General features: G+C 35.9%; 2 protein-coding genes across 2 annotated transcripts in view; both read left to right on the top strand.

Moving 5' to 3' along the window:
* Window positions 1-38,487: 38,487 nt before the first annotated feature.
* Window positions 38,488-55,074, top strand: LOC107773965 (uncharacterized). The gene is made up of 7 exons (XM_075249110.1): window positions 38,488-38,700; window positions 50,479-50,559; window positions 50,936-51,028; window positions 51,364-51,480; window positions 53,480-53,551; window positions 54,201-54,278; window positions 54,763-55,074. The coding sequence occupies exons 1-7, from the start codon at window positions 38,512-38,514 to the stop codon at window positions 54,952-54,954; spliced, it is 822 nt and encodes a 273-aa protein (XP_075105211.1). The 5' UTR covers window positions 38,488-38,511; the 3' UTR covers window positions 54,955-55,074.
* Window positions 55,075-69,115: 14,041 nt separating this feature from the next.
* The window catches only part of LOC107773663 (NAC domain-containing protein 21/22-like), a 5,466-nt gene continuing 2,492 nt past the window's right edge, over window positions 69,116-72,089 (top strand). Inside the window, exons 1-2 of the mRNA XM_075249109.1 lie at window positions 69,116-69,455; window positions 71,948-72,089. The exon at window positions 71,948-72,089 is cut by the window's right edge and continues 5 nt beyond it. Of these exons, the coding sequence (XP_075105210.1) occupies window positions 69,287-69,455; window positions 71,948-72,089 (311 nt within the window). The 5' untranslated portion in view covers window positions 69,116-69,286. The remainder of the gene's footprint in view (window positions 69,456-71,947) is intronic.

The following is a 72,089-nucleotide window of genomic DNA, read 5'->3' as shown; positions in this document are numbered from 1 at the left end:
AAATCAGGAGTCCGCCTGGAGAATAGAGACATACAATTTAATTTTAGCAATCAGGAGTTCGCCAGGAGAATAGAGATATACAATTTAATTTTAGCAATCAGGAGTCCGCCTGGAGAATAGAGACATACAATTTAATTTTAGCAAACAAGAGCCCGCCTGGATAATAGAGGAGCAGTTTCAATTTTAAGTTCAGCAATCAGGAGCCCGCCTGGATAATAGAGGAGCAGTTTCAATTTTAAGTTCAGCAATCAGGAGCCTGCCTGGATAATAGAGGAGTAGTCTTAATTTCAAGTTCAGCAATCAGGAGCCCGCCTGGATAATAGAGGATCAGTTTCAATTTTAAGTTCAGCAATCAGGAGCCGCCTGGATAATAGAGGAGTAGTCTTAATTTCAAGTTCAGCATGTCAGGAGCCCGCCTGGATAATAGAGGAGTACATTTAAGTTCGAGTTTACTCAAGTTCAGCAGTTTGGAGAGAGGGAATAACATCTCAATTCACCAGGGGAATAGCAACAGGGATTGTTATCAAGAAAGCACGAGACAATGAGGCAACAAGGAAACACAGGACAACTAAGCAACAGGGAAGTACAAGAGCAAGTTTGAAGAATTTAGATAGGATTTTTGGCAATTCATAGAGCATAGTTGGTTTAGTTTCTTTTATCTTTGACATGATGTAATAGGGGAGGTCAGCAGGCAGCAACAGTAGCAGTAACAGCAGCAAGTGCAGTGCAATCACAGTTCCTGGTAGTCCCAGCTACCAGACACTCTCGAACTACACTGACCTGATTCCTGTTTAGCCTAGGATATGTAAGCAACCTCCGAAGCAGGATGCGGTCAAACTTTTCAAAAATGCTTCGCACGAAATTTTCAAACGGGCAAAAATCGCTCGTATTTGCTCACTTGTCTTTGCCCGAAAACCTTTCGCATTTCTGAGCAAAGAGGGGCAGCTGTGAGCACGTGATTTTTGCCCTATGTATGAATAATTCCCAAAATCCCAAACAAAATAATTTTTCTTTATTTTTACAATTTTTGTGCATTTTGGTGTCATTTTCTGATAATTGTTGCATTTTATTTGTGCGTGTTAATTTTTATAAAATACAAAAATATGCATTTTTGCATTTAGGTTTTAGTTTTATATTTCTAGTATCAATTAAGGATTAACTTGTTTAGAACAAAACATGAAAAATCACAAAAATAGTTCACTTTTGCATTTTTAATGATTTTATTGTGAATTTGTCACAAAATAGTTTTTGAACAATTTTAGGAATTAATTAGTCTTTGTTTTAAAACAACTAGGATTTCATGTTAAGTTTTACATCTTTATAAAAATTATAAAAATTATTATAAAAATTTTAAAAGCAAGAAAAGAAATTAAAAAAGAAAATAAGAGTATAAAAGTGGTCTTATTTAAGACCCAAAATTTGGGCCAAATGCATTAAAACATTTCAGGCCCAAACGCCTCAAACATCTCAATTCAGTCCAGCCCAAGTCCCTGCCCGGTCTGCCCCCCCCCTTCTAGACGAAACGCATCGTTTCGGGGTCCCTGGATCAGGACCGTTGGATCTCATCAATCCAACGGTCCGGAACTAATGAGGTTCTTAATATAAAAGGGTCCGAACCTTCCCCCCTACCCCCATTTGCATCGTCTTCCTCACCCCACCCATTCTACTCAAACCCTAGCCCGCGCCGCCATCAAACCCCTCGCCGGCGGTGAACATAAACTACACCGTTCACCTTGAGATTAACACCACAGATCCCCATCACCCTCCTCTTTCCATTGCACCCACTGGTTTACCTTGAATAAGGCTGGAACTCTTCGAATCTTGGTTTGAAGTTTTCCGGCCAAGTGACAAGTTCCTCCAAGTCAGTCCAAAATCACACCCCACAACCCCCAGCCCTTCCTCAACACTAATCCGTGGTTGTTTTCTTTCAAATCACCATGAAACGGCCCAAATCTTAGATCTAAGAATTTCTGGCCAAACCCTAAAACCAAATCCTTTTGATTTCGAACCGTAGTATCCTTAACCATGTGTTCTCTTGCAAGAACACATGGTTAGGGATGTTACGCGTCAAAAATCTGAAAGGATTCAGATGTTTCTGACTGGCCGGAGTCCCTTATGTCTTTGTGAGTTTTTTTTACTGCTTCTTTTTACTCGCATGTTTGAAGTGTTATTTACAGTTGTTGTTTCATTAATTTTTCTGTTAATTTCATGATTTAATTGTGTTAGTTTAAGTTCTGTCAATTACTGTTGATTCTGAGTTTGATATTTGTTTGAATGATCGTAAGTTCATGGTTTAAGAATTGGTTTAAGTCTACTTAATATTAATCATGGTAGCTTAAGCTCAGTTTAATTTCGTTTAGCCTGTTTGAGTTGGTAAAATTGAATAGAATTGGTTTTGGTCAGTCTGATTAGTTAGTTTCTGAATGCTAGTCAATTAATTTCAGATTGGGTTAGGGTATTGGGTATAGCTGTTAAGGATGAGGGTAGATTCAGTGATTTTGAAAGGCTTTCAGGGGTAATCTGGGTATGGAAAAAGGTAGTTCTAATAGGAATAGTAATATCAAGACATAGGGAAGGACAGTATAGGTATTGTATGGGTAGAGGAATATCCTAGGGCCTTCTAGAATGGGGTGCAAGTGTAGATTTTAATAATGGTAGGGCATTTATTTGTTTCGCAAGTTAGGAATAGAGGGACCAAACTGAAAATAGGGAGGGGCTGATTGGAAAATCAGAACCTGACCTATTCTCTTTGGGGTTGCCTATAAAAGGGCATGAAATGCCTTGGAAAAGGTGTTCTGCTTTTTCTTCTGCCTTCAGCCCTAAGTTTCAATTTGAGCTTTCACTCCTGCTTGTAAATTCAGTTAGCATTTCAATTCTAAGATTATTCAGAAAATAAAAACATCAAAAATGGAGAAATCCGAAACAACTTCACAGTTTCATCACTAGTCCTGGATTTCAATTTTGGGTTTTGGGTTTAGCCTTCTTACAGAGGTGCTTAGGTGCAGCTGTAAGGGTCAGGGGTATATTTGAAGCATGTTAAATTGATCTGTGGGAGTTTGCTTGCATATCTGGTTTTCAAAGCAATTTGCATGTATTTTTGTGGTGTAACATTGCTGAGTTTGTTGTTGTTGCTGTCGAAAGTAGCTGATTCCTCTCCTTTTCTCTATTTTCATTTCGATCTCCAGGTATTGGTTCTGTAACTCTCAAGTTTATGGAATTGAAGTAAACATGCTGTCTGAAGTTGATCTTTGAATTTTTATGTTGTTACTGTCAAATTGAATGTATGAAACAATTAGTTTACCCTTGTCATTTAGGTACTGTACTAATTTTGGTCTGTATGAATTGGACTAATAAACTGTCAAGTATGAGCTTGTTCATTTTGAGTAGTAAGTGGATATTTGGGTATTTAGATTCATGTATATAGTCCAGGGTGTGGACTGTTTAAATAGTGCATTTCATGTTTATGCAATTGTCATTTTCAATTTGTTTAAGTTCCATAGTATGCTGAAGTCAAATCTGCAAAGTTGTAGTTGATTTGGAGTTCCATACGCATGGCTGATTTTAAGTTTGGTCTAGTATGGATTGCATATTTAACAGCTTCATATTGGGCCAGTTTTGGGCCTGGCATATTAACAGTTGGCCCAGACTTTGGCCAGGTGATAATCGAATTAGGGCCTAGGTGCATCAAGGTTTAAGAATTAGATAAATAAAAGAGTGCCTCAAGGGGCTCGATCCCTGGGCTGCAACGGTTTTTGTCAATACGTTAGAAGTCAGGCTTGCATTTGGCCCAATGCGAAAAGCCCCAGAAGTCTGCGCCTGCAGTATGTGCAATGGCGTGAATTGGACTTTATGGGCTGGGAGCCCATTTTTCTCAGTCTTTCTGCCCAAATGTTCAAATTCGAATTCAACAAATTTTAGGCTTAACCAGTTAGGACCCTTAAGTGATTAATAGCATAATTATCTCACCATTTAGATTTGGAAAGGTTGTTTTAGTGAATTTCACCACCTTCCCCAAAATAACAATACGTTAGAATCTTTAAGCACGACTTATTTAAAGTACCTTCTTAAACTCGGGTGCGCATTGATGCGACCCAAATCCAAATCTCGACGAAGTCAAAATGTGCGGACAATCACGGGTGCATTGATTGTGACGTGGTTTGAAACGTGTTTTCATGACGTCGTAATTCCTAAAAATAAATAATGATAGAAAAAAAAGGTTCACAAATTGAGACGAGCCTCACCGCACAAATAAATAAATGTGGGACCCTCAATAAATAATTACCGAAATGATTAGAATTTGGAATGGCCACTTAGCAAACTTCATGGTTTTTCCCCAAAACAATACTACGTTAGCTTCTTTAGGCACGATTTAATTAAATTGCTTTCTTAAATTCGCGTGCGCATTGATGCGACCCAAATCCAAATCTCGATGAAGCCAAAATGTGTCCACAACCACGGGCGCATTGATTGCGACGGGGTTCAAAACGCGTTTTCACGACATCGTAATTCTTATAAAATAAATAATGATAAAAGTGGTTTACGAATAGAAGGCACATAAGCTAGCATGTATTAAAATCAGATAAAATCAAATACAACAGTTAAGCGACCGTGCTGGAACCACGGAACTCGGGAATGCCTAACACCTTCTCCCAGGTTAACAGAATTCCTTACTCAGATTTCTGGTTCGCGGACTGTTAACAGAGTCATGAATTTCCTCGATTCGGGATTCAACCGGTGACTTGGGACACCATTAATCTCCCAAGTGGCGACTCTGAATAATTAATAATTAAATCCCGTTCCGATTGTCCTTTAATTGGAAAAACTCTTTTACGCCTTTTGTAGGGTGTAGGTATAAAAAAGGAGGTGTGACACACAATAATAAAAGATCTACACGGGTCTCCATACTCCCAATAGTTACCACAAATGACCGGTACACACAGTCTACGATAACAGTATCACCCACTGGAGTAGATACATGAATAGGTAAAACAAGAGACTCACGAGGCGTATCTAGATAACAGGCAAAGTATGATGACACATAAGAAAAGTGGAACCGGAATCAAATAATACAGAGGCATCTTTGTGGCAGACTGAAACAATACCTGAAATCACGACATCTGAAGCAGCAACATCTGGTCTACCCAGAAGAGCATAGAAACGGGCATGACCACCACTTGATCGACCTCACCTTCTAGGGCGACCCCTGGCTGACTGACCTCCCCCCTAGTTGGCTGGGCGGGTGGTGAAGTAACTGGAGCAGAAGTCGAGGGCTGGCCCCTCTGCTGAGACTGGCCATCATAAAGATGAGGACATTGCCTCCTCATATGCCCAAACTCTCCACACTAATAACAACTCCCCTGTGCTGGAGATGGGGACTGAAGGGAACCCCTGGCATCGGAATGACCAGTAGAAGGGCATGTCATGGAAGAACCCTGCACTGATGGAGCACGGGACGAATTCTGGGCTGGGAGGGCACTGAGTGATGAGGAACTATGAGCCGATGATGCCCCACGATACCCTAGGCAAGCTGAATGAGCCTGTCTGAAGGGACGACCTCTGCCCTACTGGAACTGACCCCTCGAAGGAGCACCACTAAAGCTACCAAATCCCCGAGGCCTCTTGGCCTCCCTCTCCTCTCGCTCCTGGCAGCGAACCGACTCAATCTCACGGGCGATGTCAACAACCTCCTCGAAAGTAGCACCTGTCACCCTTTCCTTAGTCATGAGAATCTGAAGCTGATATGTGAGACCATCAACAAACATCATAATCCTCTCTCGATCTATGGGAACCAACCAAACCGCATGACAGGCTAACTCAGAGAACCGCATCTCATACTACGTCACAGTCATCTCCCCCTGACGCAACTGCTCAAACTACCTGCGCAGCTCATCTCGGCGAGACTGTGGCACATACTTCTCCAGAAAGAGAACAGAGAACTGCTGGCAAGTAAGGGGTGCTGCACCAACAGGCCTACGCCTCTCATACGCCTCCCACCAAGTGAAGGCAGCCCCGGAAAATTGAAAGGTGGTAAAAGCTACACCACTAGTCTCTAGAATCCCTGCTGTACGAAGCATCCTCTGGCACTTATCCAAGAACCCTTGGGCATCCTCGCCCTCTGCACCGCTAAAGGTCGGAGGCTGGAGTCTAGCAAACCTCTCTAGTCGACACTGCTCGTCATCCGGCATAACTGGTACTACAAATTCTTGAGCTGGTGCAACCGGTTGGGCTAGAGGTTCCCCCGGTGTCTGGAGTCCCTGCACAAGCTGCTCAGGTGTGCGAGCAATAGGAGTTTAGGTGCCTCTCCCAACCTAAGAAGTAGCGGCGGCCGTAGTAACTGAAACCGCCTGAGCCAAACCGGTACACACTGATAAGATCTGAGCTAAAGCCTCCTAAAGGCCTGGAGTCATAATGGGCACAGCTGGTGCTGCTATAGAGTCTATAACTAGGACCTGATCTAGAACTAGGGCAACCGGTGGGTGTGCAGGTGTTGCCCTAGCAGCTCTGCCCCTACCACAGCCTCGACCACGTCCTCGACCCCTGGTGGCCCCAACTAGTGGAACTGGTGGTCGTCCACCCCACCCGGTAGCACGTGTTCTCATCATCTATGAGAGAATGGAATAACAGAAGTTTAGTATTCGGATCAACAAGTTCGCACGACAAGAATTTCAAGAATATGAAGATTTTCCTAAAGGTTCTGCAGCCTCTCGAGGATAAACACAGACGTCTTTGTACCGATCCACGAGACTACTAAACCGACTCATGACTCGCGAGACCTATGTAACCTATGCTCTGATACCAACTTGTCACGACCCCAAATACCCGGTCGTGATGGCGCCTATCACATTACTAGGCAAGCCAATCCAAACCATCAATCACATCGAATTTCTCTTATAAAACCATTTTGCCAACATAGGTTTAAATACCAATTTTCATAAGAAGTGTTTAAAACAACTAAAATAATGCGGAAAACCAATAAAACATAAGACAATACAGCCCAAACATTTGGTGTCACGAAGTCTACAGCCTCTAATTATACAAATCTGACTGTCTAAGACATAACAAGTCTAAAATGCGGGAAAACTAGGATAAGAGGAAGAAAGCAGGGTTGCGGACGCCATGCAACTACCTTGCAATCTTCGGGAAACTCTGACAAAGCTAGGGACTCTCACCCTGTCTCTCGAGCACCTGGATCTGCACATAAAGTGCAGGGAGTAACGTGAGTACGCCAACTCAGTAAGTAACTAAAGTAAATAAGGTCTGAAAGTAGTGACGATCAGTTAAAAATCATATAATTTACAAAACAACAGAATAACATATCAACTCCACAGTTTAAAACCAGTTTCATCGTAAGATCTTCAGTTTCAGTTTTAAATACTTGAAATCATATATTTAGCAATTTTTCAATAGAGGATTATTTTAAAATAAGATGAAGTCAGTGAAAATATCATAACTAGGCCCCTCGGGCAAAGTATCACTCAGAATATGGCCTCTCGGGCAGCCTCTCAGTCACTCGCGACTCAACTCTTGTCACTCAATATTTGATCTCAGCACTCAGGCTCATTAATATCTCATAGTAATGGAAATCATAGTAACCTCTACGATGTGCAGCCCGATCCATAATTTATAGTCGACTACGCTCACTGGGGGTGTACAGACTTCGGAGGGACTCCTACAGCCCAAGCGTCATTTCGCTGCGGCGCGTAGCTCGATCCAATAGACATATCGCTGCGGCGTGCAGCCCGATCCATAATGTATATATACATATAATATCCTCACTATTAGTTTCTCAACCTCTCTCAGCCATTAACCTCACAGCCTCTCGGCACAACAATAGAAATTAGGGAACTCAGCCCAAACAGTCCTCACAATTAGAAGTGGAGTGATAAAATTAGTTTTAAACATTTAAACAGGTAAAACATGACTAAGGATAAGCTTTCAACAAGTAAAGTGAGAAAAAAATGTAAAAATGCCCCTAAGGGTCTCAACAGGTCGGCACAAGGCCCCAAACACGGCATACAACCCATAATATAGTATAAATAGCTAAAGTACGAAATATCATGAGTTTGCAAATCAAATACGCGACTTAATAGTCTCTACGGGACGGACCAAGTCACAATACATTGCGGTGCATGCCCACCCTCTCGTCACCTAGCATGTGCGTCACCGCATTTGTCAAAACAAGTCAAATGTCGGGGTTTGTACCCTCAGTTCCAGATTTACAATGGTTACTTACCTCGAATTGTGAAAATACTACTCCGCACTCCTTTGCCCCTCGAATCGGCCTCCACTCACGTCGAATCTATCCAAAATCAGAATCACGACGTCAAAATATGTTAAGGGAACGAAGCCCAAACGAAAACAATCAAATAACACCAAAATCCCGAAATTGCCAAAACCCGAACCCCGATTACATGTCTCAAAACTCGTTAAAAATTACATGAACAGAATCCTTATCCTCCCACGAGTCTATACATATCAAGAACACTGAAATCGGAGTCCAAATGACCCCTCAAATCCCCATTTAAAGGTCTCTTAATCTCAAGCCCTAATCCCCAATTTTTCTTCCTTAATATCCACTAAAATCATGATTAAATAATGAAAAAATGATCTTAAACCCAAGTAATTATGCTTAGGGAACTTACCCAACTGACATTCTTTGATTCCTCTCGATATCCTATGCCTTAGCCTCTTTCCTGTCTTCAAAAATGGAGTATTTTGCAAAAATTTGCGAAGAAAGCAGCATATACCTTCTGGCAAGGATTTTAGCATCTGTGATCCCATAGTCACTTCTGCGGTACCGCATATACGGTCATCCAACCGCTTCTGCGGGTTTTTATTAACTCAGCCCCAAATACGCATCTGCGATACATCAGCCGCACCTGCGGCTTCGCAGGTGCGGTCCAATAACCAGAAGAAGAAAATTTTTGTCTTATAACTTGCAGGTGCGGTCACCAATCTGCAAGTACGGAAATACCAGAAGAAGAAAATTTTTGCAGCTTCAACAGCATCTCAACTCCCCGTCATCCATCCGAAATCACCCCGAGGCCCCGGGACCTCAACCAAAAACACAAACATATCCTAATGTCTTATTCAAACTTGTTCCTATCATCAAAACACCTCAAACAACATCAATTCGCCCAAAACACATCGGATTCAAGTCAAACTTTCTAAAATCTTTCAAATTTCGCTTTTGATCAAAAACCAAACCAAACCACGTCCGAATGACCTGAAATTTTGCACGCGCATCCCAAATGACTCAACGGAACTACTGCAACTCTTGAAATTTTATTCTGACCCCTATATCAAAATCTTGCCTACCAACCGGAAATCGCCAAAACATCAACTTTGTCAATTCAAGCCTAAATCTACTACGAACCTCCAAAATTCATTTCGATCACGCTCCTAAGTCGCAACTCACCTCCCGAAGCTAACTGAATCATCGGAACTCACATCCGAGCCCTCTAACACATAAGTCAACATCCGGTTGGCTTTTCCAACTTAAACTCACTCTAAAGAGACTAAGTGTCTCAAACCTTACCAAATCCTTTCTGAACTCGATCCGACCAACCCGATACCACATAACACGAATAAACAAATCATAACGAAGAAAAAATAGGAAAAATGGAATGGTAACTCATAAGACGACTGGCCGGGTCGTCACGAACTGTTGCACTGGCTGATGTACAAAGGAACAAGGATTGAACCTCGAGATATTGATTTGGTTATGACACAAGTAGGTGTGTTAAGGAGTGAGTTGATAGGACCAAACCTATTGTTGTATGTGAAAGTAGACAAAACAAAAGAATGAAAAATCAAAAAGAGATGAAAATATGATGTAAGCGCTTACATCGACATTCTTGTGATGTAAGCGCTTACCTCAGCATTCTTATGATGTAAGCGCTTACATCAGCATTCATATGATGTAAGCGCTTACCTCGGCAAGACATTTAAATGCCTATAAATAGGGGTCTACATTTCATTTGTAGAACATCGTAAAACTTCTTCTTTCTCTCTTCAATTAATAAAGAGCTATTCTTTGTGTGGTCGTGGAGTAGGCAAAAATTGCCGAACCACGTAAATCTTGTCTTGTCTTGTCTTGTGCAATTTATTGCTTTTCTCTCTTAAATATCATTTTCCTTCTATTAGTTTGATACACTTCCCAACAATTGGTATCAGAGCACAGACAGTGTAATTCTGGTAGAAAAGTACAGTATTGGTGCATGTACTATTCACAAGAATAGTGCGACACTATTGATCATCATTACTATTCACAAGCACTATTCACATTTTATGAAAAATGGCATCGGAAGAAGGAAAGGTTAAGATTGACAAGTTCATTGGCAAAGATTTTGGATTCTGGAAAATGCAAATAGAGGACTATTTGTACCAGAAAAAATTACACTTACCTCTGACCGAGGTGAAACCGGAGACTATGTCCAAAGCGAATTGGGATCTATTAGATCGCCAAGCTCTTGGTGTGATTCGTTTGACACTAACACAAAATGTTGCATTTAACATCATTAACGAGAAGACCACTACAGGCCTGATGAAGGCATTATCAAATATGTATGAGAAGCCATCTGCTTCAAATAAAGTCTATTTGATGCGTCGATTGTTCAACTTAAAAATGACAAAAGGTGGATTAGTCACGAAACATATCAATGAGTTTAATACAATATTAACTCAGTTGAGTTCTGTTAATATAACAATTGATGACGAAATCAGGGCGTTGATTCTACTATCATCTCTATCGGAGAGTTGGTCTGCAACAGTAACTGCAGTTACCAGTTCATCAGGAAGTACCAAACTCAAATTGAATGATATTAGAGACTTGGTTATAAGCAAAGATATTCGCCGAAGAGAATCAAGTGATTCCCCAGGATCTGCTTTTAGTACCGAAAGTAGGGGGAGAATCAACCAAAGAGGACAGAGTTATGGTCGTGGCAGATCAAAGTCAAGGAGAAGAGGACAATCCATAAATTGCAAGGACATTACTTGTTGGAACTGCGATAAAAAGGGTCACTACAGTATCCAGTGTAGAGAACCAAAGAAGAAGAAGGAAGAAAATTCAGCAAATGTAATTGTTGAACAAGTCGGTGATGCACTAATTTGTTGTGCAGACAGTCCAGTCAAATCTTGGATTCTAGACTCAGGTGCATCCTTTCACTCTACATCATGCAAAGAATTATTGCGTAATTATATTGCTGGAAAATTTGGGAAAGTTTATCTAGCAGACGGCAAACCTCTCGACATTGCCTGAAAAGGTGAAGTTCATATAAAGACTTCACAAGGCACGCTATAGAAATTGCAAAATGTACGACATATTCCTGGCCTCAAGAAAAATCTAATATCTATGGGTCAGATTGACGATGAAGGATATACAACAACATTCAGCAACGGATTGTGGAAGATAACCAAAGGGAATTTGGTTGTGGCACGAGGCTTCAAAAGGGAAACACTGTATGCAACTGCAATAGAAAGAGATATTATAGCAACAATTGATCATGGTCGATACAACATTGTGGCACTGGAGGCTGGGGCATATGAGTGAGAAGGGGATGAAGCTTTTGGCATCCAAAAAGAAGTTGTCAAACCTAAAACATGTTGAATTAGGTTTGTGCGAAGATTGCATTTAAGGGAAACAAAAGAGAGTTAGTTTTTCAAAGGTGGGAAGGACGCCAAAGAAAGAGAAGCTGGAACTAGTGCATACAGATGTGTGGGCACCAACTCCTATAACTTCTCTAGGATGCTCTTGCTATTATGTCACCTTCTTTGATGATTCCACAAGAAAGGTATGGGTTTATTTTCTGAAAAATAAATCTGATGTGTTTGTTACCTTTAAAAGATGGAAAACTGAAGTTGAAAATCAGACAAGTCTAAAGTTACAATGTCTGAAGTCTGACAATGGAGGAGAGTATGATAGCCAAGAGTTCAAAGCATTTTGCTCGGAGAATGGGATCAGAATGATCAAGACAGTTCCTGGAACACCGGAACAAAATGGTGTTGATGAAAGGATGAACAGAACCTTGAATGAACGAGCCAGAAGTATGAGAATACATTCTGGATTGCTGAAGTATTTTTGGGTTGAAGCTGTTAACACGGCAGCTTACCTCATAAATAGGGGACCATCTGTACCGCTGAATTTTGAAATTCCTGAGGAGGTATGGATAGGAAAGGAGGTAACTCTCTCACATTTGAAATTTTTTGGTTGTGTTGCTTATGTGCATGTAAACTCTAATGATAGAGATAAGCTTGATCCTAAAGCAAAGAAATGTTTCTTTATTGGCTATGGTGATGATAATTTTGGTTATCGGTTTTGGTATGATCAGAATAGAAATGTCACATTTAATGAAAATGTGATGTACAAGGACAAGCTTGAAGTAGAACCAACCAACACCAGCAAACAGACAATGTCTGAAACAGTTGAGTTAGAAGAAATCTCAGAAAATGAAGTGGCTAGAGGGATTACAACTGATTCTGAAATTGAAGATGAATAACCAGAAGCCGAATTTGAAGAAGAACTAGAAGCCGAACCTGAATCAGAACCAGAACCGGAACCAGAGATAAAATCAAATGCAGAACCAAATCTGGAATCAGAACCTGAATCAAATTCGGATTCTGTTACTCATGAACCTACATTGAGGAGATCTAAAAGAGTCATGAATGCTCCAGATAGGTTAACTCTCTCTCTTCACTATTTACTTCTTACTGATGCTGGAGAACCAGAGCATTTTGTTGAAGCAATGCAGGTGATAGACTCTGATAAGTGGAAGCTAGCCATGAAAGAAGAGATGAATTCTCTTCAAAAGAATAAAACATGGATACTTACGGAGTTACCAAAAGGAAAGAAGGCATTGCAGAACAAGTGGGTGTACAGAGTCAAGGAAGAGCATGATGGTAAGAAGAGATACAAAGCACGATTAGTAGTAAAAGGCTTTCAGCAGAAGGAAGGAATTGACTACACCGAGATCTTCTCTCCTGTAGTCAAATTAACTACTATCAGGTTGGTCTAAGTATCGTAGCTGCAGAAAATTTGCATTTGGAGAAGCTAGATGTTAAAACTGCTTTCTTGCATGGTGACCTTGAAGAAGACATTTACATGAAGCAACCTGAAGGTTTTCAAGTTTCTGGTAAAGAAAACCTTGTGTGTAAGTTGAAGAAGAGTTTGTATGGTTTGAAACAAGCTCCCCGACAATGGTACAAGAAATTTGATGGATTCATGCATAAAAATGGTTTCACATAATGTGAGATGGACCATTGCTGTTATATCAAAAATCTTGATGAATCCTATATCATTTTATTGTTGTACGTTGATGATATGCTAATTGCAGGATCTAGCATAAATGAGATCAACTTGGTTAAGCAACAACTGGCGGAAGAGTTTGAAATGAAAGACTTAGGACCAGCTAAGCAAATGCTTGGGATGAGGATTAGCAAAAACAGGTCGGAAGGAACCTTAAAGTTGTTTCAAGAAAAGTACATACAGAAGGTACTAAGCAGGTTCAGTCTTCATGATGCAAAGACCAGAAGTACTCCACTTGGAATCCATCTAAATCTGTCAAAGGACCAATCACCTAAGACAGATGAAGAAAGGAAGTACATGTCCAAAGTTCTGTATTCTTCAGCAGTAGGAAGTTTGATGTATGCTATGGTTTGCACTAGACCTGACATAGCCCATGCAGTTGGAGTTGTCAGTAGATACATGTCAGATCCAGGAAAGGAGCATTGGAAAGGTGTAAAATGGATATTGTGATATCTCAAAGGCACCTCAGGTATGACACTTTGTTTTAAAAAGAGCAATATTATCTTACAAGGTTTTGCTGATGCAAATTTAGGCGGCGATCTGGATAGTCGAAAAAGTACCACGGGCTACGTGTTCACCTTGGGTGGTACTGCTGTTAGTTGGATGTCCAGACTTCAGAAAAGTGTTGCTCTATCTACCACTGAAGCAGAGTACATGGCAATCTCAGAAGCTGGAAAAGAGATGATTTGGCTCAAGAATTTTCTTAAAGAGCTAGGTAAAGAGCAGGACAATTGTGAGCTTTTCAGTGATAGCCAAAGTGCAATTCATCTTGCCAAGAATCCAGTGTTTCATGCAAGATCGAAGCATATCCAGTTGAGGTATCATCATATCCGAGAGTTGATAAATGAAGGAACTCTTTCCCTACAGAAGATACCAGGATCAAAGAACCCGTCAGACATGTTGACCAAAGTTGTCGGTGTTGACAAACTGAGGCTGTGCACTGCCTCAGTTAGCCTTCAAGACTGATAGAGTGAAGGCACCACCAGAGAATAGCAAATCTTTCTTTATTTTCTTTCTTGATGTAACATAGGTTTGAGGGGGAGATTGATAGGACCAAACCTATTGTTGTATGTGAAAGCAGATAAAACAAAAGAAAGAAAAATCAAAAAGAGATGAAAATATGATGTAAGCGCTTACATCGACATTCTTGTGATGTAAGCGTTTACCTCAGCATTCTTATGATGTAAGCGCTTACCTCGGCAGGGCATTCAAATGCCTATAAATAGGGGTCTACATTTTCATTTGTAGAACATCCTAAAACTTTTTACTTAGTATTTTAACATCAATTTATGTGCTCCCTTAAATTCTCTTTTTCTTTCTTAATTTGTTATACCTTTTTGATAACTTAAAGGTGGTAATGTATCCCTCAACTTAAAAATTCATATTTTTCATTTGTTCCTTTGTAGTTTCTCTTTATTTTTCTCTATAAAACAATTATTTTATTCCATGGAAGAAAAAGGAAGGCCAAAAAGCATATTCAACAATTCTGATTGTACTATTAATTATAAATATTCATAGCTCTAGGATCCAATTTCTCACGGGAAGTTCCGGTTACAGAGACATAAAACACACCCAAAAATAGAAGATATAGATCAAGAATTTATTAACATAATTACGAATCCCAATTCTGAAAATATAGCATCCCACTTTTCTTTACTACTACCATTGACTTCGATAGATTTAGAATTCTTGAGTATAACAGGTAATTTAGACATAGTTTTTATCTTATTGTGTCATATAATTAACTAAGTGTATCAAAAGTCTTGGTTTTATCTCTTAGATTTTTTTTTCTTTACAAACTGGAAATAAATTTGGGCTATGAGTTTAAACATGCACATTTAGTATGAAAAACCTTTAAAAGGTCACATATTACTCAATGTATATGCGTGCATTATGATTACAAATTAATAATTTTGATAATACTGTAGATAATAAATTGCGTCAAGAAAATAAAATCAAAACAGAAAAATATCGCAACAATCGTAGTATTTTATTTTAAATATTTGAGTGTTACAATCTCTATGAATCCTCTAATTCTTCTTTTCAATTGTAAATAAATTCAAGGGACTTGGAGCTTGATCTTGAATCTATGTTTGTTATCGCGAACGATGATCTTGAATTCAGCTAGTACGAACTTTGATTTGAACTCGCACTCCTTGAACCTTGATTTGTTCTTCGTTCTTGAGCTTGAACTTGATTTGTTCTTCGTTCTTGAGCTTGAACTTGATTTCTTGATTTCTTGAACTTGAACTTGATTGCTTGAAGCTTGAAACTTGTAGAGAAATTTGCAGTGTTTGATCCACGAGCTTTCTCTTGCTTCTTGTTATAACTTCTGGTGTCTTTTCTGAGTTATGAAGACCCCTATTTATAGTTCTGGAAGAGAGGAGTTGTGATAAGAACAAACTCTTTCCGACCAATCAAATTGAAGTGTGACATGACAACATTTGATTGGCCAGAACAGTTACTTGCACACGTGTCGCGATTTCATTGGCCTTTTAGTGTGACTTAGCATGCCTTGTCATTTTGACATGTGGCATGGTCCTATTGTCTCTTCCGCTTGACTTGGCGCTCCACGTCATTTGACACGTGGCATCAAATTGTGCCTCTAAGAAGATGACATCTTGGGCTTAAAGAAGTGGGCTCATCACTTTAGCCCAATTAAATGGGCTAGCCCAATGAATTAAAACTTATTTATTTAATCCATATATATTAGACTTATATAATTAATTCAATTATATTAGCCCATATATTTATTTGGACCAATGTATCTTGAAATTAAAATATAATCCAAATTCTTTTATGGATTTAAAATTTATATGCCTACAAATGTCCCCTACTTCAAGACTTGGCAAAATATACATTTTGATGAATTTCGAAGACAAGGATTGAAGTAAACTCAAGCCAAATCATTTTATGAATACCAAATACGTGAAACACTAATCTTCAGTCATGTGAGATTTGTGATGGTTTGCTTATGTCTCCTTTGACTTTGGAAATTTAAACTCAATCCATAATCAAAGCAATTTAGTTGGCCTTGAGAAGTTTCCAGGTAACTCAATTCCAAGCTATTTCAAGCTTGCTTTACCACTTTGAGAATTCTATATAAATCCCATGCGCTCATCCTTGTTCAGTATCAATTCGCATATTTGCAATCTATTTGAGTCTAGTTTTGTGGACTCGGAAGCATTGACGCGAATGTAATTTCTTCTTCTTTTCTTGTATTTTTCTTCTTTGTTGTCCTTTTTTCTTTTTGTAGGTCAAGCGAGAAAGATATGTTCTTGTTCAACAAGATGATCCACGCATGAAGAAGGCGGTTTTAGGATGTAAGGGGATGGGTACTCATCCTTGCCCAAATATCGGAGAAATTACTCTCAATGTGACCGACTATCGGAGAGATTACTCTCAATGTGGCCTGACTATCGGAGAGATTACTCTCAATGTGGCCTGACTATCGGAGAGATTACTCTCAATGTGGCCCGACTATCGGAGAGATTACTCTCAATGTGGCCCGACTATCGGAGAGATTACTCTCAACGTGGCCCGACTATCGGAGAGATTACTCTCAACGTGGCCCGACTATCGGAGAGATTACTCTCAACGTGGCCCGGCTATCGGAGAGCAAAGGGACTCATATGTCCACCTTAAGATTGGAAAGTTACAGTTCCTTTTAAGGACAAATTCACGAAGAGGCCAACTTAAGGTGCAAAGGACTCATATGTCCACCTTAAGATTGAAAAATTATAAAGCTTCAATTCGAAGACATCATCGACTTGATGGCATCGACTTGATCACTTGGAAAACTTTGAAGATTTGGTGGACTTTACCGACTTCAACTCGAAGATTTTGAGGGCTTAAACAATTCAACTTTAAGATCGACGAATTTGAAGACTGAAAATTGAAGACCGGAGGACTTGAAGACTTCTACTTAGAAGGCTTAAATATTTCAACTTTGAGACCACGAATTTGAAGACTGAAACTTGAAGATTGACGGATTTGAAGACTTCAACTTTCAAACTTGAAGGGCTTAAATATTTCAACTTGAAGAGTGACGAACGTGAAGACTTCAACTTGAAGACAGACGGACTTGAAGATTTCAACTTTGAGACTTCAAGGGCTTAAATATTTCAGCTTCTCTTTTGCTTTACATTGTCCGACTTTTATCTTAGTCGCATAATTTTCAGCTTTAAGCGCTTGAAACAAAAGATTCATATTTTGTCGTGGGAGAGTCTAAATAATGAACCATTTGATTTTTCAAAAATTAGACTTCAATATCTAAAATATATCTAAAATTTAGAATCAAACACTTTCAGCATCACCGCATATAATATTTTGAAACCAACTTTAAATTCCACCACGTTAAAAATTTTAGATTTGCGCAACCTCACCAAACAAAATTATAACTTAGTGTAGAAATATCGAAATTTCAAACCGTTTAATTTATTGAAAACTATATTCAAAATTCTCAAGCAAACAACTTTAGAATCGTCCCAGATAATATTTTGAAATCAACGTTATATTTCACCACGCTATCAATACGCAGTCTTACCAAAAAAATCATATCTCGGTGTAGAAATATCAAAATTACAAACCGTTTAATTTCAAGAAAACTAAACTTCAACATCTAGAACATATCCAAAATTCTCAATCAAATAACTTTGGAATCGTTCCAGATAATATTGTAAATTCAACTTTACATTGCACCATGCTATCAATTCCAGATTTGCGCAGTTTCACCAAAAAATTCATATCTTGGCGTAGGAATGTTGAAATTATGAACCGTTTGATTTCTTGAAAACTAAACTTCAAAATCTATAATATATCAAAAATTCTCAATCAAACAACTTCAGAATCATTCCAGATAATATTTTGAAATTAACTTTACATTGCACCATGCTATCAATTCAAGATTTGCGCAGTTTCACCAAAAATTTCATATCTTAGTGTAGGAACGTCGAAATTATGAACCGTTTAATTTCTTGAAAACTAGACTTCAAGATATAGAACATATCCAAAATGCAAAATTTAATACCTTAAGTGTAGTTTCAGATAATATTCCAAAGTCAACATAAAATTCTGACACGCTGACGATATCAGATTGTGCGACTTCACCAAAACTTTTGTATCTTGGTATGGAAGCCTCGAGATTAGAAGATGTCTTACTTGACATCAATCGAAATTTAAGATCTATATTCTCACAAATATCTTGGGTTCAAGTCTCACTGAATTTGAAACGTAGTGCCCAACAATCTTTTCCTTATACTTGTGTTTCCTTTTGATGCCTCTTTTCTCTTCTCCCTTTTTTTAAGGCAGAAGGCGGACTTGTAGACCAACAAACTTGAAGGTTTGGCGAACCTAAAGACATAGATAATCCCTGGACTTCAATGCAAATATTTGACATTCTCCTAAAATCGGCTAATTGAAAATATCAATTTACCATGGAGGGTTGTCCCCTTTAAATCAAATGAGATCAACGTTCAACAGGAGGATGACATTTCAGCTTGATCTTACATTCCTTCATACTTCATTTAAACAACAATTGGGGCAATATATATCTTTTGAACTTATGCGACTGAACTTAGAATGAAACGCTAAGCTGCCTACGTACCCCGTGAAGAGGATCAAGTCATATCATAGTTCAGACTGGGTGATTTTTTTTTAATTTTATACATGTCCTTACTTTTGCCTAGGCCGCCTCTTTTGAGATTTTCAACCTAGCGAACTTTTTTTTATAGGGGGGCATACACAGTTTAGACTCATGCCGGCCAGGAGTGTAGCAACATGCAGTATAGGCTCGTGCGTCAAGGAGCGTTGCAACTTCAAGGTAATACTTCTTCAAAAACTTGCCATTGATAGGGCCGATTCTCATGCCATCTACATCAACCAGCTTGTAAGCCCCACTTGAGTAAGCTTCTTGTACAACATATGGTCCATCCCATCTTGAAGTGAACTTTCCTACAGGTTTATGAGAAGTAATTATGGGTCTTCGTACGGCAAGGACTTGATCTCCTACTTGAAAGGATCTCGGGCGAACTCTTTTATTGAAGGCGCGAGATCGAGCTTGATAATATTCAAGACTCTGTTGAGCTTCCAATCTCTTTTCATCAAGAGCTTCCAACTCTGCTAATCGAAGTCGAACATTTTCTTCATCAGTGATCCCTTCTTGAATAGCCAATCGTAATGAAGGTATTTGATGCTCAAGTGGCAAGACGACTTCGACTCCATAAATGAGTAAATAAGGAGTCGCCTGTGTTGGTGTGCGGTGAGTCATCCTATATGCCCATAGAGCTTCTTCCATACGGTCATTCCAATCTCATTTGGATTTGGAGACAACTTTCTTTAACAAGTTGCATAGAATCTTGTTGAATGCCTCAGCTAGACCATTGGCGGCAGCATTGTACATCGAAGAGTTACGTTGCTTGAAGCCAAAGAGATCACAAATTTTATTCATCAAGCTATTATCGAATGGCTTTCCATTATCCGTTATTATGTAACGAAGAATGCTAAAGCGATAAATAATGTTTACTCAGATTAAACTTGCAACATTTTCCTTCTTTACTTCCTTAAGAGCAACAACTTCAACCCATTTTGAGCAGTAGTCAGTTGCAGCCAAGATGTATAGGTGCCCACTAGAGGACTTTGGCAGTGGTCCGACAATATCCAATCCCCAAGCATCAAATGTCCGGGATGCAACAGTCGGTTACAACACTTCAGGAGGTTGATGAACAAAATTCGCATGGAATTGACAAGCCTTGCATCTTCGAGCATAGTCCAAGCAATCTTTTACCATCGTTGGCCAATAATATCCCATCCTTTTTATATGGAAATAGAGCTTTTGTCCACACTGATGTGACCCACATACCCCAGAATGTGCCTCTTGTAAAGCTTGGAGAGCTTCTTATTCTCCTAGGCATCGTAAGAGTACTCCCTCGAACGACCTTATGTATAGAGGTATCCTTGTAGTAAAGGAAGCGAGGTGCACGACGACGGATTTCAGTCCTTCTTCTTGGATTTTTTGGAAGTATCCCATAGCATAAGTAGTCGATAATGGGCTGTCTCCATTCTTCTTTCTAAAATTCAGAAATAGTAACAAGATGCTTGAGTTCATTTTCTTCACCTTCAGCCTCATTTGGTGGTGGTACTACCCATTTTTGGCAGACGCTAACTTGCGCTTGGTCAGGCAGGGCTAATGATGAAGCTAGATCAGCTAAAGCATAAGCCATCTTATTTTATTTCCTGAATAGTCACATCACTGAGCCACCCCATCAACTTTTTAGCGTAATCATGATATGGGCCTAGTTCAGGCTTCTTAACCTCGTAACTACCCAAAAGCTGATTGACCACTAACTGGGAGTCACCAAAGACTTGCAATTGCAATTGCTTCATATCAACGGCCATTTCAAGACCAAGTATTAATGCTTGATACTCAGCAACATTGTTGGAAAAGAGTTGTATCAAGGTGAAGGAGTAGGGCAAGACTTCACCTTGGGGAGTGACAAATACTACGCCAGCCCCGGCTCCCCCACGATGCGCAACACCATCAAAGTACATCTTCCATGGAGGTTGAACTTCAACGACCATTACGTCCTCTTCAAGTAGTTCATCAGTTAGCTCTCAGTCATCAGGTATCGGATGATCTGCCAAGAAGTCTGCTAATGCTTGTCCTTTTACAGCCTTTTGAAGGGTGTCTAAAATCTCGAATTGTTGAAATTGGAGGTACCATCTCGCTAGTCGATCACTAAGAACGGGTTTTGACATCACGAACTTGATGGGATTTGCTTTAGAAATAAGATGGACAATATGAGCTTGAAAGTAGTGCTTCAACTTTTGAATGGAGAAGACTAGCGCCAAACACAACTTTTCAATTGGCGAATAATTCAACTCGTTAGGTGTCATCATCCTGCTCAAGTAGTAAAGAGAGTTTTCTTTCCCCTCGCTATTTTCTTGGGCCAACAGTGCTCCAACAGACCTTTCCTGCGCCGCAATATATAGTATCAATGGCTTTCCAGGTATAGGAGTTGCTAAAACTGGAGGCTTCATCAATTAGGTTTTGATACTTTCGAAGGCATTACTACAAGCTTGGTCCCACTTGAAAGGAACGCTTTTCTTTATGAGGCGACTAAATGGTTGGCACCTCCCAGCCAAGTTTGATATGAATCTTCTAAGGTATGCTACCTTTCCTTGCGGACTTTTTAATTCATGGATATCTCGAGGCTCAGGCATTTTCAAAATGGCATCCACTTTGGCTAATCAATTTCGATCCCTCGATGTCGGATAATGAAACCAAGGAACTTTCCAGAAGTAACTCCAAAGGCACATTTCAATGGATTCATCCTAAGTTGGTACCTTCGGAGCAATTCAAATACCATCCTCAAGTCTTTCATGTGGTCGCCCTTTTCTCTTGATTTCACCACTAAGTCGTCAACATAGCATTCGACATTCTTGTGGAGAAGATCGTCGAAAATATTCTGCATAGCCCTTTGGTAAGTAGCACCGATGTTCTTCAAGCCAAAAGGCATTACCTTGTAGCAATAAATACCTTTTGGGGTACGGAATGCAGTAAGCTCTTCATCTTTTGGTGCCATGCGTATTTGGTTATAGCCTGACGAACCGTCCATAAATAACATTGCATCGTACCCAGTAGTAGCATCGATCATCAGTTCTGGAATGGGAAGTGGGAACTCATCTTTTGGACATGCATTGTTAAGATCCCTAAAGTCAACGCACACTCGAATCTGGCCATTTTTCTTCCTTACAGGGACAATACTTGAAACCTATGTTGGGTATTTAACTTCACGAATAAAGCCAGCTTCGATGAGTGTGTTAACTTCTGTTTCAATCAAGGGAACCAAATCCGGCCTAAAATGCCTTTGAGCTTGTTTAACATGACGGGAACCATTTTTGACTGCAAGGTGATGGACTACTACTTTCGGGTCCAAGCCAGGCATCTCTTTGTAACTCCAAGCAAAGACATCCCTGAACTCTTTGAGTAACTCAATATAAGTGCTCTCTTCATCAGCTTCAAGTAAGGCACTTAGGTAGGTGGGTCTTGGTTCTTCATCGGTGCCAAGGTTAACTTCTTTTAAGGCATCAACTGTCATCTTCACTTCTTCTTCAAGTTCAGGTGGAGCATCTTTCACATTCATCTTCTTGAGGGTCCCCATCATTGAAGTATATGTGATAACACGGCGAAACATCCTCCAATTCCGCATTATCTTCCATCGAACATGGAATACCACTCTCGACTTGTACGGTAACATGATACGAAGAACCCATACTTTCTTTGTATTCATCATATTCCTTAGTATAGACCACAGTATATGGCTTTACCTTCAGTACTTCTTTACATGAAACCACAAGTTTTGTTTGTCGCCTCATTCTAGAAGAAACCAACCTTTGGAAATCCTTAGAGATCTCCTGGATTTTGGGTGAAGCGGGTGTTCTTATGCTTTGAAAATTTCTCTAGAACTTGTTCCCCTTCTTTAGTGGACCCAATCTTTCAAACACGGAAGTCCTCACAGGTGATCTTCCAAGTCGATCAAAGACAGAAGGCTTGTTAGAAGCGGCTGATTCATCTTCTACAGTGATATAATTGTTGCTCGCCCTTCTTATTGAGATGTGCACTGGTGACTATTACTTGTATCCCAAACCTTCACGTGGTTTCCTCGTTGCAGCTTCCAATGGGAGTTTCCCTAACTTTGATGGCTCATTGGGATTGTATCCAGCTTTTGCAAATATCTTGTAAGTATTAGGGTTAAAACCTTCATCTGTTCGCTTTGTAGGGAGTGCTACGTTCTACAAACGATTTTGGGCTACAAACCCTGCAAGCGATATTGAGGACGACTTTACTGCCTCAATTTGTTTGACCAGAAGAGTTAACTCCTTTAGCATGTTGGCTTGGCGATTAGGTTATTCACCTTCATCTTTCTTCCTTTTAGGGACATATTAGAGCGCCAGACTTACTTTCTTGCCATAAGACGTAATATTCCCTCTATAAGATTTATTCGCGTTGGGTTGTACCTCCTTACTAACAACTTTGGCTTCACCAGTATTCACCTCTTCTCTTTTAGTTGAGGGCTTTTTATTCTTGCTTTTTATGCCATCATCAGCTTTCAGCTCCTTTACAATGCGGTTCTTCAAGTAGAACTTTGCATCGGCGAAGTGTGACTCAGCCTCGGTGAATGGCTCATCATCAGCAACTACCGTCTTCTCGACTTCAACCTCGTAGTATTTTAAACATTTATGGTAGGCAGATGGAACTACTTTATTCTTATGTATCCAAGGCCTCTCAAGCAAAACATTGTATAAAATCTTCGCGTCGATCACATGCAGCCATGCACTTGATTGCATATCTTCAATAGTGATTCCCAACCTGATCGCGCCTATGGCCCTTTGCCCCCCTTGGTTGAATCCTTGGATAATAACACGACTTTCTAAGAGTTCGTTCATGGGAATACCAAGTTCTTTCATAGTGTGGATTGGCAAAATATTCACTGAGGATCCTCCATCAACCAAAATCCGATTTACCCTTTCATCGCGCATTAGCCAACCAGGTACAATGGGCGGTTATGAGGAATGTCACCGAGCAAAAGATCGTCATTTGTTAACGTGACCTTTTCCTCACAAGCATTAACTTCTTGCGTAGTGGACTCGATGGGCTTTTCCAGAAATTGTGCCAACGGTAGGTCATCACTCTTTTCTTCCCCCTTGTCATCATGGCAACAAGAGGCATCAATGCCCTCATGGGAAATCGTCGTGCAGAACCAACTTGGTAAGAACTCTTCCAAGGTCACCAGATGTCGTGGCTTTTGAGGATAGTGCACCTCCACTTTTGCTTTCTTCAAATATTTAACTAGATTCCATCTCCTTGGTTTTTTCACCATCATTTTCCTTGTTGGTTGTTCTATTAATTCTTTTCGTGGGCTCCTTTTGTAGTGCCTACGACGAGTCACCAATGTCCAACATTCATTATCAGGTTAATTGACTTCAGCTTTGTCGCTCTCTAGTAATTCTTCATCTTTACTTTCTTTAAAACCACATAATTTCATCCGGACTGAATGAGCCAAAGGTGATAGAGATTTGGTTTACGCTTGCTTTCTCATCTTCAAGCACGATCTTCTTTTCGCGAGCCAATGTCCATGACTTTGTCCTTGAAGACAAATCACTTCTCTAGAGGGTGGCTTACAAGTCGATGATATTTGCAGTAATTTGGGTCATTTGTTTTCCCAACTTCATTTGGCCACTTTATCTCCGGAAGCTCAATAAGATTTAACTCGAGGAGTTCTTCGAAAATGGCTGGCACATCAGAATCCAGAAATGGGTACTCATTCTCTTGTATTTCTTTTAGAGTCAGCTTCCCACTTGGCTTATCTTGAAAAGAATTGGATTTCATACTTTGCTTCTTGCTCTCTTTCGTCGTGAACTTCACAGGTGATGTGTTGACATTCATAGCTTCTTTGCTTTCATACTTGGGTACGAACTTGCCCCACTTCCTGACTTCTTGCTTGTCATTCCCTTTGCGAGGTTCATAGATGGGTAGCCTTTCATTTCCAGTGGAGGCCATGCTCAATTCCATGTCATGGGCACGAGTTGCAAGTTCTTCAAATGTGCCAGGCTTGATACCTTGCAAGATGTAGCGCAATCCCCAATGCATACCTTGGATGCACATCTCTATGACTGAAGCTTCACTAAGCCTGTCTTTGCAGTTGAGGCTTGCATTCCTCCAACGATTGATAAAGTCGATAACTGGTTCCCCCTTTCGTTGACGAGTATTTGTAAGTTCTATCATACTCACAGTACGTCTTGTACTATAAAAGCGATTGGGGAACTCTTGCTCTAGTTGATCCCAACTATCGATAGATCTAGCCTCGAGGTCCGTGTACCAGTCAAAAGCATTTCCTTTTAGCGAGCGGACAAATTGCTTGATGAGGTAATCTCCATAAGTCCCAGCATTGTTGCACATCTCCACAAAGTGTGCAACATGTTGCTTTGGGTTACTTTTACCATCAAACTGTTGAAACTTTGGAGGTTGATAGGCAGCAGACATCTTCAACATATCGACCCTTGCAGTGTACGCCTTTGCATATGTAAGGGGGGATTTGGCATCAACTTCATATTTGTAATGGTTCCTTCAATGAACTCCTTCAGTTGATCGATTAGAATCATCCCTTCAGATGAGACAAGGATAGCCTTAGTGGATGCTGCTTGTCTTCGAGGGAGAGTCACTCTCTAGAACCTCTGGGAGCTTGCCGGGTGCATGGGTGGATTCTTCTTCCATCAAGATTCCCACCCTGTCTGTTAGCTTGTCAATTCTAGCCTCTTGATTTTGCATGCATTTGGTCAAGCCAGCGATTGCTTCTGTCAAGTTTGCCAACTACTCCTCCATAGACGAAGTGTTTGTCACCATGGCTTGCATGATTGTTGTGGACGACAGAGAGGAATTTGGTGACATCGAGGATGCTTTCCACATCAGCATAGAACCTGGAGTTAGCAGCCTTAGTGGAAGTTGAACCGGAGTTGATTTTCTTTGAAGCCATTTCAATGTTCTTGGACTTTGGTAAATGAAAAATTGAGATGAGAGGTATAGATTGTCCCACTGGGCGTGCCAGAATTTGTAGACAATGAATTGCGTCAAGAAAATAAAATCAAGACCGAAAAATATCGCAACAATCGTAGTATTTATTTTAAATATTTGAGTGTTACAATCTCTATGAATCCTCTGATTCTTCATTTCAATTATAAATAAATTCAAGGGTCTTGGAGTTTGATCTTGAATCTATGTTTGTTGTCACGAACGATGATATTGAATTCAGCTAGTACGAACTTTGATTTGGACTCGTACTCCTTGAACCTTGATTTGTTCTTCGTTCTTGAGCTTGAACTTGATTTCTTGATTTCTTGAACTTAAACTTGATTGCTTGAAGCTTGAAACTTGTAGAGAAATCTGCGGTGTTTGATCCACGAGCTCTCTCTGGCTTCTTGTTATAACTTCTGGTATATTTTTTGAGTTATGAAGACCCCTATTTATAGTTGTGGAAGGGAGGAGTTGTGATAAGAACAAACTCTTTCCGACCAATCAAATTGAAGACATGGCCGCATTTGATTGGCCAAAACATGTCATTTGCACACGTGGCGCGATTTCATTGGCCTTTTAGTGTGACTTGGCATGACTTGCCATTTTGACACGTGTCATGGTCCTATTGGCTCTTCCGCTTGACTTGGCACGCCACGTCATTTGACACGTGGCACCAAACTGGGCCCCTAGGAAGATGACATCTTGAGCTTAGTGAAGTGGGTTCATTATTTTAGCCAAACTAAATGGGCTAACTCAATGGATTAAAACTTATTTATTTAATCCATATATATTGGACTTATATAATTAATTTAATTATATTAGCCCATATATTTATTTGGACCAATGTATCTTGAATTTAAAATATAATCCAAATTCTTTTATGGATTTTAAAATTTATATGCCTACAAATACATAAAAAGCTTATCTTCCAAATATATTAATCAACGAGAGACAATTTTAGTGCTTTAATTGCAAATGTTATACTCCATTATTTACGCATATTATTTAAATAGGGAAGGAAGGCAAGAAGACTTTCCTACTTATTAGCAGAGGGAACACAGGCACCTCTCCGTCAGAAAATTATTTTCTGCAATCCCCACTTCCAACCGAGGGGTTGTGAGTTCGAATCTCCCCAAGAGCAAGGTGGGATGTTCTTGGAGGGAAGGATGTCGGGGGTCTATTTGGAAACAGTCTCTCTACCCTAGGGTAGGGGTAAGGTCTGTGTACACACTGGGTTGTTGTTGTTGTTGCAATAAATTGTAGAAAATTTATCAAAAATAAACAAGATACCTAAAATACTGGAAGCAATATAAGATATTTTATTTGAAGTAAAAAAAGTTTTTTTTTCTATAATAGATTACAGAAAATGTATCAAAACAAAACAACACGCAAACTTAATATTCTAGAAGCAACACAAGATATTTATTCCAAAAAAAAGTTAATAAATTTATTCAATAATTTATATATATTATTGTCATTCTTTTAAAGATAAATTAAGAGAATAATATTGTTATATCTTAATGTTGGATCTTAGTCACATTTTATTGTATACCTAATTTTCCTCAAAATAAAAGGCTCTAACACATGTTATATTATAATATCTGCTAGGGTTCAATTCAAATAATATTTGACTGAGGTTGAAGAAAAAACTATTTAGAGCTGAAATAAAAATTAAAAAAGAAATCATTTACAAGTTAAGTTGTGTTCGGATGTGAACTTGACTTGAAAAATTTATTGAAAATTTGCGCCTGAAAAGTTACATTTATTTCCTGAAATATTTCTTAAACAAATTTTTTGATATATTACCAGTATTGTCTTAAATTATGATTAAATTTCTTAATTATACTCAAATCTACATAACATAGAAATAAATCACTAATTAACTTAAATAAATCACGGGATATCCGTTACTAGTACGTACATAAATGTTTACTTCTCCTCCACAATTTAGAGGACAACTGTATACATAATTATAAAATTACAAAGAGGTAGATAATATTTTATTTATTTGTCCATGTGTTTTTTTCTTATTATTTTGAATTCTTTATTTTCCTATTACATTATATAGTTATTTTTTCATATTTGGTACTTTAAAAAGTTTACTTCTTTATCAACTAAATTCACAAAAAGAAATTTTTGACCACGCGAAGCGCGGGTTAGTTAACTAGTAAATATTATACATATGGATTTTTTTCTTTCATTGTGCCATATTTTTAGCTAAGTATATTTTGATTACAGAAAATTATAAATATCTCGAGATAACTTTCTTTCAATTGATTTGAGATCTACCCCGTCCATCTAATACCTCCACCCATCACAATTTTACATATACGGACTGGTGCATCCATAAGTAGAAGCAGATCATGATCAAACTCATCTCAAACGACCTTCTCTCATTTTTATCCTTAATGTATTCTATTTGCACCTTATGACAGATGCGATCACTTTAAATTTTGTCTAATAGTGTATTAACGTACATTCATATTTACATTCACATTTTTGTAATACTCATCTAGTAGAGATATTGAACTTTAGCGGCCCAACATTCACCATTCACAACTGAAATGGTGTGAGACTCGATGAAACAAAAAAAAAAAACATTAATAAAAATACGATTAGATGTATTGACTATGTAAATTAATATTCTGGTTCTAATGTGAAAAGTTCTGTCCTATACCTTATTTATGCTTTGTGCAATTCATCTCCTTCGTGTTAATGATGATTGAAACAAGTTTCGTGCTGCTCACCACTCTAATAAGGGCGTTAGCACATCTGTTTTCTTGTTGGGGCGTAGCGGTTTGAAATTTGGAAAATATGGAGAGTCACAGAACGAATATGGTGCGGAGATTGGAGTTGTGTTAATTATATAAGATTTATCATTATGCGTATTATTATTTAATGAATGAAAATGTAAGTATTATAATATAACAAATGTAACGTATCGAATACATACGTTAAGAACATTATGTCTTTAAAAACTTTTTTTCTTAATTTGTTAACACTCGTATTAATTAAGGGAAGACTTGTGGTATGACTTAAAAATGCACCACTTCAACAAACATTGTGGACTATAAGTGCTCTAAGTAAAAAACATTTAGATAAGTTTGAGCCTAAACTCAAAGATAGTGGACTACTTTGGACCTTTTCTCCACATGAAATTAGGGTTATGCACGGATCGAATCAGATCGGATTTAAAAGTGGATTGGATTTTCGGATTTGGGATCGGATTATTCTGCCTCAAAGTTGCAAACTCATATGTATATTTTCTTTGTAAAAGAGGCAATACGGTAAGAAAAATTCATGTTTCTACAATTATGAGAGTACTATGATGTCAATATAGCTAAATTTTTCAATTGTAAAGGTAATAACTTGGAGGAAACTGTAAGAGAAGTACTAATTATTCGAAATTAAAGTTTAGTATTTATACATGCCCTAATAATTTCGGATTTCGGATCGGATCGTATTAAAATTATACCAATCCGAATCCGATCCGAAATTCAAAATTTTAATAAACACAATTCGAAACCCAATCCAATCCAAAATTCGAAATCTGAAATTGAATGGATCAGTTCGAATTTCAGATATGCGATCCAAACGAACAACCCCACGTGTGAAATCATGAGTTAGTAATAAAAAAAAGAACCATAATGACTTATTTGCCCTCCTTTTTATTTATTATTCCTATTATGCCCTTGTCATTTTAGCTCTTTTATTTGGAACCCTATTGTCTGCTTCTGCATATTCGTCTCTGTCATTGGCTTACACCTCCGCTTCCAAAAACACTTTGCTAAGGTTTTAGTTTCTCAAAACCCTAAAGACTGAATCTTTTTTCTTCATATCCAAATGGGTTTTGCTATTTTTCATTTTTACATACTATTTAAAGTTTTTTGTTTTTGCCTTTTTTTAGACAGGTGAAGAGATAAGCAAAAATGTATCTCCAGTTTTATATTAACGAAAATGGTGACAAAGTTTACACCACTAAGGTATGAATTCTTGAAAAAATTCGTCTTATTCAGCATATGATTTTCCTTTTCCTTTATGATTTGACTGTATTATAGGAAGTGAATAGTAATTATGCAAATCTTTATTTTTTTCCTACTATCTGTAATTGTGGGCATGTTTTTTTTTGTTTTTTTTTTATTTAATCATTCCATAACAATTGGCTCAACTAATCCGGATTCGCGGTGTGTAGGCCCCATTTAAGGGGGGAAGCACAGCCTACGAGTTATTTTTCCATTTCTAGGTCTCGTACCCGAGACCTCTAGTAATTGCTTTTTGTGGGTTTGGGGCTGGACGCAGGGTCGGACCTCTAGTCATCTTTCCCTTTCCACTTTTGGAAGTTACTTTTCTTTGGGGAATAATTAATACCAGGAAAATTTCTTCCTTAGTCATGGCCACGACCTTTTTCACGCTTAGCATAATGTGAATACACCTCATCCACTTTAGGCAATGGTGTAGACCCACTGGGTCGATTTTCATGATTTCTTATAAGCAATTCGTTGTTTCGTTCAACCACAAGTATAAGAGAAATCAACTGAGAGTACTTCTTGAAACCTTTCTCTCGAAACTGCTATTGCAAGACCATATTGGAGGCATGAAACGTTATAAACGTTTTTTCATGCATATCATAGTCGCTGATATTATCTCCACAGAGTTTCAATTTAGGAGTAATTCTGAACATCGCAGAATTATATTCACAAACATACTTAAAGTCTTGGAGCCTCTGATGAACCTAATCATATCGTGCTTGTGGAAGAGTGACCAACTTTAAGTTGTCATATCTTTCCTTTAAGCCATTCCACAAAACAAGTGGATCTTTGACTATGAGATATTCCATTTTCAACGCTTCATCAAGGTGATGACGCAAGAAAATCAAAGTCTTAGCACAGTCTTGGGTAGATGCTTTATTTTTTTCTTTAATGGCGTCTCCAAGACCTATTGTATCTAAATGGATTTCAGCATCCAACACTCATGTCATATAGTTCTTGCCCAAAATTTCAAGGGCAATGGACTTTCTTTTCATAATATGTCATAAGTAGAAAAATAAATTTCAGAAAAAATTATACTTTAGTCTTCTCAAAGATCTTCTTGAAACGGTAGAGTCTCGTGCTGATAATGTATTATGAAATATAACTCAAAGTAACAATATGGAACAAGGAAATACAAGCTAAGAGATATAGAGAGAAGAGGTGTTTATTTCTTCTTCAATTGTGTGTATTTTCCTATCTATTACAAGGTCTTTATATAGACATGAAAAGTGAAGAAAAATATGTCATTGAATATGTCATTAAGCATTTGAGAGGAAGATCACGGAGGAGGTTATAGAGTTACAATCATTACTCCATAATGATTAGAGTATTGGGATTTGTGGAAATAATAAAAAAGAGTAGACATCCACCATAATTTAATTTTCTTATAACACCCCCCTTTAATATCCATAGATATATCTAATTAATTAGTGTCCTAGCCTCAGTAATCTTTTAATGCTTTTGATTTTTCTTTTCGTTACTTTAATTCTCTTTAAGAAAAGGTTTACAAGCACTCTGGAATAACTTTTGTTACTTCACCCTCAATTTTTTTCATGTACATGGATAAAATATTAGGAATAAAGAAAAGAGAAGCAGCTAAGTATGTTCTTTTCTTACACGGATCAATTATTTTTCATACAATGTGTAGGAAAATACAAATAATTTATACATGTAAATAAATTTGTTGTAGTTGGATTAGTCATATGTGTAATGTACTTATAATTGTATTATTTTTGCTACGTTATTATTTGTATAATAATTGGAATATACCCGAAATTGCATTAAAAGGATTCATTGCTTTAACTTTATTTCTTTTCCTTTTCCTTTGAAAATACTAATATTTATTTATATACTTCTTTTGTATGTCAAACCATGGGAAGCAAATATGGATATCTTTCAAAGCAAACTTGGATCAAAGTTCAATTGTAAAAATATTTGCTTAATTGATTCATGTATGGCATATACAATATTCAAAGAGGAAATATTTCTCATTAGTCTATAATAACGAAATAATACTTATGACACTAAAAGAGTGAATATGGAGCGACTCTAAGAGTTCAAAGAAAAGACCATAACAATAAATAAAATCTCCGCCCACGCGAACAAGTGCGAGGCTCACCAAGAACTATCAACGTGCGCGCTCTAATTAACAAAATCCTCGCCTGCGTCGACTGTTGTCTCTGTAAGAAAAATAAAGGGGAGTGAGTCGCTAGCTCAGTGAGTAATAACACTTAACCACAACTGTTTTAATTGTTTTTTTTTGGGCTAAATGTCCAGTATGTCCTTATTTAAAATATTGCGGTCTTACACCTTTTGCTCTAATCTTTTTTTAGCTGATTTATTTCAGCTTCTAGGTTTGGTATGGTTATCTCTGACTTTTTATAGTTTTAAACTTCGTGATTCCTGAAAACATTTTGCTGCTCTGAATAAATGTAGTATTTATTAAAATATAGGAGATCTGTTAATAAAATAATTATATGATCTGAAACCTGTTGTCAAGGATAATAAAAACAGGCAAAGTCAGTATGTTCTGTATCTAATAGAGGTTGGCCAGCTAACGATTGTGACCAGCAATTCTTTACTCAAAAAAAAAAAAAAAAGATTGTGAGCAGCAATTCTTCTTTGCAGATGCCAGATGGTACACATTTGGTCGACGTCAACTAGTTTTGTGAATTCTTTATATCACAGAGTGTGTAGCCTTAAAAGAATGTCTTGGAAGCGATGTCAAGCAAAAACTTGTGTGTTGTAGTTGAGTTTTGGGAAGTTAGATGTCGGCAAGGCATATTTGCTGAAACATATTGAATGTTGCAGTGTTCATTTACAATTTGAATGATCAAGGAATTTCGTAATACAGTAATTTTTGTTCAAAATTCAGTTGGTAATAGCCTGTGTACATGAAACTTTTTACTGTCAAAAAGAGCTCTTGACTTATTGAAGTTAAATGAGTTTGCAACACCTTAATACATCTATAAACATTGTGAATAAGAAGAATAGCAATAAATTTTGGCACTATTATACCTTCCATCTAACAAGCTGCAAATTTTCATTAAGCATAAAAAATTGCTCTGCTTCTCGACTGTGAGTGTTAGTCGTTATATTTCATCTCGTTATGCTTAGTCCTTTTTGCTTTGCTAGAACCCTACCTTTTTAGATTCTGGTTTGTCTATTAGTGAATGTTGGTTTCATGTCTCGAGACTAATGTCGGTCTTATACATGCAGAAAGAATCACCCCTAGGATTGGCCACACAATCCGCTCACCCTGGTAAATTTATAATCTCTCTCTCTTTCTCTCTATTTGGCATACCCTGTCTGTGGTGCCCGTTTGGACAATATTTGGTTGATGTTGAAAAAGAGAATCTGAGAGTTGAAATTGTTTCTGGAAATGTATATCATGTCCAAACGCCTGAGTTGTTTCTGGAAATGTATATCATGTCCAAACGCCTGAGTCTGCACTTGTGACTTTTATTCTGGTATCGTATATCAGCAGATATAGATGACGCAAATTCTGCTGTAACTGATCTTCAACTTCTCTATTTTGCAGCCCGGTTTTCACCAGATGATAAATATTCAAGGCAGAGAGTGCTTCTCAAGAAGCGATTCGGCTTGCTTCCAACCCAAAAACCACCTCAAAAGTACTAGCAACCTTTTGCTACAACCTATTGTTCCTCACTTCTCAGTTAAATATAACTCTATTGCTAGTTAAAACGCTCGTTATGATTCGAACACTCTTCTTCTCTTTAAGATTGTAATGTTCTCTCAATATATTAGTATTATTGAGTCTCAATCTGTTAGTTTGTTTGTCAAACCAAACATGTAATAGATTGTGTAATGTTACATCTCAATCTGGTGATTGACAAATCCTTGTCAACAAACAGAAGGTAGGCTGTTTTTTTCTAGTAATACTGAATTAAATATAATTTACGTGTCCTCTAAATTCCTCTGTATTGTTCATGGATTTCACTGATTTTGCTCACATTGTGAAAGAGGAAAAATTTCGGAGAGTGCATTTCATACTATGAAACAAGGAAAATGCATAAGCCCCTGATCTATATAGTCGGATTTTCAATTACACACTATATTTTTGCGGGAATCTAATTATCTCCTTGAACCTTTTTAAAATGGAAGTAGTATACCCTTAGTGCTTATTTGGCAGAAGAGAGTGTATGTTACTTTCTTTGGGAGAGTTAGAAAGACAAACAAAGTTGAAATTTTATTTTTATAAATACTAATTTTCTTTTCTCTTGTTTTTCTTTCTCTTTTCCTTTTCTTTCCTCCAGTTTCTTTACTTATAGATTTGGTCAGAAATTAGCGCCGGCGTTCTCCACATTCTTCGGCGAGATCGAGTTCAAATTTTATTCTTTAATATTTGTTGAAGCAAAATTTTGAAGAGAATGAGGATGGAGAATTTGGTTGTTGATTGTTGATTACCAGAAAGTTTTCTTGGAGCTCACTGCTTTTTGATTTGTCACCGGATAAAATGGAGTCTTTGAAATTTCGACCATCATTTTCAGCTTATATTCGTTTTTCTTTCTTCTGTTTTTCCTACCACACATAAATTACACTTTCAAGAAAATTTATATATATATAAAGCAAAACATACTCAGATCGGAATAAAAATCTGTCGCCGAAATTTTTTTTCGCGCCGGGAAGAATTGAGTTCTTGAAATTCCGACGACCACCATTTTATGCTGCCGGTCGCCAAAACAAAAAGAGAGAATGAAAAAACCAAAAAAATGAGAACAATAATAGAATAATAAGAAAAAAGAAAAAAAGATAAGAAAAAGAAGAAAGAATTAAAAAAAATACTAAAAATACATGTGGCAGCGCGTGTACTTCACCACTTGCCAAGAGTTTGGTTGTCTAGTTTTAGGGTGGTATTTATTCCATTTAAAAAAAGTTTAGGGGGTAATAGGATTCTCGCAAAGATAAAGTGTGTAGTTGAAAATCCGGCTATAAATCGGGGGTACTTATGCATTTTTACTAGTAGATCTATATTATATTAAAAGGAGAGTAGTGAAGCATGTGGTTAAGCCAAGTGACAAGCTAAAATGAAGCCACTTGGCAAATTTTAAAACAACATTAATTATTAAAAATTATAAATAGAAATATAATTAATTGAAGTAGTTTAATGAATCTTATACATAATCTAAATAGATCTTAGACAAATCTAATCTATATATCTATATTTATATGTATATTTGTATCTATATGTATATCTATATATTGATCCACTCATAGATTTTCTTCTATATTAGCTAGAAATATGGAAGTGAAAAATTAATTAAACATTAAAAAATTATAATAGAAAAAATAAAAAAATACAGAAATACGTAAATTGAGATAATCTATGACTATTTATATTTTGGAGCATGTTAAAATATAAAATAAAATTAAAATTTATTTATGCTATTAAAAATTTATTGAGTATAAAAATTAATTAATTCAAGCAACAAAATAAGATCTTACTCAATCTATCTATATTATATTAAAAGGAGAGTAATGAAGCATGAGGTTAAGCCAAGTGGCGTATTGAGAAAAAGCCACCTGGCAATTTTATGAAATCTATTTGTTGGATTCTATTTGTATAACATTGAAAAAAATATTATTTGATATTCTTTTGTATCTAATTATTAATTGGATAAAAAATTTGTTGGGAAAGAAAGATGAAATCGAGCTATACGTGAACATATATTACCATATCTATATTATATATAAGTTCATGGTTTTCGTCAAAAAATTATTATTTGATGTTCTTTTGTATCTAATTAATAATTAAATATTTTTTGGTGGGAATGAAATATGAAATAAAGTTGTCCGTGAACATATATAACCATATTTGGAGTAATATTACATATGACAAATATTCTGTTGAAATATGAAATTAATGCTTTGGGTTAATATGGGTAAGAGAAAAAGGTATGAAATATTTTGCTGACATAAAAACGGAAAGAAAAAATTCTTTTCAAAAATGTGTTATGGACCAAAGTCCAAAAATAAGTAAAAGAAAAAGATCATTGTGACATGACAATATATGATTACTCACACTTGCCATACAAAACTACAGGATCATCGACTTATAATACTATTAAGGATTTCTTTTATGGCAGGCATCCTTTTTCGAGAAAGAATCAATTAAAATTTTATTTTGTATCTTACACATTAATTTAAAGTTGAAATAATAACTCTATATTTAGTACAAACTTTGCATCTGACCTTATTTGCGAACAATATACATTAATATAGGTATCATATATATTACTATAAGTATCTTTAATTAAATTTTGTGTATAATTCAGTTATGGTATGTATTCTTTTTTAAGAAAGAATTAATTAAATAAATGTTTACATCTATATTATACTAAAGAAAATAGACTGAAAAATTTAAGAAAGAATTAATTAAACTAAAATGTTCTCTTTTTTATGATCAAAGTAGAATCTTTTGGTCGTACAAAAAAAGAAAAAGAAAAAGGAAAGACGTAAGCAGACCAATATACTATAATTATAGGTATCTTTAATTCAATTTTGTATATAATTCAGTTATGGTAGATATCCCTTTTTTTTAGAAAGAATCAATTACAATTTCGTTCTGTATCTTACACATTAATTTTAAGTTGAAATAATAATTCTATATTTAGTACAAGCTTTGTATCTGACCTTATTTAGAACAATATACATTATTATAGATATCTTTAATTAAATTTTGTGTATAATTCAGTTATTGTAGGTATTCTTTTTTAAGAACGTTTTGTATCTTACATCTATATTATATTAAAGGAAATAATATTGAAAAATGAACAAGAGGACAAAGGAAAAAGACAAGAAAATTAAGGCTTGGTGATTAACAAATTTTAATTAACCACAAAAAAAAAACGTTGAAAACTAAAATAAGCCAAAAGCTAAAAAATGAAGTTCCGTATCATTTTTTGCGCACTCACTCATACAAATTGATTTACACATACCTTTTTAAATATTAGGATTTCTTACACTTAAAAATTTATTTACTAGATTGTCTTTCCTTAGAAATCTTTATTTAAATAACTTTTGCTTAGGTTTGGCTTCTCTACATTACTTAGGGTTTAGCTTCCACATAAACTTCTGCAAAGTATAGCTCCAAACTATAACTATATCAGCGAAATATTAATGTCCAAAATGAGTTGGAATTTGAAGGGTCGTGTTGTTAGATTATAGCACATTCCAGACCGCGAGAAACCAAAAAATTCTAATTTAATTGAATTAATTATTCAAGATGAAAAGGTGCATACTCTTTTTACATGTTATTTTTTTCGAGTTATGATATATTTTCTTCAACTTATGCGCCTTACTAACTTAAATTTCTTTTTGTAGTGATAAACCTCAATACAGAGGACAACTTCTGAAAAATGCACTGCAATATGTCATGAGCATTTGCTACAAAAATGTTCCCTTAGGCACGTGCTACATATCAAGCAAATTGTATAACATCATTATTTTTTGTGGAACATTCATATAAAACAAATTGTATAGTATCATTATTTTTATGGAACATTTATTAGGAGATGGAATAAAAGTTTTACTGAAATCTTAAAATATTTTTAATGTTTGGTTGTAAAGATGGTATTAACACTAACATATTAAATTTTATGGTGTAGGTCATTCTTTTTAATTATCCGCGCATCGCGCGGATACTAATACTAATACTTGTTAAAAGATGGAAAGTTGAATTCATTACAAGATATAGCGGAGAGGATAAAAAAGAAATAGGCATCAAACATATGAAATGTTTGTTAAATATTCATAAGTTGTTTCATATTACCGTTATCTTAAGGGAGCTTTAACCTAAAGTATAATGAAGGGTGATTCTTAAATCATAGTCAAAAATCATTTCTAGCTTGGCATCGATAACACACTATTGAGAAAAGTCAGCAGTCGAGAATGTGTGATGCTGGGTCGAGGTATGGTGAACCAATTGGTAATTAATACTTTTGGAATATGCGATGCATGACAAGTAGGCAAACACGCGGGTTGTACCGGTCAGATTTGAGTTGTCAAGTGACGATTGCTCCATCTCTTAAGAAAGGACGTGAGGGCCCTGTCTTATAATAAAGGGGGTTAGCGGACAGGGCTTGCTTAACCGGATACACGGAATTGGAATCTCCGTTGCACGCAAATCCTTCTATCGGAATTATTCTTACTCCCTTAATTTTTACTTTATGATATGCTGATTCCCTCTTTCGTCATGACACGTCTACGAGTGACCCTGTAATATGTTGAATGTAAAATCAAAATTGAAATATTTCATATTAGACAGAGTTTAAGAAAGAAAAATAAGCACGAAATTTGATTAGGCACGGAGCTTAAAAAAGGAAAAAAAGATTTTTGTTTGCGGTCTAAAATAAGCTTTAGTTCTTTCTGTGGGTATAATTTATTTTAATAAGTGTAAAAAAATTTTAAAGTTAAATTATTTTTAAATATTAAAATATTTTTTTTTTGGACAAACTAAAAAAAATGAATCTTTCGGGACAGAGGAAGTATAAGTAAAGGGGTATATTTGTCATTTAATATTACAAAGCGGCACGCCGCCTCCTCATATCAAAAAGGAAAAAACGGAAAAAATTGTCATACACAAAACAATGGAGAACACGAGCCCATCAACAAGCCGAAAACGCCAACGCGACGACGAGCCCGAACCCGAATCCGAGCCCGAGCCCGAATTAGAGCTTAACGATGCACAGTTTCTTACAATGGAGGAAAATTTCAACTTCAGTGATACACTAGTAGCTCTTCGCATGATGTGTGCTCAGTTTCCCCACATTGAAAAGGTCCATTTTTTTACTTTTTTTTTGTTTTTTTTTCATTGTCATTTTTATAATTATGGATAGAATTACTGAAATAGTTCACAAACTATTTAGAAAGAATTATATTAGAGAGAGATTGTATAATGTTGGCCTGCGATTAATTTGAATAGAGAAATGTGTATAGCCGACCTCAATTTGTTTAGGACTGATGCATAATTGTCACTGTTGTTGTATAATAAGGGGTTGTTGTGCAGTGAATAATCCTAATACCATGAATTGGTTCACGAACTATTTATTATACATAGATTTGTTATGCAGTAGATAATTAGTAGTTAAGAAACAGTTAGAACTATAAATACTACTCATTCTGTTCCAGTTTATGTGAACCTATTTTCATTTTGGTCCGTTCCAAAAAGAATGATCAATTTCTAAATTTGAAAATAATTTAGCTTAAACTTCCAATTCTACCCTTAATGAGAAGCTTTTATAACCACATAAATACCCTGGACCCTTTTCTGACTTGTTTAGGACCACAAATTCTAAATGTCTTTACTTTTTCTTAAACTCCGTGATTAGTCAACCGGGTTCACATAAATTGGTACGGAGGGAGTATTTGAAATACCGAAGGGTGCTTAAGAATACTCCATTAATCAAAATACTATAATATGGGTGCATGGAAATATTATAGCCAGTAAAACGGGCCGTACAGGATTATGCAGAAATTAGATTTACTAATTAATATTCAGAGTTGTACAAGTTTTAGTTTAAACATTTTTGAAAATAAAAATTATTAATAAGAATTGCTTTATATTATTATTATGGCTTTATTCTTATTACCAAAAATTTTATTATTTTTAACTCTAACCCAAGTCGGGTTGTTTTTAAAAGACATTTTTGTCATTTTAGGTGCTCTTATCTATGCGTTGTTAATACACATATTCTTATTCCACATACTTTATCCCCATAAAAGTTAAGCGGAGAGGAGCTCGATTATTGTACAAGCTCCATTATCAAAGAAGGAGAAGTGAGAGACGAAGAGAGAGAAAATATCTCATCTTATTGAAATGAAAAATGTCTCACTCACTATCTTTTTATTCCAGAACCGTCTATTTGTTTATATACAAGTGGAAGTGGCTATCAAGTAAATGCAAAATGTGACTAGCTACTACAAAATGTGTATTACACATAAAAGTATAACATGTACAAAGATGTTGCTTCAGCTATAATTGGGCCGGTGGTTTATTGGGCCTGTGCTATCCAACACCCCCCTCAAGCTTGAGGGTGAGAGCACACCAAGCTTGCCAAACAGATAATGATGGAGGGGCCTGGTAGAGACTTGGTTAATATGTCAGCCGCCTATTCAGAACTGGGAACAAAATGAAGTGAAACCAGGCCAGAATGCAGATTGTCGTGCACATAATGGCAATCAATCTTGATGTATTTTGTACGCTCATGAAAAACTGGATTCCGAGTAATATGAAGTGCTGCCTGATTGTCACAATAAACAGGGACACGAGAGGATATCAACATCCTAAGATCAGCTAGAATCCTAATCAGCCAAGAAATTTCAGCCACAACCATGCGCAAAGCGCGGTATTCTGCCTCAGTAGAAGATAATGAAATGATAATGAAATGGCGGGCTGCTTCTTACTCTTCCAAGATATAGGACAACCACCAAGTGTGATGTAATAACCAGTGACAGACCTCCGAGACTGGGCACAAGCAACCCAGTCAGAATCAACATAGGCCATAAGAGAACAATCAGAAGAATTGGAGAGAAATATCCCAAGATCAGGAACAACAGACAGATACCTAAGGACATGGATAGTAGCCAATATATGAGGAATTTGAGTCGCTTGCAAGAACTGGCTAAGGTGTTGCACAGAAAATGCAATATCAGCCGGGAATGTTGAAGAAAATTCAACTTCCCAATGATCCTCCGATAAGTGCTGGGATTAGAGAGTGGCTTTCCCATGTCAGCAACCAATTTGATGGAAGAATCAAGAGGTGTCAACACTGAGGAGAAATTTTGACACTAAAATTCAGAAGTAATGAATTTTGTTGGCTCATGACAAATCCCTGAGAAGTGTAAGTGACCTCCAAACCCAAGAAGTAATGAATGGAACCCAAATCTTTAATCTTAAATTGTGCATCTAGGAAGGCTTTGACACTGTCCAACTCAGAAATGTTGTCCCCGGCTAACAAAATGTTATCAACATATACAACCAGCACAGTGAGAGACCCAACAAGGCAACAACAGATTTTGTGAATAAGGAATAATCATTGTTGCTTGAAATGTAGCCTCTAGAGAGCAGAGCTTCAGACAATTTAGAGAACCATTGTTTAGAAGCCTGCTTGAGGCCATACAAAAACTTCTTGAGCTTGCAAACTAGAGGAGAAGTAGAGGAAGACTGTGTAGAAGAAGTAGAAACTTGCAAGCCAGGGAGAATTTTCATGTATACCTCTTCATTAAGATCCCCGTGGAGAAAAGCATTATTTACATCTAGTTGGTAGACTGTCCAATCCTTCTTGGCAGCAAGGGAGAGGAGGCATTTAATGGTAGTGAACTTAACTACAGGGGAAAAAGTCTCATTGTAGTCAATGTGCTCTTTTTGAGTATCCCCTCTAATCACCAACCTAGCCTTGTACCTCTCAACAGAACTATCAGACTTCTGCTTGATTTTATATACCCATTTGCAAGGAATGAGCTTCTTGTTGGGAGGAAGAGGGACTATGTCCCAAGTGTAATTAGCCTCAAGAGCTTCAAGTTCCTTTAGCATTGCCTCTTGCCAAGCAGGATGGGAAGCAACCTATTAGTAAAACTGAGGCTCATGCAAGTGCAGTTTAGCAGTGGATAACTTAGAATTAGGAGGGGCAGAAGACTAAACATTGTAACAGACATAATCGGAAAGATAGGGAGGTGGATTACTCACCCTAAGTGACTTCCTAAGAGGTGGAGGAGCACAAGGTGCAGCAGAAGAGGAAAGATCAGGAAGAGGAGTAGAGATAGGGGCAGAAATTGGGGAAGAGGAGGAAATGGAGACTAATGGGGCAGAAAAGGTGGGAGAAGGAGTGTCAACAAAATCAGAAGATGGAACTGTGAAAATAGGAGAAGAAGGGGAAGCATAAGGAAAGACAAACTCATGAAGTACAACATCCCTAGAGTAAAAAATGGAATGAGTGGATAAATTCAAGAGTTTGTATCCTTTCTTTTCACAAGGATAACCAAGAAAGATGCAAGAAATGGCCCTAGATTGGAATTTATCCCTCTCAAGCTTAGGTGAGGTGGCAAAACATAAGCAACCAAAGGACTTAAAGATGATCATAGGAAGGAGGAGGACCATGAAGTTTTTCATAAGGTGAGATGTTATTCAAAACAATAGAAGGAAATTTATTGACAAGGTAAGTAGCAGTTAAGACACAATCACCCCAATATTTGGAGGGTAAGTTAGATTGAAACAACAAAGCTCGAGATGTTTCCAGTAAGTGCTTATGTTTTCTCTCTACAACCCCATTTTGCTGTGGGGTATGTGGAATAGTGGTATGGTGTATAATACCTTGGGAAAAGAAAAAGGATTTGGCCTCAGAACTAGTACCAAGTTCAAAAGCATTATAGATCTAAAACTTTGAACTGAAGTGTGGAATTGTGTGATTACCATAGAAGTAAAAGCTTTAATAATAGATAAAGCATTACCCTTGCATGAGAGTAGATGGGTCCAGGTGACTCTTGTAAAATCATCTATAAATTTAAGAAATATTTGAACTATCATAGGTATTAGTGTTGTAGGGTCCCCAAATGTCCATGTGTACTAATTGGAAAGGAGCAGATGTGTGGATGGAGCTAGCAGGAAATAGTAATATTTGTTGCTTAGCCATAGGACAAATAGAGCAAACAAAAGATTATTTAGAAGAAACCTTGCTAGAAACAAATGGAATAGACTTCATTCTAGCAAAAGGTATGTGACCTAGTCTCTGGTGCCAAAACAGATTAGTTTTATTGATACTAGAAATTGAATTACAGTGGGGAGTAAGGGGAAGGGGAGTTACAAGATTAAGTGCAGAAGTAGAAACATTACAAGACTGATTAGTAAAAACAGAGGAAGAAGATGCAGTAAAATCAGAAACATTATAAGCAGCAGATGGGACTGACATATATGATGGAGCAGTATCATCAAAGTGGAGAAAATACAGACCATTAGTAGCTTTACCAATTTCCAGTGGCCTCTTTAGAGAAGGGCCCTCTAAATAGCAATTAGAAATGGTGAGTATTGCAAAACAATTAAGTTGAAGAAGAAGTTGATATATTGAGATCAAGTTAAGTTGAAAAAAAGGCACAAGAAGAACATTATGTAAGGTTATGTCAGCCCTAAGGTGTAAAGAGCCAGCTGAGACAACTTTGACTTTATATCTATTAGGAAGAGTGATTAAGAATGGCTTAGGTAATGGTTTTAAATTGTGAAGAAATTTTTTATGAGGTGTCATGTGGTTAGTAGCCCCAGAATCTAAAATCCAAGTATCATCACTTAACTGGGAAGATGCACAAACATGAAAATCAACAGAATTAACCACAGAGCTTTTCAACAAACCTGCAAAGTGAGCATAGCCAAAAGTTTCTCCAGAAGAACCATTGTTGTTGGTATCAGGAGAAATATTTGCTTGTTGTAGAAGAGAGACAAGATGCTGATATTGCTCCTGGCTTAAACCATGAGTAGATGAAGTCCCAGGTTGGGAAAGAGGAGCCTTGAACAGAAGGCTCAATGGATGAAGTGTCAGCATGAACACAACCTTTTAGACCGTGTGAATTTGAAATCAGGAGGGAATCTATGCAGTTTGTAGCACTTCTCAATGGTGTGCCCTGACTTTTTACAATACTTGCATGATACTCCCACACCTTGCCCAGGCTTTCTTGACTCAAACTGAATCCTTTCATTAAAAGTTTTCTGATTACCAGAAGGTCTAGAAGATGCAGAGAAAGAAACTGACTCATTGGAGAAGCCTGGTGTGTGAGAAAATTTCCTCTGTTTCTCATCATGTTGTAGCATAGAATAAGCTCTACTAACAGTAGGGAGTGGAGTCATCATAAGAATGTTACTATTAACTGTAGAGTAAGATTCATTAAGGCGAGCTAAGAACCAAAAGAGCTTGAGTTCTTCAATGAACTTGGGTAAGGCACCACAAGAACAAACATGGCTTACATATGCAGTACTCATTTCATCCCAAAGACTTCGTAACCTAGTAAAATATGATGCAATATCCGAAGTCCCTTGAGAGATAGTTCCAATTTCCCTCTGAATCTGAATGAATTTGGACCCATTAGACCATCCAAATCTTTCATTTATATCTAACCAGATTTCCCTAGCAGTGTCGTACCCCAATACACTGGTAGCAATATCCCTAGAGAGAGAATTAGTGATCCAAGCGATCACCATGTCATTGCACCTTTCCCAAAAGGGATAATAGGGAGAATCTACTGAAGGTTTATCATGCCGACCATTAATCAGGCCTAGTTTATTTTTGGCAGACAGAGGAACAAGCATACTTTTCCTCAAAACCAGTACCATCAAACGGAGGAGAAACTAAATGAGTACTAGGACTATCCAACAGATGAAAATAGAAAGGGTGAGAAGGATCTAGACTAAAAGTAGCAAAACCCTTAGAGTAGATGGACTAAGACGTAGTTTCAGCATCTATGGTCATGATAACAGCTAGTATTTCTAAAATCAAATGATATTTCTATGAAAGCTTCAAAGCAGAATCACATATATACAGTAACGAATAGGATTGAGAGTAGATGATACCGCTCTTCCTCTGAAATGGTGGTAAACTGTCGAGGCTTTGAAGTTCAGTCAAAACTCCATGGACAACATCAGAAAAGCTTCATCTTTGAAGTAATCGACCACAATATCCGTAAAAAAACCCCAAAATTTTGGAATATTAGGGTTTGTACGTGAAACCGAAACTTGTAAAATTAAGGTTGAGGGTAACATCGCTCGACTCGGACAAGAGAGCTAATACCGATTTTCGGCTCTGATACCATGTTAAGCAGAAAGGAGCTCGATTATTTGTACAAGCTCCATTATCATAGAAGGAGAAGTGAGAGACGAAGAGAGAGAAAATATCTGATCTTATGGAAATGAAAAATGTTTCACTCACTATCTTTTTATTCCAGAACCATCTATTTGTTTATATACAAGTGGAAGTGGCTATCAAGTAAATGCAAAATGTTGCTAGCTACTACAAAATGTGTCTATTACATATAAGAGTAACATGTACAAAGATGCTGCTTCAGCTATAATTGGGCCGGTGGTTTATTGGGCTTGTGCTTTCCAACAAAAATACACAGTATATATTCTCTCATAAGTGATGCTGGTGTTAGTTACATGGAGTTTAATGTCGGGTACTAAATGTTGTATTAGAATACAAAATTATACTAGTAATGAAGAGTTTTATGTTGGAAACCAAACGTCGTACTAGTAATATAGAGTTTCATGCAAAATTGATTTTTTCTAGTACGGGAGGCCTAAGTTTGAGTTATGTTTGTGAGAAGGCACGGGAGAAAATATGATATATTGAGAAAATATGATATATTGATATTGTGTGTTTAATACAATACAAGAGGTCCTTATTTATAGCTATACTATACAAGGACATATTACTCCTATTCCAATGTGGGACAAGACTACACATAACTAACACTCCCCCTCAAGCCGGTGCATACACATCATATGTACCGAGCTTGTTACATATGTAACTAATACGAGAACCAGTAAGAGACTTAGTGAAAATATCTGCTAGTTGATCATTCGACTTTACAAACTTTGTAACAATATCTCCTGAAAGTATTTTTTCTCTGACAAAGTGACAATCGATCTCAATGTGTTTAGTCCTCTCATGGAACATCGGATTTGACGCAATATGAAGAGCAACTTGGTTATCACACACTAGTTCCATCCTGCTGATTTCTTCGAACTTTAACTCCTTGAGCAACTGCTTGACCCAAACTAACTCACACGTTGCCATAGCCATGGCCCGATATTCGGCTTCGGCACTAGATCGAGCAACTACATTCTGTTTCTTGCTCTTCCACGAGACTAAATTACCTTCTACTAGAACACAATATCCAGATGTAGATCGTCTATCAAAAGATGATCCTGCCCAATCAACATCTGTGTACCCAACAATCTGCTCGTGGCCTCGATCTTCGAATAGTAATCCTTTGCCTGGAACTGGCTTTATATACCGAAGAATATGAACAACTGCATCCCAGTTACTATCATAGGGAAAATCCATAAACTGACTTACAACACTCACCGGAAAAGAAATGTCAGGTCTAGTCACTGTGAGGTAATTCAATTTTCCAACCAACCTCCTATATCTCGTAGGGTCTCTAAGAGGCTCCCCTGTCTAGGCAGAAGCTTAGCATTCTGATCCATAGGAAAGTCAATAGGTCTTCAACCCATCATTCCAGTCTCCTCAAGAATGTCCAAGGCATACTTCCGTTGTGAAATAACAATACCCGAGCTAGACTGAGTGACCTCAATCCCTAGAAAATACTTCAGACTGCCCAGATCCTTAGTTTGGAAGTGCTCAAAGAGATGTTTCTTCAGATATGTAATACCATTCTGATCGTTGCCAGTAATAACAATCATCAACATAAACCACCAGATAAATACACAGATTCGGAGCAGAATGCCGATAAAACATAGAGTGATCAGCCTCACTAGGAGTTATGCCGAACTCCTGAATAATTGTGCTGAACTTACCAAACCAAGCTCGAGGGGACTGTTTCAAACCATATAGTCACCTGCGCAATCTGCATACACAACCACTAAACTCCCCCTGAGCAACAAAACCGAGTGGTTTCTCCATATAAACTTCCTCGTCAAGATCACCGTGGAGAAAAACATTCTTAATGTCTAACTGATAAAGAGGCCAATGACGTACAACAACCATGGGCAAAAAAAGACGAACAGATGCTACTTTAGCCACAGGAGAGAAAGTATCACTATAATCAAGCCCAAAAATCTGAATATATCCTTTTGCAACACGACGAGCCTTAAGCCGATCAACATGACCATCCGGACCGACTTTGATTGTATAAACCCAACGAAACCAACAGTAGACTTACCTGCAGAAAAAGGAACAAGCTCCGAAGTGCCACTCGCATGTAAAGCAGACATCTCGTCAATCATAGCCCGTCGTCATCCAGGATGAGATAGTGCCTCACCTGTAGACTTAGGAATAGATACAGTAGACAAAGAAGATATAAAAGCATAATGAGGCGACGACAAACGATAATAACTTAGACCCACATAATGAGGATTAGGATTAAGTGTGGACCGTACACCGTTGCGGAGTGCAATTGGTTGACTAAGAGGAGACAAATCTGCAGTAGGTGCAAAACCTGATGCAGGACGTGAATCACCTGGGCCTGATGCTGGACGTGGACGACGATGATAAGTCAATAGTGGCGGAGCTGCAGAAGGTTGAACTGGATTATGTGGAGGAATTGGACCTATAGGTGATAGAACTGGAGCTATAGATGGTGGAACGGGAGCTATAAATGGTGGAGCTAGAGATGTAGAGGAAGATGGATGGAGATAGTGACTGAATCTCCAAAAGAAGAGACTGGTAGTACCTCAGAAATATTTAAGTGATTACCTGGACCTGTGAAGTATGATTGAGTTTCAAAAAAGGTAACATCAGCGGACATAAGGTATCGCTGGAGGTCAGCTGAATAGCATCGATACCCCTTTTGCGTTCTCGAGAAACCAAGAAATACGCACTTAAGAGCACGGGGAGCTAATTTATCTGTTCCTGGAGTAAGGTTATGGACAAAACAAGTGCTTCCAAAGACACGGGGTGGAAGAGAGAACAAAGGTAAGTGGGGAAACATGACAGAGAATGGAACTTGGTTCTGGATAGCTGAAGATGACATACGATTAATAAGATAGCAAGATGTAAGAACTGCATCCCCCAAAAACGCAACGGAGCATGAGATTGTATGAGTAGGGTACGAGCAGTTTCAATAAGATGTCTATTCTTTCTTTCAGCTACCCCATTTTGTTGAGATGTGTACAGACAAGATGTTTGATGAATAATCCCATAAGATAACATAAACTGCTGAAATGGAGAAAACAAATACTCTCGGGCATTATCACTACGAAATGTGCGAATAGAAACCCCAAATTGATTTTGAATTTCAGCGTGAAAGGTCTGGAAAATAGAAAACAACTCAGATCGATTTTTTATCAAAAATATCCAGGTGCACCTAGAATAGTCATCAATGAAACTGACAAAGTAGCGGAATCCTAATGTAGAACTGACCCGACTAGGACCCCAAACATCTGAATGGACTAAAGTAAAAGGTGACTCTGCTCGATTATCAATACGTCGAGGGAAATGAGAGAGAGTATGCTTACCGAGCTGACATGACTCACACTCTAGAGCTGACAAGTGAGATAAACCAGGTACCATTTTCTGAAGTTTTGACAAACTGGGATGTCCCAACCGTTTATGTAATAAAGCTGGTGAATCAGTAACAGGACAAGTTGGTGATGGAAGACAAGATGTGAGTCCATGTGATTTAGCAATGATAAGGTAATAAAGTCCATTTGATTCACGCCTGGTACCAATGATCCTCCCTGTACTACGTTCCTCTATAAAAACATGATCATCAAGAAATAAAACGACACATTTAAGTGATTTGGCTAGGCGACTAACAACTATGAGATTAAAAGGACTATTAGGGACATAAAGAACTGAATCTAAAGGTAAGGAAGGAATTGGGTTTGCTTGACCTATTGCAGTTGCCATGGTTTGAGACCCATTGGCCATTGTGACTCTTGGAAGAGATTGAGAATACGAAATAGTAGTGAAAAGAGATTTGTTACCAGAAATATGATCTGATGCACCTGAATCAATGACCCAAGACTCAGAAGATGAAGATTGAGAGACACAAGTCACGCTATTACCTGTTTGAACAACGGAAGCTATCTCAGAAGATGCCTGCTTACCTGCTTTGTACTGAAGAAACTCAAAATAATCCGCTAAAGAAACCATCCGACTATTCGAAGTATCGGTTCCCATGTCGCTACAATTAATAGTAGTGGGGTTAACTTGAAATAGTGGAAATTAGTAACTCCTTTGGGAAAACTGAAGAAATCGCTAAGAAGACACTGTTTCTGTGCCGGAAACTTAACACTGTTCTGCGTGAAAAATATTGTTCACGCCAGAAATACTGTAGCAGCCGGAAAAAATTCAAAGTGATTGGAATGAAATAAAAACAGTAGGGGTAAGATCTGAATTACCAGACGACCCAACTGTTCTGAAGAAACTTTTTCAAAAAATGGCCGGCAGTCCACTTCTGAAATCACTGTTCACGTCGGAAAAATATAAAAGTGGTCGGAATTTGGTGTAACCTGGATGGGTAGGCTCGGAATTGCAAGGGGAACAATCTCTCCAAAGAAGACCAATAAAATCTCGATTCAGCATAAGCAAGGGATGAGAGAGGCCTTACGAGAGCTCTTTCCCACTTAATAGATTCATTCCTTTGTTACGGCGGTTGTGGGTACCTGCCGTTCAGAGATGCTATCAGAGTTGTAAGGTTAGGAAAGCCAGGTATGATGAAATCCTCTTTTCGAGTAGGAATTGATTCGATCTTTGAAGAGTTGTCGCCAAAAAATGGCCGCAAGGTGGCCCACGCGACGTCAGAACTTCGCCGGAAAAGTTTCTTCCGACAGCTACAATACCGCCAGAGATTTTCACTGGGGTTTGGTCGCCGGACAGTGACTACTCTTGTGGTAGTGTTGGATTTTGCGCAACACTGACCGAGACAAAGCAGACGCAAAACAACTTTGAAAAATTGCCGGAAAAAAGGGTCCGCTGACTGATATCACTTCCCGGAATCGCTGGAATTTATGCACAGTGATAAATTTCTCACGATAGCTCTGATACCATATGAGAAGGCACGAGAGAAAATATGATATATTAATATTGTGTGTTCAATACAATACAAGAGGTCCTTATTTATAGCTATACTATACAAGGACATATTACTCTTATTCCAATGTGGGACAAGACTACATTATGTACATATCTAACACTCCCGTCAAGCCGGTGTATACACATCATAGGAACTAAGAGCTACACATGTTCCAGATTGAATAGAGCAAGTCTGCTGAAGGCAAAATATGACGACATATTGAATATGACGACATTATGATGTTTTGATTCGATTAATGACCTTTTCATAGTTTGACTTTATGAAGCTCATAAGCTAATTCTAGCATCATAGCGTAGACCTGACAGGGGTAAAATGTTAGAATCTTATAGTCCTAATTTTATGGGTTAAGCTCCTGATTGACTGTTTCTATGGAAATATGTAATAAAAATATAGTACATACAAAATAGTAATGGTATCATTTTTGTCTTTTTGGTTGGACTTGAAGGAGTAATTGCAAAGGGTGAGGGGTGGATAATGGGTGGAACAAATGGTACGTAGTACAAGGCGAGATGTTGTAACGCAAAATGACTTGCAACTTTGAAAGACGTGAATTATATCAAAAAAATTCTTGGTGAAAACATTTTAGCAATTTAAGATAAACAACCGTGGTAAGTGATAGTAGGAGGTCAATCAATTTCTTAGAGAACATTTTATATCATTCCAAACAATGCAATATTTCTGTTTGTTTTACTATTCCACTCTTTTGCATTTTGAACCTTTTATAAGTCGTTTTCGTATCAGTTTACCTTCTAGAGTTCCACAATTTCTCAACTCTTCAAGTATGAAAATGTTTTCAGGTTTCAATTCAGCCTTTTATTTTGCGGTCACAGATATACAGCAGTGTAAAGGACCGGACACAAGTGGACAGAGACTTGGAGGTAGCTCTTCGACTAAAATAGAGTTTAGAGAATACTTATTTTGCTATATTGACTGAAATTGTTGGTCAACTTCAAAAATTTGTCTTCTTTGAGATCATGAGGTTGCTCTTTAAGTCATCTCTCCCTTAAGTAAGATTATTTTTGCGCAAAACGTGGTCCAAATAATTTGGTTGAATTGCATCTTGTGGGTGCAGAAATTTTACTGGTTATTGAGTCTGTCATGAATAGCTTGTAGACATCGTTTTGTGTTTTGATGACCAATTACTTTTCAATTTACACCTTCTGAAGTTCTCTCTTGCATTTTTCAGTTTCTCATTTGTCTGCATTGCACCTAACTGTAACAGCTAATGAGATGTTTTGAGTATCTATGTCGCAGTCACTTAGGAGGGAAAGAGTTATACGTACTTTCAAATTAAGTACTGGACAGGACGATCATGCTATAATGTTTTTGGATGACTACTTTAGTCAGGTTGGTGGATTAACTTTTACTTTCTGTAAAGTATCACTTGATTTCAAAAACTTCATACACCCTTCCCTTCCCTCTCCCCAAAAGAGCATTTCGCATTTGTCCTTCTTGTTTTCTTATGATTGCCTATTTTCTGGTGTAGTTTCTCAGAAAAACTTTAATTTCTAAGTACATGTGCACCCTGCATCTCAGTGCCACCCAGATGTTTAACTATTTCATTGTCATCATGTTGGCAGAGTCTGTTGCTTATGTTCTTTTCTAGGATGCTTTAATCGGTCATCAGTTTTGTTTGAGAGTGAACTTCCTAGTGATAAAGTTTGCCTCGAATACTTGTTTAGATTGAACGTGTCAGTAAAAGATTGGAAGCGCAGAAGGAGGACATTTCTGTTTTTGAATGGTTCAAGGAGCATGTAATTCATTCAAAGCTAGATCCCAGTATTGGACATGAAGAACTTGTAAGTATCTTCTCAAAACCATGTTACTGTGAATCAAATTTATATGCCTTTTCGCTTAGCACCTCATAAGCCAATTATATTTCAGCAGCTTGAGTAGGTCCTATAGGCCTGCTGATTTTTTGTGGAGAAGTTCCTTCTAAACTTTCTCATTCTTGTATAATCCATTGCCTAGTGAAATCATGTTGTTCTCAATAAAAGTCCATGCTCTTCTCTGGTTCTGTCCTCATTCCTTATGCTTTGTAACCTCATGGGTTGTATCTAGTTGCTTACTAGTCCTTCAGCATTTTCAGCTAAATTTCAAACAAAAGCTATGGAATCATTTTTGTTTTTCTTTCCGTTCAGTTTTTTTCCACCTTTCCTGTATTGATGTTTGCTTTGGGTTAAAGCTGCAGTTTTGCTGGTAATGTTGATTTTTTTATTTTTGATAGTTGATTGATCTGCTAACCTTCTGTAATTTCTGTTTTAGGGCATGGCCTTGACAGTTGCTATAAAGACATAAATTACCTTGCAATGTTGCATTCTTTCAACAGATGTTAATCCAGTTTTTCCTAAAGTATGCTCCTCTCTGATATGGGCCTATACATATATGCTATGTGCAATTTATTCTTATGCCAGTCTTAACCTTTTGTGTTGTCAGAGTGTGAGTCTGTATTCAGATTGTTGATGGAATTGTACTAGAGTTATTCTTTTAAATTAATATTTTGAACTCTTTGACGGCAAAAGATTTGTTTGTTCTTGCTTGCAAGCTGATGTATAATCCCTGACATGCAGTTTTATGCCTTTCTAGGTTTTACTTTGTAACAAGTAACACTGCCCCGAGGGCTTTGCTGTGGTGGTAGGAGCACAATGCGTGATATGTAGGTTAGGCGCACGTCAGGGGTTCGAACCCTGCTGCAGACAAAAGCCTGGTATTTAAGTGCATAAGGGTAGAGGGGAGGGCTCATTATCCACCGAGTTTTGAACCGTGCACTATTGGCTCTTGGGATCTCGGTTATAAACCAACAAAAGAAAAACACTAAAATTTTGAAAAAAACTAAATCAGGGAAATCACCTGGATCGGCTTCACTCTTCTGTCTCCCAAACAGTATCAATCAACTGCACGTCAGTCCAAATAGTTGGTGTCCGCTATATGAAGCCTATGAATCCTCAAGATTCTTCAGAGTTAGATTATTATTTACTGGTTGTCAACCTATGGTAACGTCCCTTTTTATCCAGGCTTAGGACCGACTATAATTCGCATTCATGTAACTCATATAGGTGGAGTTTCTCCCCAAAATAATGAGAAGTAAACCAAGCCAAAGCTAATGGAGAAGTTGTGGTTTTCTCTGGTTGTACATCTGTGTATGGAGACGATGGTTCAAACAATCTAGACATATTAGGTGTGAAATTTCAGGCTCTTGTCTAGAAAAGGATTTATTTTCACTTCATTGGGCTTTTCTTCAGAAGGCCCTAAGAGGTAATTATATAAACTATTCTTCTCTATAGCCAAGAAAGGGACGGCATGGCTACATGCACGTTAATAGAAACATGTAGAACTGTTTACTGATAGTATGCCCAAGGAATGGTTTAATAAATTCACTGGCATGGTTTAATAGAGTATCAGAATGTTAATTGAGGGAGTATTGTACTGTATCCATCCGAGGCTGCTCACCGATGTGTCAATATTTGGTTTGTAAAGAGTGATTTCTATCCTCAAGGGGAAAAGATATTTTCTACAAAAGATTTCCTTAAATGAACCTCAGTGGTATATATGGATGAACAAAGTAGCTTGCATCAATTTTGTCAAGAAAAATTGTTGCTTTAAATGAGCAGAAACTCTGTAAGGTCTTCACTTATTTTATGATTTAATTGTTAGATAATAGAATATAAGTGTAGCCTTAAGCGGAGGCACTTGACATGTTTGATTCTTTATTTTTTGATGATGTAAGGGATTAGAACAACTCAATTTTTGTGCTTACACAATATTTTTACTTCTTTTTTTCTTTTCTGGTGGCTTTAGCGTTCGCTTCTGTCATTGGGAGGCAAGGTGAAGGAGGAACACATCTCCCTCTTAATTAATGCTGGACTTCTGGTAAGCTATATTCAGATTCATATAAATTGGGCTGCTTGTCTGATGTCAGCATTTGTTTTACTTTACCCTTAATGCTGCAACATCCAAAATATTGACTTGTTTTTGTATTGGTTTTCTAGAACGGCCTAATTAGAATGCCGATTATAACTCTTCTGATAATTAACACCTCCTCTTGGTGCCAATAAGAATTCTTTGGATGAACCTTGAATCAGATTGCCGTAGTTATGAATGTAACGCAAGTAATAAGAGGCCACTTCTTTCCAATTTCTGCAAAGGATTATGTTTATATCAGCTTTGTGAAACCCCTTATTGCTGCCTTCTTGGGCTTTAACTCAATGCTCATTGTTTCAAAAGAAAAATCATAGTGGGAGGCATGGCATAGCATAAGTCCGTAGGTGAAAGATGTTAAGTACTAGCGCTTGTGTTTTGCCTTTGTAATTGTTACATGCCTCTGTAAAGCACACGTGCTTTTTCTAAAGGATTCTAATTGGGTTAGAACTGTTGTATTGAAAGAACTATATGGCATAATCTTATCTTACATTGAAGTGGCATATCTTTTGTTATCCCAATTAATTCTTGTATATTAGCTTTTGGCATAATCTTCTCATGCTGTTTTTGTTCTTGTTTTTCCTTGTATTTGACCTCCAAGACGCGGCAACTTATTGATCCAAACATGTATTGGTTTGCTATTCCAAATATTGGATCAGTTCTCAAGGGCGTATCGCAGGTTTGACATGTCCCTCTTTCCTTCCCATTTTAAGTTGAATCTAGATTCGTGATCGTCTGTGTAGGTGTACGTGTTTGATACGAGTTTTCGGGGGAAAATGTTTTTATGAGGAAGTCATTTTCATGAAGTAATTTTTCAGGAAAAGAAAATACATTTTCCATCAAAATGGGGAAAATGACTTCCCTCACTAATGGGCGGAAGTTATTTTTCATACAATATCTTAACTTCATATTACTTGCTCTAACTATCATATTGACGTCATTATTAATATTATCAAAGTGCTCTCAGATTTGCTAATATTATTAATCTTTAATATATGTTTCTTTCAGAATATACTTTTCACTTATCGACTAAATACCAAATACCAAAAAACATTTCAGAAAATATTTTCCATGGAAATGACTTCCTTAACCCGGCGTTCTATACGAACATTTTCGGTTAGGATCCACTATGATTTACTAGCATTTTGCAATTTATATATCAGGGAAGGAAGGAGCTTATGTCTTTTCTCAACCGTAGAAAATACAAAGAGATGGCAATGGCTGCTCTGGAAAAGAAGCGTCTTCGACTCTCTCCACTTGATATGAGATTTCATCTCCGAGATTTGCTAGGTTCGGGCCATCTCAAAACTGTTGAGTCACCCACAGGTTTGGTTGTTAAAGTTGTGAAAGATTAACTGAGGTATCAATCTTCTTCTGATTTAGTTTCACTTAAAGGTTGACAAGAGCTCAATGCTTGTATTGAAAAACCATGAATATAAAACTAGCATATCAATAAGATGAAGAAAAATTTCTGAAATTATTTCATACAATGGTGATACCTTCTGAGTCTTTCAGAAACAGCCTCTTTGCCTCCACAAGGTAGGCGTTAGGTCAGCGTACACTTTACCCTTCCTAGACCCCACAATATGGGATTACACCGGATATGTTGTTGTTGTTGATGATGATGATGATACCTTCTGATATGAGCTTACAACTACAATAATTAGGGAGAAATTTAAAAATGGCCAGATTTACAACTGGTTATTCAAAAATAGCCCAGTTTCAAAAGTAATCGAAATTTAGCCACTTTTCATGTAAAGATAAATCTGAGCGAAAACACTGTTCAAAACCCGGAAAATACACCCTCCAGCATATTATACGGGAGTTCCAGGATAAGTATGCTGGAACTCCAGCATAATATGATGGAGTTCCGGCATAAGTACACTAGAACTCTAGCATAATATACTGGAGTTCCAGCAAGTATAATTGTCCAGTATAATATACTGGAGTTTGGAGCACCGGTGCTCCAGTCTCCAGTATATTATACTGGAGTCAGCAAAGTATACCGATCCAGCATAATATGCTGGAGTTCATACACAGGTGCACCGAACTCCAGTATGCTGGACTGGTCTCTGTTGCAGCAAAATAGTGACTATTTTTCATTGACTTCGTAAACGCTGGCTATTTTTGAATGACCAGTCCGAAAACTAGCTATACCGTGCTATTTTTACAATTATAATTGGGTAATTCAGTTCACTAAAGTTAAGACAAATAGAAAAATAATCATCTAACGTGTTTTATTTCTAGTGGAATCTTGATTTCTTATGGTCACTCATTTCATTTATTGCTATATCACATTAAATATTTACCTCCATTCAGTTTGTTAACTGTAATTGCTAAAAAATAAAGTAAAAATATACATATTAAATTGATTTCCCTTCCATTTAAAGGATACTCTCCGCCCACTTAACTTAATTACCATTAACAAATTATCTCGTCTTTGCCCTTGCCATTAATAGAGTTTTATCTTAAAATAAATGAATTTTACGTGTCTAATATTTTGAGAAAAAATATTAATTTTTTTAATCTTTTGATTATAATTTATATTTATCTCAGGTTGGATCTCCATTAAGGGCAACAACAAGACTTTTTTTAACGACTGAGATAATATTAGATCAAATGCTTTATGGATTATAAAGTTATTCAATTTCGAAAAATAAACAACAAATGTGGCTATTTTCTCTAAATTTAAACACATATTTATTTGTCCATACGACTCTGTCTGATGATGATGATGGCTGAAATATCAATCATTTGTCATAATTGCTTCAAGAAATATTTGATAGGGAATTAGTAATAATGAGTAGATATTTTGAGTGCCATCTGGAAAGAGAAGATGACTTGCTGTTATGGCTATATATATATATATATATATATATATATATATATATAGACTCTCTGCTCTCTTGGCTAAAATAATGTGTCGTGGTTTAGAAAAATAATTGTCTCAAATTATTTGTCATATTAGAAGTTTAAAACTAAATTAATTATCTTTTTTCAATTCTATCCTTAATATTAATTGTTCTTGAAGACTATAAATACTTCAATTATGAATAAATATTAAATAAAAAAATTATATCTTAAAACATAAATAAGGGTAAAATAGTAAAAAATCACTCCTATTTAATATTTTCTTAAGGGGCGTGTAAAAAAGAAACACAACAAATATTTGAGACAGAGAAAGTGTGTGTATATATATATATATATATAAAAGCACATCTCTTCTGGCAATATATTGCAAAAATTTTGAGATTTGCTTTCTCTGAAGCCTTAGACTATATTCTACTAACAAAATTTTATGCCATCGAGAGATGTGGTAGGACGGGTACGATGCTTTTCACATAGGTCTCGGATTCGAGCCCTAGGACTAGAGAATTTCTCGATTGGGAGCCTTACTTGGGAGAAATTTAAAAATAGCCAAATTTACAAGTGATTAGGAGTGTACATAGGTTAGGTTGGTTCGGATTTTGCAATTACCAAACCAAACTAATTGTGTCGGGTTATTAAATCTAAAGACCAAACTAAACCAATAAAATTCGGGTTTTTCAATCTCGGGTTTTCGGGTTATACAGGTTTTTTCGATTTTTCCTGGTAAAATCTTCGTAGCACAAAACATATAACTTGTGCTCAAAATATTTCTTTAATCCTAGTAAGATCCAACTATATAAGGTATTTTTCAAAAAAATAATACAAAATATGAGATGTGTCATGGCATTATCCTAAAATATTCAACAATAAAGACAATAAAATTGTGTAATATAAATATTGCTAATTAAAAAGTCATAATAAAAATAAACATAATCTAAAAGTATTAAGTCATGCTAAAATAAGTAGACTAATAAGGGAGTATTAATTACATGACTAAACGCTAAAGAAAAAATAAAAATAGGTTATGCATTTTTATCTAAGTTATTGCAAAACAAAAAGTAGATATTCAATACATTGTCGTTCGTAGTATTAAATTGAATGTCTTTTGTTAGCATTAGTATTGATTTAATTTTGGTTTGAGCTTTTGTTAGCATTATTTAAGTTACTAGTATTAATGGCTATAAAACTTATTGAACATTCAAAAGTTCTAAATCCAACCTTGAAATAATACCTTAAAAGATAAAATTATGATTTTTTTTAAGAAATATTTATAAATTACACCACAATAAGTATATTTATATATTAAATATACCTAAAATTTCTATATATGTAATGTCGGGTTGGTTTGGTTTCGGTTTGACTTTCTTTAGTTAAACCAAACCAAACCAATTATGGTCGAGTTTTTTTTCCAACACCAAACCAAATCAAACCAAACCATATTTAGGTTTTTTTTTCTCGGTTTGACTCGGATTATCGGGTTGGTGCGGTTTGTCGGTTTCTTTTGTACACCCATACAAGTGATCATTCAAAAATAGCATAATTTCAAAAGTAATCGGAATTTAGCCACTTTTCATGTAAAAATAAATCTGAAAGAAAACACAGTTCAAAATCCGAAAAAATATTCCTGCATAATATACTGGAGTTCCAGTATAATATATCGGTCCAACATAATATATTGGAGTTTGGAGCACTGGTGCTCCAGTCTCCGGTATATTATACTGGGGCCAGTAAAGTATACCGGTCCAACATAATATGCTGGAAGTTCATACACAGGTGCACCGAACTCCAGTATATTATGCTGGACCGGTCTATGTTGCAGCAAAATAATGGTTATTTTTCATTGACTTGATAAACGCTGCTTATTTTTTAATGATCAGTCCGAAAACTGGCTAGACCGTGCTATTTTAACGCCTTACTTCCTTAATGGACCTACGAGCATGAATTCCGATTAATTGGGTCAGTAATTTTGGATACTAAATGATTAAATCAAAAAAAAAAAAAAAAAGGAAAAACCAAACTTTTGAAGTGGAGGTGAGAGAGTGGGTTTTGAGATAATAAAGTTTTTAAGTAAAATTTTACGATAAATAGATATCAGTTGTTGGTAATTATATTGGTAATTGGTAAATGGTAAAAATGGTATTGGTATCACATGTAAACTACATTAATAATGTAAAAATCAGTGTATATAATTGCTTAAATTATTAATATTATATTAAGATCGAGTACTTGAGAAATATCTTTGTGGGGGTCTTTAATTGCCTTTCTGTGTTTAATTATTATAGCTAAAAATACAGAAACTTACATCAAAGAGACAGAAATACACACAGAATGATAGAATTAATATTGATGAATTTATTTTTGTCTACACCCTAACCAAACTTTAAAAAATGAATAAAATCAATTTCCTAAGATTTTTCGCTAGCTTAACTCCTTTAATCATGCCCACAAGAATTATGGTGAAGTGGCAAATATTCCTTTATCTTTAACCGAAGGTTTCGGTTTCGAGCCTTAGAAGGCGGTTGGACATAAATATTGTAATTTTTGAAGAAAAAAAATAGCATTTGAAGTTAAGTTGAAAAATGGTATTTGAAATTTGAAATTATATGTTTGGACATGCATTTCACTTGAAAAAATATTGCAGTTTTGTGATTGGGGAAAAAAATTTCTGAAAATTTTGAAATTGAAAAACTCATTTTCGAAAAAATTCCAAAAACTTGCAAAATTTCACGGACGAATACAGTTTTTGAAAAAAAATAATTTTAAAATGAATTTTTTTTATGGACAAACGGGGCCTTAATCAGTGGCAGATCCAGAATTTTCATCAAGGGGTGTCAAAATATAAATAATTAGATATATCGAAAAGTCAAGGAGAGTCAACGTATAGTAAATATACATAAAAGAAAAAAAATTAACTAGCAAAATAGTGTAATTTTCCAGCGAAGGGGTGTCGCTTGACAACCCTTGCTTCAATGTGGCTCCGCCACTGGCCTTAATATGAAATCGTCTTCATAAGGGAGCACTTTACCTCTTTAATGTGATACTTTATGGCGCTAATCCAAATTAGTCGGATCACGATACGAATATCAAACAAGGTGAAAAACAAAAAGAACACTCCTTTAATTATTATTAAGTGTTGTATTATTAATATTTTGTTTATATGGAACGTCACCTCATAATTAATCCCTATGACAGCAACTCCAGTACTTCCTCTCTCTAATCTGTCTATTTTTCCAAGAGAAAATAGAAAAATCCACATGATGCTTTAATTTTTCATTTTGAGCTAATATTATTACATGATATATATATGTATCACCTCATATGTAATAAGTGAGAAATTTAAAAATAGCCAGATTTATAAGTGGTCATTCAAAAGTAATCACAGTTTCAAAAGTTATCGAAATTTAGCCACTTTTTATGTAAAAATAAATCTGAACTAAAATATTGTTCAAAATCTGAAAAATACTCCAGCATATTATACTGGACCGATATACTTTACTGGTTTCAGTATAATATACTGGAGTTCCAGTATACTTTGCTGGAACTTCAGTATGGGCTTCAGTATAATATACTGGAGTTCCAGTATACTTTGCTGGAACTTCAGTATAAGCCAGCAAAATATGCTGGAAGTTCATACACAAGCGCACCGAACTCCAGTATATTTTACTGAATCGATCTCTATTGCAGCAAAATAGTGATTTTTTTCAATGACTTGACAAATATTGATTATTTTTAAATGACCGGACCGAAAATTGGCTAGCCCGTGCTATTTTAACATGTTAACAATCCACGAACTGCTGGCGGTTAAACTCGAAAGGGAGTTGGTTGTATTATAATTAACTTGATTTAGACAAGTTCTACGCCAAAATGGGCGAGAAAAATTAGGGATTATACAAAGAGAGATCAAGAATTTAATTAACTATTGAGACGTAGTGGCGGAGTCACATTGAAGCAAGGGTTGTCAAGCGACACCCCTTCGTCGGAAAATTACACTATTTTGTTAGATATTTTTTTTTTCTTTTATGTATATTTACTATACGTTGACTCTCCTTGACTTTTCAATATATCTAATTATTTATATTTTGACACCCCTTGATGAAAATTCTGGATCCGCCACTGTTGAGACGCCTTTTGGATCTATCTCTATAAATGAAATTAGAATGTTGTTATGTTCATATGCATGTATAGTAATATACAATCAGTAAGAATTAAGTTGGTGTCCCTGGGGGTCATGACTATATGTAATGTGACTAATCATGTTTTGCTTGTGGCGTACGCACATTATTGCTGGCTGCTATATATATATATATATATATATATATATATATATATATATGATCGAATTCTCTCTTGAGAGCGGGTCAAACATGACTGACAAGCTTCTAGGCCGGTGAGTTTCTGAAGAAGGGATACACATTATCATCATAGTCGAATCCCACATCGAAATAGGAGAGAAAAGTGAAGAGTTTTATAAGGCGTAACACAAGTTCACATGGTATATGCATGCTTTTGGGACTCGATGTGGCATATCTTGGAAGACAAATCCGTGCGGCTAATTAAGCTTAAAGCGGACAATACGTGCCATGTACTTGGATCGTGAGTTACATTAATTTTGTCCATTCATGATTCATAATTCCAAAGATATTTGAGATAGAATTAATCATAGCGCGTCAAATGCGTCTATAGAAGAATCTTCTCTTAGCTTGAACCATTTAATGACCTAAACAAAAAAAATATGAAGATAACTTTAATTGTTTGCCTTGAATTTGACTTTAGAGGTCTTAAATATGCATCATTGTTGCACAAATAGAAAGCAAAATTGTTTCAAAATCATTGACATTAAATTCTCATTATTTTGCGTAACGACATGTTAATCTTTTTTGTATCGTTTTAATTTTATCACATGTCTCAGGATTAGAGATCAAGCATCTCACTAGACAAATAGAAAGCAAAATTGTTTCAAAATCATAGATATTAAATTCTCATTATTTTACTTAATGACATGTTAATCTTTTTTGTATCGTTTTAATTTTATCACATGTCTCAGAATTAGAGGTCATGCATATCATTGGACAAATAGAAAGCAAAAATGTTTCAAAATCATTGACATTAAATTCTCATTATCTTGCGTAACGACATGTTAATCTTTTTCGTATCGTATTAATTTTAGTATATTATCTCCTTACAACATTTCAAATCACTAACAACCGAAGGAGGATAGAGTCATCGAGTTTGAAACCTGGACATGGAATACACACATCGACACTTCGTGTATAAAAATAGTATTAAGAACTTTAAAGATTAAATCTGTCGAGTGTAAATTTTGAATTTGCCTCTGCTAGTGTCGTACACGCATTTGTGGTGGCAATATCCACGTGGCTTAATTATATCTATAGACTTCAATTAGTATGGTTTGGTTATGGACGTTTTGTGACCTAAAACTTGGGACACACGCATGCTTTAATTTTGTGTTTTAAGGAAAGAATCTTATGTCATTGTCAATATTGTGTCATACATATGATTATCAACAGTACGAGGACAGCTGTTGCTACTATAATTTTGCCATCATCACCAATATCTATGTGTCAATCCCATCCTCTTTTCTATATACATATAAAATTTTCTTTTTACCTACGTACACAATATAAGGTAGTTATACAAATGGGTGTCGTTGACACCCCTTCCTATTAGGTGGCTCCGCCATTGTGTGTCAATGTGGCATGATTTTTTCAGGGGCGAAGCTATGTATGGTCAAGAGTGATCAATTGAATACCAAAAATTATATTGTGTATAATTAGATAAGATATTATTTGTTATTGATAAGAAATTAAACTTTTAACACCTTTGCATATCCCACTTGCCATTATTGAATTTTTTGGCTTCGCCGCTAATTTTTTAAAATATAATTTTGGACAATCCTCCTGTCGTAAGTTAGCTTTAGAAGTTGAATTAGACCCAAGGGTCATGTCTTCACTTGAAATCACCAGTTAATCTCTTGTTGTTGTGTTTCGCAATGTTGGGCTTCAAAAGTTACTGTTATATATTCACATTCCAGTTCCAGTTCTTAAACAGTCATTTACTCATGAGTTAACTTTTGGGGTTGAGTTTGGTCAAAGGGACATATCTTCACATGTTGTAAATCACAATTTGGTTAATTAGAAATGAATTAAAAAAGAAGAATAGGTAATTTCGTTCATCTGTCTAAACTTTGATTGACATGATTATCTAGTATATGTGCTAGTGTGAGTTAGTATGTACTCGGTAAAATAACTGGTATACACATAAGCAAGTTTGGATACTTTTCGACGAAGAAATTTATAAAAGAATGATAATAATAACTTTAATTAGAGTTTAATTATCATACTTTTAGACAAGAAATAACTTTAATCTATTGGTTTTGTTGAGTTTAAGTTAGAAAAAGTCAATATTTGCAAATGCTAGTTGAGGTTCGAACCTCTAACGTCTTAGAGAAAAATCAAGTACATAACCAATATTTTTTCCTACTTATCTACTTCCTCACGATATTAATACTATATTTAGTAAAAAAATTGACGAAGCAATATCGTTTGACACCACTTCGATAAATGTGCATCCGCCCCTGGAAGCTTCATCATCACTGGGGGAAGAAAAAAATGCAAAGCTCCTGAGAGAATCTTGACACTAAAGAGATGCAAAATCAATGCACATAACCAATGCACCAAGAGACAATTTATGTCAATTAGTGCCATTTTTCCTACTTATCCGCTTTCTCGCAATATTAATACATATATTTAATAAAAAAATCGACGAAAAAATATCGCGTAACACCACTTCGATAAATGTGCATCCGCCCCTGGAAGCTTCATCATAACTGGAGGAAGAAAAAAATGCAAAGCCCCTGAGAGAATCTTGACACTAAAGAACAAAGAGTTGAAAAATATCACAAAGCTTCTTCATGAAAAAAGTATAGGCAACAGCCTTCATTGATACAATATCTGATTTTTGGGAAAAGATATTAAAGAAAAAAGCAGCTTTTCTTTTTACATTTTTGTCAAAAAGTATGCAGTACAAACCTTTTCTTTCTCCTTTTATTCTGAAATCTTGTTGTCCCCTTGGCCCCTATTTCCTAGAAATGTTACACAAATTATTTGCTTAACATATTTTATCCTTCAAGCTTTACATATTTGCCAGATAATAAATCAAGAATAATTTTAATTCCTAATTTAGTATGAGTTTAACTTTTATGTAGAAACTGTACAAATATTTACACGGTCCGCAGGGGCGTAGGCAGCTTGCTTGAAGTGATGTCACGTGGCATCGCTTTGTCGAAATTTTTCGTAATCTGTATGTATAAATAATAAATAAAAGTTATATATAAAAAAATAACATCGCTTGCCGTTATAATAATTTATTTATTTATTCACTTCTTCGAAAATTGACACGGCTTATGAAAATTCTTGTGTACGTCACTGACTGTCCGGTCATTCCAAGGATAATTGGAAATAATTATTTAAAACAAGTGGAGTTTCTTCAAGTAACTTTTTACAACAATATTGAATCCAATCGATAATGTAAAATTATTATTATACTACCTGTAAATATAAGTTAAATTTATTTATTTTGAAGTGTTCAATTCACGAGTACTAATTGGGGAGACAGACAGCAGTTAGTTCTGTTTATAGGGGATAAATTTTTTAATTAAAACACAAAGCAGCTAAAGGATTAGACATGTTGAAATTAACCTATAAATCGAATCTTTTGAAAACGAATGATAATTAGATTATAATAAGATATAAATGTATAAATTATGTAAGCCCATTTTGTAGCAGCCATTTCAACTAAGGAAAAATAAAGGAAATGACAACTTGTATGGGACCAAAGGAAACTCTTTTGCTGATTTGTGTCAAGATTCCAGTGGATAAAGAACATTTAAAAAAAATAAAAAATCCCGTAACGGTTGACTGAGCTAGTTGGGAGAGTGATTTTCTACATGGAAAACCTGAGATCGATTCCCCTTACCAGCAGCTTCCTCAGCCAGAGCTCGTCACACCGAACTTGCCTAGTGGGGTTTATTTTATTTTGTATTCATAGATCCACTTTGATCCTAGAGAAATAAAAATAGTAAACACGAATAAAAGAAGAAACAATGAAATTTTGTTTAGGATAAAGTTGTGTAAAAAGTCTCTTCATATCCATAAATAATATATTAGGTCATTTTTTTAATATATATATATATATATGTCAAATCCTCTTAATTTTTTTGTGTGTTTATTTTTTATAATTGCCTGCGCTGGATGTGGTGTGTGTGTGTGTGTTGGGTTTTGGGGGGGGGGGGGGGGCTCTCCGCCCTCGAGGTAGGAGTAAGGTCTACGTACATGCTACCCTCCCCAGATCCCACTGATGAGATTATACTGGGATATTGTTGTTGTTGTAAAGGTTCCTTCACAATTCACATCCCATGGATGTCCCATAAAATTACCCATAACTTATGGAAGTGAACAAAATAAAAATAGACACATATAGGAAATGGCTCATAAATTATTAGTTGTTTTGTTTGCAAAAAGATTTGATAAGAATATGAAGTCGTCACTCAATTCACCAACAAGGAAAACGTTATTATTGTTAGTATAAATTAAAGATAATCACAATCATTGGATCTTTCCTTCCTTGGTGATACATCACATCATTACATTCTTATCAACTACATTAATAATTATACGTGTCTTAATGTGATATTGAGCACAATTTAATAATCTGAAGAAAACTTTTACAAGGAAAATATTTACTTACAATCTTTATTAACACCAAATTACAATAGTTTACTATGGTCAATTAATAAAATTGAGGTAAAATAAATAAATAAATTATAATTAAGTGATAGAAGACAATGCAAACGAATCTCACATCGACAAAAATACATGAAAGATATTGTGTATATGAGTTGTGTTTTAATCGTGTTGGCCTAGACCTAAAACGAACAATATCAGTAGTAGGCTGGATTGTTACATATGCTATTCGAGTCATTCCATGTGCAACCTTGAACAATAGTTGGGCAAACCTCAGCTAGAATTCAGTTGGATCCATATTTTAGAAATGGCGGCAACACTGAGTCCCTAAGGGGGTGTATGTTAAACCCTATGTGAATTCCACATTGACAAAATACGGGAAAAATATTGAGTATATCAGTAAACCAGCCTTAGATCCCAATTCCGTGTTTTAGAGCCTACACTAATTGTGAGTCTAGAGAATGGAAACACATTTGAAAAGCTTAACCTACACTATTTCTAATCCAAATATAATACAACAACAACATATCCAGTATTATTTCAAGTAAAAGCGATTAGATTCGTCCGAACCCGTAACTGATACTCCGCCCCTTATAGTGTGGGGGATGTAGTTATAGAACTTATGATGTGAGAAGTGGGATTAGAGTAAATAAAGAATCTAACAATCTATGTTTAACAAAATATGGGAGATATAACAAATGATTAGTAAGTTTTACGTAACAATTAATTGCCACATGACTCGCCATGCAACGTACAAGACAAAAACAAACACATAAAGACATCACATAATGCCCATTTCATAGCCATCATCAAATGCAATGGTTCTTTCTTAAGCTTTACTTCTAAATATAGACACATGCAGACACAAAATATAATTTTATGTCCGTTTTCGGGCTCCGACTAATTTGAATTTGTGTCGTGTAAAATTCTTTAAAGGAGGAAGAGCTACTTGTCTTGGATATCACGAGTGAATATCATATAAATGATCTGACTGTATAAATATCTTTTATACTGTTCGTATATCGTATATAAGTGATTTGATTGTAGTAAGTAGATGACCCCTTTTGTAGTATAGCAATGTTCTCCCTCTCTCCTGCAATATGTGAAATAACTATTGTTCTTCAATTATATTCTAAAACGTTAAATGAGTTAGTTGGACTTTATGATACTTATAGTACTCTCAAGATAAACTAAGAAGAAAAGAGATTTAATTCAAAATTTTGAGTTTATGGGTTCTGAATTCTAGAATAAACAACTTACTGCAATATATTCTTGATTTATGTGTATTCAGTAGATTTCTTAAAATAAATACGGAGTTTCGACTAAAATATTGAGTTCTACCAAACCAGTAGCTAAAACTCTTGTTTCACTGGTTCACATCTGTGACACCAAATAAAAGAAAATTCTAATGCTACACTTAATTGTAACACAATTTATCATCTAAAACCTATCTGAGCAGTATGACTTATTCTGCCTCCAACTTTAGGGACAATGCCTAGAAAACAAAGGTATAATTTCATAAAAGTAGGCATGCTGGTATTAGATTTTAGATTCAACTTCTTGTGAATATATATATATATATATATATATATATATATATATGTGTGTGTGTGTGTGTGTTTGTGTGTGTGTGTGAGAACCTTGTTCGAAACTGTCTAGTCTAACTAATTTAGATTTGTGCCGTACATGAAGAACTCACTATACATGGGGGGTTTTAGCGTTTCCTATCAAAGCGGACTTTATTCTCGAGGCTCAAACTCCAAGCATTAGATTAAAGTGTGAAAATAAGGTTTACCATTCCGTCACACCCTTTAGTGGATGATGGTAATGCTAAATTTTTTTTTATTCATTACAAAACTTAGATTAAAATACGAACTTCTAGTTAAAAATGAAGAGATTGTTATCATATCATATTCGTTGGCAATAAGATTTCTATTTCTTTTTGGTGGGTTTATTTATCGTTGTACGGTACCTGCATTGGAGCCCGATTATATTTGAACTATAATAGATTTTTTTTATACTCAAGTCCGAAACATCTAATTAAGGGTGGAATGACTAAGTGCTCGTTTGGACATAAAATTTGATGGAGAAGATTTTTCCAAATTTTTTTTTTCGAAATTAGCATTTGTTCATAAAATTTCCAATTTTCACTTGAAGATGCATTAAATTTTCGAAAATTTGAAAAACTGCAAAAAGCTGTTTTTCAAATTTTTTACTCAAATCACTCACAAAACTTCAAAAATAACCCAAACTGAAATTTATATTCAAATATAACTCTAAATTTCAAATACTATTTTCACTCAAAAAAAATTCATCATTTTTCTGAATTTTAAAATTCTTATGTCCAAACGCCTACTAAATATCTATTTCATGAACGTGGCATTGCTTGGAGTTATAAAAAACAGGTTATGGGGGAAAGGCTCTCTTAGATGACGGCGAAAATTAAGCGAAATGTCCTAAATAGGCCATTAAATATGTGGCTTTTGGGATAGAGACACAAGGGCAATCTTGACTTTTTGATACTCAAAGATCTTAATTATAACTTTTGTCCCACGCAACCTAATTAGTAATCTCTATTATTTATATTTATTTTTTCAAGTATAATTCAAAGTCCTATCCATGTCAACCTCTACTCTTTATTATACATATAATCCTATTAATTATTTGTGATGAGAATGATTAGACAATGACAATATTATACTTTTTGTCCTGATTTTTCATTATTATTGCCCTTTGCCTTTAATATATCGATTCGATCCAAGCTCTTGAAATTAAAATAATTTACAATCGATCGCAAAATTTTACTGATCATCTCTATCTAATAAATAGGAAGTTCGCTTTAAATTATCCTCCGATAATATTTTCAACTACTCGTTTAGTTTTAATTTATATGGTAAAAATTTAGCTCGACACGAAATCTGAAAAAGAAAAAAGAACTTTTGAAACATATGATTTTAAACCTACCGTCATTTTTGTGGTTATAAAGTAGTATATATTTAAGGTTAAAATGATAAATTAAAAATAAAATTATAAATACAAACATGACGTATTATTTTTGAAATGGACTAATAAGATTTTTTTTAATTTTTTTGCATAAAATGGAATAAAACAAGTACATAATTTAACATCTTTATCACCCTATCCAGTCTTTAAAAGGTATGATAGAGATGCAACACAATAATTAGTTCACTTTTTTTTGTGTGTGTGGTGTATTTAGTGTTTGATCTCTTAGATAAATTTTACATATCTAGTAACTACATGAAAATTCTATAATTTATAAATATTTACAGTTAAAAATATTTTAAAATCCTAAAATTTGTTGATTCTTAAAAATACTATTGGTATTATTCATGGGGCCGGAAAGTTTTCAAATCTTAATTATGATGTTTGTATTATTATTATTATCAATCATCATTATTGGTAGACCCGAAAGATGTATTATGTTCACTTCCTTGGATTAAGAATGACAATTGTATAATTTCTAAGAAGAAGGTATAAGTTATACCGGTGCTAATTACCCCACCTTCTATAAGGTATAAGTTATCCCGGTGTTAAAATTAACACCGGGATAACTTATACCTGATTTGCTAACCAAACAGAATATTAAGGTGATATTAAATTTTTATACCACCCTTATACCTTCTTATACCTCATACCAAACGACCCCGTAGGGGTGTATAACTTAAATCCCTTGATCTATTCCTTTAACTATGGCAATAAAAAGGAAGATTTCTTGTGACTTTGGTTTTTCATGAAAGTTCCAAGAATATACAATAACGAACTTACATACAAAAAACATAAGCTGCTAAAATTATGTAACAAAATTCCAAGTGGACCTTACCCTATATATAAATATACATACCTTTGCTTCTCTATATATAATATATTAATCAATGAAAGAAATGAAATCTTCTTTTAGACTACCAACTTCCATCTTCCATTAAACCAAAATCTCAACAAGAAATTATTCCCTTTCTCTTTCCAAATCCAAAAAATTATATTGAAGTTCTACTTTTTTTTTTCCTTACCAAATTAAATTATTCCAAAAAATAAAAAAATGGGTTTAAGAGATATTGGAGCAAGTTTGCCACCAGGATTTAGATTCTTTCCTAGTGATGAAGAATTAATTTGTGATTATCTTTACAAGAAAATTGCTAATCAAGAAGTTATTAAAGGTACTTTAGTGGAAGTTGATCTTCATATTTGTGAACCATGGCAACTTCCTGGTAGGTTTCTTCTCCTTAATTCTTCTTCTTCTTCTCCTTCTTCATCATGTTTTTTAGATTATCTGTGTATTCAAAATTTACCGACCCGACTATTTGTCTAAATTTCATAACATGTTCTTATTCGTCTTCTTAATTCTTTTCTTTTTCTTCTTCTTCTTCTTCTTCTTCTTCTTCTTCTTCTTCTTCTTCTTCTTCTTCTTCTTCTTCTTCTTCTTCTTCTTCTTCTTCTTCTTCTTCTTCTTCTTCTTCTTCTTCTTCGTCGTCTTCTTCTTCGTCGTCGTCGTCGTCGTCGTGTTTTTTCAGATCATATGTGTATTTAAAATTTACTGATCCGATTAATTATGCATATTTCATGACATGTACATCCTCCTCTTCTTCTTCCTCCTCCTCCTCCTCCTTCTTCTTCATGTTTTTTAGGTTATCTAGGTATTCAAAATTTACTGACCCGACTACTTGTTTAATATTCTGGCATGGTCTTAGTCTTCTTGTAATTCTTCATTCTTTGTGTTTTTAGATCATATACGTATTTAAAATTTACTGACCCGACTAATTATCCAAATTTCATGACATGTACATCTTCATGTTCTTTGTTTTCTTCTTCTTCTTCTCCGTCGTCTTCATGTACGGTTTTTATTTAGTCATCTGCGTATCCAAAATTAATGACCCGACTAATAATCCATATTTCATGACATGTTATTCTTCATGTTCTTTGTCTTCTTTTAATTTTCTTCTTTTTTCTCTTTAATCAGTTTGTAAATTTATCATGGGAATTTCTTGAATTATTCTTACGATGGTTCAGTAAATTATGGAAGGAAGTTTAATAATCAACAGTCAAGACTTTTTGCTTCTATCTTTTTTTTTCCTCAGACCCCCTAACTTTTTCTCCAGTAAATCAAATTAATTCTAATTTTTCCATTTAAAAAGAAATTAATTTTCCATTGATTAAAAAATCACGAGACATTGTTTTCATAACTGTTTGAAGATTTTGTTTCAAAAAACTTCAATAATATTTTCAGTAAATTTTTCAACCAAACCCCATTAAGACAAAAGTTATTTGATCGCTTTTTGCAAAAAACAATTGAAAAACACATATGAAAGTAGTTTTTTTTTAAGTATTTTGCAAAACTAAAAAACTGCTAACTTTTTTCGATAGTATTTATTAATTTAGTTTCTTAATAAAAAGGACTTTTTGTTATCTGGATAATGCATCACTTATAATTCGAACAAGACTATTTTGCATATCTTCCTTTTCTTTGTATAGTATATATATTAAATGTATAATATATATATATATATATATATATATATATATATTAGAGTAACTATTTTACACACTTCTTTTCTTCTTTCTATTTTCTCCTGAAAGTGAAATTGATTTGAAGGAACCTTCCTAAGTTAAGCGGACACAATTTTTTGTTTGGTTTTTATTTTCATTTGATGTCCGATACTTTAGTATTCGCTTTAGGTCCTGATTAATATATATTCGCCGCGTAAGGTTCATTAAAGTAGAAAGCGCTCTCGACCAAGATTCTTTCCATTCTTAGAACTCGAACCTAAAACTCTGATTAAAATGAAGAGATTCTATTCATTCCACCATAATCCTCGGTAGTTAGAGGACACACCAACTTCAAACAAAATGATAATGTTTTTTTCCTTTTTTTAATGAAGTAAAAATAGATAAAATTTGGGTTCAATGGATTTGGTTCACATGTAGCATCTGCATACAGTAGCTACTAGCCTACTACTCTATAAAATTAGCAATTTCACAGGATAAAAATGGATAAAAAAACAAATATGCTTTTAAGAAATATTCATTTAAAAGCCCCTTTTGTGTCTGATTATTATAATAAGCTTATACATGTGAGTCTCTCTGTGTGTGATCATTTTGAAAAGTCATGTGTCTATAACTTTTTTTTAATGAGTCTAGTTCTTGCTGGTTCTGCTCTTGGTGTTGGTAGAGCCGAGCCGGGATTTCAACTTTATGATTTTTGAATTTTAAAATGATGATTTCATGTGTTAATGATTAATTTTTACATTTAATATTTGCATATATTTAATAAATTTCTTAAAATAAAATATATTGTTTGAGTAAAAGCAATTAGGTTCGGCTGAACCCGTAGCTCGGCTTCTGCCTACAATCCTATATACTTCAAAATAATATTTTAGTGTGGAAATTATTCGGTATTTGTGCTGGTATGAGCTAGTAGGTGTCCCGTGGTATTAATTGAGCGCAAGCTGACCCGAAAACTACAATTATCAAATAAAAAAACTTCAAACTGGGGTTTTTTTTGTTTTTTGTTTTCTTGTGTTAAGAGTTTTGTAGTGATTTAAGATTGTTATTAGTTGAGGACATGAAAGTCATATGGACTGCCCACCATCTAAGTAATTAGACAATTAACAACAATAAAAAGAAGTTAACACCCTTTAATTTATTTATTTATTTCAATTTTTTCACATGACTAATTATATACAATATACTTTTGTTATATTAGAGGTGGCAAAGCTAAACTCCAGTGAATGGTACTTCTTCAGTTTTCGAGATCGCAAATATGCTACTGGTTTTCGAACAAATAGGGCAACAATTTCTGGCTATTGGAAAGCTACAGGCAAAGATCGAACTGTGCTTGATCCTCG

This window comes from Nicotiana tabacum, chromosome 3 (assembly GCF_000715075.1).
Source record: "Nicotiana tabacum cultivar K326 chromosome 3, ASM71507v2, whole genome shotgun sequence".
NCBI classification, from domain to species: Eukaryota; Viridiplantae; Streptophyta; class Magnoliopsida; order Solanales; family Solanaceae; genus Nicotiana; species Nicotiana tabacum.
The sequence above is the reverse complement of the archived record's forward strand: the minus strand, read 5'-3'. Positions and strand labels throughout refer to the sequence as shown.

Bases quoted from the DNA above. Each gene is read 5' to 3' on its own strand.
- LOC107773965 (XM_075249110.1), top strand. From the start codon at position 38,512: ATGGAGAACACGAGCCCATCAACAAGCCGAAAACGCCAACGCGACGAC. The intron at 50,560-50,935 runs GTAGCTCTTCGA...TCTATGTCGCAG, and splicing joins AAGTGGACAGAGACTTGGAG to TCACTTAGGAGGGAAAGAGT. The intron at 51,029-51,363 runs GTTGGTGGATTA...ATACTTGTTTAG, and splicing joins TGGATGACTACTTTAGTCAG to ATTGAACGTGTCAGTAAAAG.